Genomic DNA, 72089 nt, shown 5'->3' on the forward strand with positions numbered 1-72089 from the left:
ACAACTCTCCCTCACCCTCACACGTCGCCTCTCTCTTCTCCCGCACCCTCTCGACATGCCAAGCCCAAGAAACCTAGGGTTCCATCCCTAGGGTCGTAGGAGCACCTCCCGGCGACGTCTCCGATACGAGGACGCTCCCCTCCGCGAGAAGGAAGCGTAGATGTAAGAGGATCGCCGAAACAATCTTCGTCTCCGGAAACCTACGATCGGATTGTAAGAAAATTTAGCGCAGGAAGTAAGTAACCCCTCACCAACAGTATAAGTAGCTAATCGTATGATTTTATGTCACTAGTTCACTTTTATGATCTTAGCGTAGCCATATGCAGAATTAGAGCACACCAAGTGCTCGATAAAATACCTAGTACAGTTATATATTACAGGAGGCATTTTAATAGCCCAGTTAAATGTCATAGAAGCATTTTAAATAGCATACTTAGTCTTGCTTCAGTATATATGGGACTACGGTCCAATGGGTGGACCCCCATAGTCACCTCTAGGTTCAGATAACCTAGCTCTAGGTTCAGATAACCTAGTGAAAGCAAGATAAGATAAATCAGTTTATAAACAGTATTTTACTTTTATCAGTGGCACTGTACTGGACTTTCAGTTGTCCTTGGGTTGGGCTCCCATAGTCGTCCCTAGGTTTAGATAACCTAGTAACCCTACTGGATTCGGGACTTGCTACCTCGGGTCTAGTTAGGGATGCGCGCATAGCAAGTACAGTTGTCGGGCCCATCAGCAGCATGATTAGTATTTTTATCTATTTATATAAATAGTTTTCAAACTTCACAAACCAAATATGTGAATACAGCTCAGCTTCAGTTTAGTTTTCTTATTTTAATAGCAAATAGCTTTATGTTCAGTTCTTGATTGTTATGACTTACATGTCCATATGCCATGTTTTTAGCATTTTCAGTATGATCATCAGCATGTATTTCATTAGCATCTTTTAAAAGCATGATTTTTTCGAATGCATGTTTATGTGAGGTAGATGGTTCTTACTAAGCTCCCAAGCTTATAGTTTCATTTTCCTTATACTGCAGATAAAGGTAAAGGGAAGATGGATTAGAGGAGACTGGAGGGCAATGCGATAAAGATGTGTGTGAGAAGGAACTTGGAATCAAGACCCTTGGAGGCTAGCGAGTTCAAAGGATTAGAACTCTTTACATTTTATTTTCCGCACCCTTTAGAATGTTAAAATTGTTATATCTAGACTCTTAGTTACCTTGATGTTAGTCAATAGATTATGAATCATGACATGCTTAGTAGTATTCTAATGTTGGTTGGTTGATACATTCGTGTTGTACACGAATTTACTGAAATGCAGCATAAATCAGAGCTCCAATCGATCAGCCGATCGATTGGAGGGTCCCCAATCGATCAGCCGATCGATTGGGAAGTGACCTGCCGCGTACAGAAGGCTGATGAATCGATCAGCTGATCGATCGGCCATGGATCGATCAGCCGATCGATCAGGAATTTAATTCCCGCAAACAGAGAGTTGTTGAATCGATTACTGGATCGATTGGTCAGTCTGGATCGATCAGCCGATCGATCCAGATGGGAGTTCCGTGCACAGTAGCACGTTGGATCGATCAGTGGATCGATCAAACAACTCCAATCGATCAGCCGATCGATTGGAAAGTCTAATTTCAGCTAGAAATGTCAGATTTCAGCTTTTTGATCAAATAGAAAGTTTAGGTTCCCTTCTTTAGCGTATGTACAACTTCAGAAGTGTATTCTGAATATAAACTCCAGATTTTATGGCAAACAGTAGAATTTTTAAATGGTTTAGCTTTTCCGCACCTTAATATTCAGTGATAGCCAAGAATAGTTTAGCATAATGTAACCCCCGGCCTTACAGCCTAGTCAGTAGAAGGCGGGTCGTTACAGATCTTTCTCAAGACCTCTGCTCAAATGTGTTGGACCAGAAGACGCAGAATATATCATACAGGAAGTGCACCAAGGCTCCTATGGAAACCATCCGAGAGGTCGTTCGTTGGCTCAAAAGATTCTCATGGCCGGATATTTTTAGCCAACTCTTCAAGAGGATGCCGCTCGGACAGTAGCCACATGCTTGTCATGCCAAAGGTATCACAACATCCTGCACCAACTGACCGCAGAGATGAAGGCAACCGCGGTGTCTTGCTCATTCAACCAATGGGGCATGGACATCATGAGACTATTTCCCATGGCGACTGGTCAACGAAGGTTCCTGCTCGTCGCGGTGGACTACTTCTTAAAGTGGGCGGAGGCCGAGCCACTGGCAAGGATAAGTGAGTAGATGGTCATCAAATTTATCAGGCAGAGCATCTTGTATCGGCTTGGCATCCCCCACCGGCTCATCTCGGATAACAGGAGGTAGTTTGTGGGTTGGAGGTTCAGGGAGTGGTGAGATATGTTTGGTTCATTTCCGAATGTTGCATTCTCTTATTAGAATTAAAAGATGTGTTATTAATTTTCATTTGTTGCATCATGGGAGTTATTGGAAGTATACAAATTATCAACCAATGTACCAGAACAGATAACTTCCATATTTTTCTTGACAACTATTTTGTCATCAAAAGAAACAGAATATCCATCCATAAAGAGTTTAGAAACTGAAATTAAATTCTTTCTAAAACTTGTTACATAAATATAATTTCTCAAAATCAATCTTTTATTCCTATCAAAAGATAAATAAATATCTCCCACTGCAACAGCCGCCACTTTTGTAACATTATCCATGTAGATAGTAATCTTCCCTTCATGTAGTTGTCGAGTTTCTTAGAACCCCTATAAAGAATTGCCGACATGATCAGTGGCTCCCGTGTTTACACACCATGTACTGGTAGATAATACCACTAAACATATTTCAACTACTAGAGAATAGGATACACATTTATTGTTCTCAATTCTACAAGGACAGTCCACCTTCCAATGTACAGACTGCTTGCATGTGAAGCACTTGCCCTTCGGCTTCTTCACACCTACTTTCGGTCCAGTCCCTAGAGATCGATTCACTTTCTTTGCTAAACCAACTTGTTTCTTTTTCTTCTTTTTACCTTTCGGTTTAGAAGCAGAAACATTTTCAACAATGTGAATTTGAGAGCTTTGATGAAATAACCCTTCTGCTTCTTGAAGTTCTGTCAGAAGTTCCGCCAACGAATAAACCTTTTTGTTCATGTTGTAGTTCAAGCGGAACTGCTCAAAACTTTTAGGCAATGTTTGGAGAATCATATCGACCTGAGTTTCCCCATCGATTTCAGCCCCAAGAAATTTCTATCTCATTTAAATGAGCTATCATTTTGAAGATATGATCCCTTATGAGTGTCCCCTCAATCATGGTGGTCATCATCAAGTTTCTCATAGCCTGTTGCCTAGTAGTCCGATTCTGGTGTCCGAAAAGTTTCTTGAGATTGCGCATCATGTCATAAGCAGTAGGCATGACCTGATATTGATGTTGCAGTACATTTGACATAGAAGCCAAAATGTAACACCGTGTCATCTCATCTGCCCTGACCCATTTCTTATGACACTCAATCTCCTCTTCACTAAAATCACTATTAAGCAAGCTTAGACATATCTCATAAAGTATGAACTTGTAGCCTTTAGCAGTTAAGACAATGCTCAAGTTTCTCTTCCAATCTATATAATTGGGTCCAGTAAGTTTGTTCTCTTTCAATATAACAGCAAGAGGATTGAAGACCATTTGAAATCCTAAGAATCACAAAATATTTGGTCAAAACATAATAATTTAAAATAATATTGATTCCTCAAATAATATTATTTAAATTCACTAACACCTCAAAACACTGTAAATTTTGTATGTCACGATAGTGTGAACATATACAAATTCAAACATTTGTAAGAGGGAGTTTTACCTATTAATTTTATTATCTTGTCAACCTAACTTTATGACAAATAAAATTAATAGATGGTTTTTCTTCGGTCACACAAATAATAGCAGTGACTCTGATGGGGATGATACTATTAAATGCACCTAAGTGTATACCATTACTTGGTACTTAGTCCATTAAATAGGATTGTGCCCCTTCAGATGGAGAAGATCACACAAACCTAAATAGAAAACCTTTCAAAGAAATTGGATATTTAAACTTCTTACAGTAACCCTAGGTTTAACTACAGAAACCTCAATAGAAGCACAAGATCAAAACACTAAATCGAAAAACAAAAAATGAAACATGAAATCGCTAGCCTCTTGTGTTGGTATTTCAAGATCCATATAAAGAAAAACTAGTTTCGTTGCGGAATTAAAAACTAGTTATACCTTTCTTTGTAAACAAAGACCTCTTGATCTTCAGTTGTATTCCTCTCCTCCTCTTGGACGTCGTATGGGCAACGATCTACCAAGATGAAATCCACCCAAACCTTCTTCTTTACCTACAAGTTTCGGCCACCCAAAGAATGCCAAAATAGGAAACTTCTTTCTCTTCTCCTTCTTCTCCAAGCAACCACCGACCCTTATGTTCTTCCCCTCCAAGCAAGGTTTTGGCCACCAAGCAAGATGAGAAGAAGAATAGCTAAAAATAGTGGTCGGCCCTAGGAGAACAAGCAAGAAAAGAAAAGAGAGAGGGGTGTCGGCCACCAAGGAAAAGAGAGGAGCTTTTGAGAGATTTTTTCTATCTCATGTAAGACACCCTCTACCTCTCTTTTATAATCCTTGGTCATGGCAAAAAAAGAAATTTTAATAATAATTAAAATATCTCTCTTTTAAATTTTCTATTGTGATGGCTACAAAAGGAAAGTTTTAAAATTAATCTCTTTCTTTTAAACATTATAGATGACTACAAAAAAAAGAAAGATTAAAATTAAAGTTTCTCTTTTAAATCATGGTTACAAAAAGGAAAGTCTTATCAAAATTAAAATCTCTCTTTTAAATATTATAGATAACAACAAAAAAAGGAAAGATTTTAACAAAATTAAAATCACTCTTTTAATCCTTTGTAGATAGCTATAAAGGAAAAATTTTAAAATTTAAAACTCTCTTTTAAAATCATGTGGATGACTTCAGAAAATGAAAGATTTTACTAAAATTTAATTTTAAATAAAATTTCCTTTTCTACCATGCTATGGCCAGCCCCTTTCTTGGGCACCAAGCAAGGCTTGGCCGGCCACTACTTGTGCTCCAAGCTAATACTTGGTCGGCTCCCTTGCACCAAGCAAGGATGTGTTTGGCCCATTACTTGGGTAAGAAGTGGACTTTGTGGATACAAGGCTTTATAGAGGCTACAATAGGGACCGAGAGGAGGAATTGGTTTTGGTCTCCCGATGAGCTTGAGCTTCCTGTATTCGACCCGAACACTCAACTCAAGTTCATCAATAATAACTCATACTACTAAAGAGTTATTATTGAACTATCGCGCTAATCCCATATTACATTATGGGCTCCTTCTTATAATGAGTGCATTAATCTTTCTGTGTTTAAAATATCGAATATTCATTAATTAAACGAGTTACTGACAACTCAGTTAATTAATATCTAGTTCCAAAAGTAGTACCACTTAACTTCATTGTCATGTCAGACTAAGTCCACCTGCAGGGTTTACATGACAATCCTTATGAGCTCCTCAAGGGGGCATCATCAACCTAGATAACTAGGGCACAGTTTCCTTCTATAATCAACAACACACCATATAAATAATATTATTTCTCAACTTATCGGGCATATTGATTTAACGAATAAATCTCACCCATTGATAAATTAAAGAAATAAATACTAAGTATATGTGCTTATTATTATATCAGGATTAAGAGTACGCACATCCATAATAACAGAGGTTATGTTCTTTTATGCAGTCAGTATAAAAAGAACAACCTCAAATGGTCCTACTCAATACACACATAGCGTACTAGTGTATTTTTATAGTCAAGATAAACTAATACCAAATTACGCTACAACCATTCCAATGACTTGCCCCAATTCATCTTGGTTGTGAGCTACTATTTATAATTTATAATGAACTGATAACATGATCTTCTGTGTGACACCACACACCATGTTATCTACAATATAAATTAAATGGACAACTGCATTTAACTAAATGCAAACATTCGATCAATGTGATTCTTATTACAAAATAAAAGTTCATTCAATAAATGTTCATACAAAAAGTTAGATTTTTAGTATACATCCTAACACAAACGACCATGGAATGTGAATCATCTCCAACCTTATAGAGCCGAGTGAGAGGTGCATGAGTAAATACATATGTACTTATGTATAGGCCTTCTGGATGTAGGACAGACATGAATAAACGATGAAAGTTTTCTAAACTCTTGAGTCAATCGACCAAGTTAAAGGTCGAGAGGCGACCTTAAACCCCTGTCGTCACCAACAATCGAGCGACGACCTTAAACCCTTGTCGCCATCAGTGGTCGAATGTCGACCTTAAACCCATGTCGCCATCAGCGGTCGAATGACGACCTTAAGTCCCTATCATCATCAGCGATCGAGTGGCGACCTTAAACCCCTATCATCATCAACGGTCGAGCAGAGACCTTAAACCCTTATCACATCAACGGTCGAGCAGCGACCTTAAACCCTTGTCGTCATCAGGTCGAGCAGCAATCTTAAACCCTTGTCGCCATCAATGGTCGAGTGGTAACCTTAAACCCCCGTCGTCATCAACGGTCGAGCGGCGATATTAAACCCTTGTCGTCATCAATAGTCGAGCGGTAACCTTAAACTCCTGTCGCCATCAATATCGAGCGGCGACCTTAAACCTCTATCGTCATCAAAGGGTCGAGCGACGACCTTAAACTCTTCTCGTCATCCACGGTCGAGAGCAACGACTATAAACCCGAGACCACCGAAAAATGGCTCGTCCAAACAAATAATATGACGCCGATCAATGGGCCACGGAGTCACACTACACAATATTTCACTTCATGGTAAGTGATTCGCAGTCCTAACCCTGAGTAGTAAAAAATATGAAAAGTTGAACGGCGTAGAACGAAGGATTGACATTAAATAAAAGGTCTGCCAAATGAGCGACCATTCATTGATACTCGCATAAAACCTACAAGTGCATGAAAGGCAATACAAAATTCGCTCAAGCTCACTCAAGATAGTCCAAAACATCATCGGGCAGCGACTTAGTCAACTTATCGCGACTGATAATCTTGCTTGTCAGAGCGGTTGGGATGTAGCCGCCTTCCTTTAGTTGGTCGAGCGTCCCATTGATAGCAAGGCTGAATACACGGAGTGCCCGATCAACGACCTTGTCATTAAAAGCGTCTGAGCAGCTGTAGACGTGCTTCATGAGCTCGAATCTACTAGACTCGACCCCTTGATACATCACTAGGGCCGATCATGAAGCCTCCAACTCTTCCTTCAACACTGCCAACTCCTCATCTTTGGAGGTGAGCTCTTCATCCTTCGCAGCGAGATGGGTCCTTGCGGCGGTCTGCTAGGCCGATCGTCCCTCCCGCTCGGCGTTCAATGCGGCCTCAGCCTCCTTCAAGTTCTGAGACAACACTCGAAACTCCTTATTTTTGATCTTTAAGTCCTCGATGGCCCGGAGCTTCCTAGTGTTAGCCAAGTTGAGCTTGGACTCGAAGGAACTGGCCTGCTTATCAAGCCGAGCCAATTGTGTAGCTTGCTCGGCGCTTTTGCCTTTCTCGACCTCCAACTGCTCGGAACTCGTGGCCAGATCGGCTCTTAGTTGAGCCATCTCAGCACTCATCTACTCCAGCTGCGCCTGGGAAGCAATTAATTAGCCACTTGAGGCACGCATCTACTTCACTTCCTGCTCTAAAAATGCGAGTCTTTGGCACATGCCCAGACTCTCTATCTAGTACTACAAGGAACAGGTGATTATTAGGGCAAAATGGCGCTAAAAAGGAACATACAAGAATAGGAGCGTACAAAGATACTTACCCCAATGGACATCTGCATATGACTGTCGGTGAGCATCCCTGGAGGCATGGTCGCCGCATGGGCCGGGGCGTCGACCCATATCTGTCTGAGCGACCCCTGGATAATTATTTGATGGATGGCCGCCGTTATGTGGCACCGACCACTCGGATCGAATGGGGCTGAAGTTGCTCTGCCACCCGATTGAGATGCTAATGTCGGTCGGATGCGAGACTTCTGAGCCTTTGGCGTGGAGGAAAGTGGCATAAAGACAACCGGTGGCGCATAGATTGTTCCCTGGGGCAGCCCGGACAAGAAAGGCATCTGATCCGACGACAAAGATGTATGAGGAGTGACCACCATTTGAGTAGTAGGCGTTGAGGTTTCCCTCGTTCGGATGGAAGTCGAGGGCTGACTCTAGTCAACGTCAACATCGAGGAGGAAGCGGATCGGGAGGTAGCCTCCGCGCGTCGTCTCTTTCGCCTTATCAACAGTTCACCAGAAGAAGCCGATTCCGAGGTCCCACCGACCGGAATTACCAGGAGCCTCTCTAGTGGAAGATCCGTTGTGCAAGTCGCCTCACCGCCAGTCATCTGGCTGGCCACTTCTTCGCTTCCTTGAGCTGGAGCTCCAGTGCTAGTTCCGAGCGGGTCTTCATGAGAGTCGACTGGCTATAAACCTCGACTCTCCAACTTGGCCACGACCGTGGCGTTGATGTCTGCGTCTGCAAGCTTACACTTGTTGGTCAGACGCGCTCGCAGCATGATCGAGCTGCACAAAAGGAAGATAAATCAGTTAGATTCAAAGGTTGGGGAAAATAAAGAGCATACTTAGGTTGGACGGAAGCCTCGTGCGGATCGGGCTCAGGATGAACACGTAGAGGACGCCCTCCAGCAGCAACTTGTGGATATGGTAATTTTGACTGGCCAAGTTGGAAGTTGCATGGAGGTAGTCCGATCGGCTCTTGTATTTCTTGAGCTCGGGAGGGTTCGAAACCTTTAATTGCCAGCTAGTTGAAAAGTCTGGTCGCTCAGGAAAGCGAACAAAGAAGTAGTAGTCCTTCTAATGCTTGTTGGAGGACGACATCTTGTCAAAGAAAACTAGGCCCACTCGGGCTTGGAAGAGAAAAGTCCCCAACTCGGATAATTTGGGATAATAGAAATAGTGGAATAGCCAGGGAGTAAGAGGAATGTCGTGCAGGCAGAATAGAATGACGACCTCACACAGCAGTCGAAAGGAGTTCAACACTAGTTGATGGAGAGAAATACGAAAATATTTACAAACGGCAGAGAAGAAAGGGTGGATCAGGAACCGCAGACCGACGGTAAATTGGTCCCTAAAGAAGCATACAAAATCCAAAGGCGGCTCGTTTTGGCAGTCGAAAGCCAAAGGAAGGCCGATTTGATAATCAGTGGGAATTTCAAAAGCAACTCTCAAACTCTCAGCATCGCCTTCGTCGAACCTGGACTCGATGGACGTATACCAGAGTCCAGTAACCAAGACATGAGGTTGTGAGGAGCTTGCCATCGAAAACGAAGGTCGACAAGAAATAATGAAGATTTGATTGAAAGAGAGGATGCTAAGAGCAGCGAAAAGATTCGATTGAAATGAGGGAGCTTACTAAAAAGATCGCCGGAAAGGGAGAAGCACGCAGTGTCGCAGGCAAGCTCGAAGATGAAGACTTAAAGATGAAGATACGAAGTGAGGAAGACGGCGGTGCATGCGAGGTTTATAAACCTCGCGGCCAATCGACCGTAGCCGTCCGATTTGGAGTTATGGAAACCTAGAAGTAGATCCAACCATTGAATTTGAAAAGACAGACGTCACGTCACAAGCGGATATCCACCTATCACATCAAGCAAGCGGCGGTAGTATGAGACATGTGCCCTTCGGTCACGAGGCAGCATTTAAGGCACTTAATCAAAAAGGTATGGTCGCATGCTCGACCATGATTATTAGGGATTCACGTAGTCTTCAAGAAATTCAGATGACATTAGCCAGGACTCGACCGAGGGGCACGAGGAGTAAGCAGGAGAAAATTGTCATGAAATATAACCGCCTGTCGTTCCGATCAGGCATGGACATGTGATCACCACATATCCGAACGACCTTTTCGCTTCGAAGGCTTGGACCGAGAAATAACCCTGAGAAGGAGGGGCGAACGACATGAGCCTGTAGACGATCGAAAACTAGACCATGAAGGCCGCTTGGGGCTTAGAGTCATCAGCGACACATCTTGTCCAGTCAATTGGACTTACAACCTTCTTCGACTAGACTTGAAGGGGAGGCTTGTGATGCGGCTGTAAGAAGAAGCTCGCCTGGCATGGGTCAACAGCCATGGTAGAGGTCAAAGTAAAGACGGTCAACGTGGCTCAACCGCGTCGCCCGAGCGAGAGGGGAATGCACAGGCCGATAGGAGGAACCGATGTCCGGGCGACCATCTGGAGGAAACAGCGTCTGGTCTGCCCGATCTACAGGAGAGTGGGCGGAGCGATCTATCAGTTCGGCTCGGGGTATGTCATTGACAGTGAATAATAAATTAATATAATAAAAGAGAAAAAGACTAAGATATTTAATAAAGGGAAGAGAAAGCAAAGGAGAACACTCCATCTATTATTGAATGCGAAGAAGCTCAGACAAAGATACCTTCTGTCGATAATTTAATATCATTAAATAAAGGGAAATGGAAGGTTACCAAGAAAGGTATAAAAGAGTGTTTTAGGTATGAAGAAAGACAAGATTCATCTCTGTCCATATTATTTTCGATTCTTCTCCTTCTGTTTCTAACTTGAGCGTCGGAGGGCTAACGTCAGAGACCCCTTCCCTGATTTGATTTATTTTGTAGATATGAGCGAGGTCTTCATCCGGTCAACGGAACTGTCACATTCTCAATTTTCTAACTTCACGCTTTCAGACAGGATCACTTATTATAATCAAATCATTAATTAGATCAATAAATGACTAATTTCTTATGACAAATCCATGTTAATAACATGTAAGTCCACTAAATAGAGAAATAAAATCCAACAGATGGCTTAAAATTGAAACGGATTAAGATATAATTTAAAACAAGTTTAGATACAGTCCAAAGTACTGTGGTCGGAACACCACCAGTGAAGGAACATATAAGTCACTTTTGCTCTCACCTATTGTTATTTAATTATTATTTTTTAAGTTCTTCATTGATGGCCATGTAGTCACGCTTCTTTTCGCGTGTCTTTAAGTTCTTCATTGATCAATTCTTGTATGTTAGCAAATTGATAGACTATTGAAAGAAAGAGAGACAAGACTATTTTTCTCCTAAACTGATATATTCATTTTCAATTTATTTCAATAACTATCAATTTTATAAAAAATCATACGTATGAGCTCTCCTAAATCTCATAACTGACGTCACAGTCATTTATAGTTCTTGACTTCTTTCTAGAGTAAATGGACACATCAAGTTTCAGTAAGGTCTAGTTAAGCATTCAAGGCTTTTTATGGGCTCTTGACATGATAATGGGCTGGTTTTTTGTTTGAATTTATTTTATTAAAAATAATTTGAATTTTTTCTAAAGAAAAGTATTTATGCATTTTAACAAGAATTAGATGCCAAGTTTGAGAGACTATATTAAAAATATATCATATTCTAGGAAATATAATGGATTTATGTTGTTGATCTCGACTTAATTAGTCCACTTGTTCTACTTTGCTTGACCACCTCACTCTAATTTGAAAAATAGCTTGATCCAGAGGGTATGAAATATTTGGTTAGTTGTTTTAACTCCTCTTTACATGAGCTATTATTGCTCGATAAAATTCTTTGTGATTTATATCTCTTTCAGATAGTGAAGGATTATTTTGGAGGGATCGTCGAGATGATGATTTTACTTTTTTTACTATGAAAGAGTAGCTCAATTGACTTGATCTTTCCAAATACATAACTACATCACATATATATATATATATATATATATTGGGTGGAAAAGAAGTGTTTAAACTACAAATCATCCTAAATTCTCTGAATTATATTATATATATTTGGGTGTCTTAAAAGCCCTCAAGAAAAATCAAATCCAAACTAAAGCACTTTCAGTGCACTTTAATAAGTAACTTTGGTGCCTTGCAGTAGTAAAATATTTAGGAAAATAAATAAAATCAGAGTTTAAATGAATATTCTATGTGCAATGTCTTAAAACATACCATTTTAAGTAAAATTATTTTTAAAGTAGTGCAATTTTGATTAAATTTGTGTACAAAAGATATTTGATGTATGAAATTATAAATAAAATATTATTTTAATAATTTTTTCAAAGAAGGATATTCTTTTAATGATATAGATGATTTAAGGCGGTCTTTCAATTTTCTACCATTTTATACGAATAAATATTTAAGTATAATATATATTTATAAAAATTATCATTTAATTTAAAATTTATTATCAATATTTTTTTTTCAAGTAAATTTTATGTGACCTTATAGTTTTCACTTATATAAAATTTTATTTGATATTAATTAAGATCTTCAAAGTAATTCTCACAAGTATTATAAAATAATTTTTTTTTTCATTTTTTAATTGTAATATTCAAAATGAAACTAAATTAAGTCCAATCAAATCAAATTAGCTAAAAAAAAATTGTTGCATGAGAGCATCCATAATGAATGCATTATTGGGATGTTATAATATCTCTTTAGTATTAACATCATTATAAATAACACTCCTTCAATTTGAACACGCTTAATATTTTCATCGAACGCGTTCGATCAACGTGAGGTGGGCCAACCAGGGGCTGGCCCACCCCACATTTGTATTTTTTTTTAATTTTATTTATTAAAAGATTATAAATTTTAAAATTAAAAATTAAATAAAATGGTTAATTTTTTAACGACTAGTTAAAAATTTTATCTATAAATATCTATAAATGTGTATAGATATTTTCATTCCGACTCACTATTCTCTCTAATTCTACTTTCTAAATATTCTCCCTATCAATTTTTTTAGATTTCTACCATCTTATTTTATATCCGAAATGGATAAAAATAATAGGGTATTTTTTATAAATTTCTTAAATTGTACAAATATTTCGCAAGAATATTCTTCTTCCCAACATCCACAAATTCCACCAAATTATCAATACCCACATCTATTTCCAAATATGTCATTTCCTCCACAAAATCTTCAAAATTTCTAAAGTTTTGGAAATTCTATGAATCATCCGAATTATGCCCCTCGAGCTCCATATCAACCACTTCTAGCCGAATATTGGCAAAACATGAGTCATCCATATTTCACACCGTCGGTTGTTCATGGATATGGTACCCCGTACACAATTGGTATGTCTTTCACTCCTCCAATGTCAAATGAACCTGTAACTCTGACTTTTGTCCCGAAGACTCAACTTTCTAACAATGAATCCCCAATTGAGGTGGTCAATTTTGAAAAAGTAGTTTCAAATGCTGAGGGTACAAGAAAGCGTCCAAATTGGACAAAGATTGAAGATGAGGTCTTAGCGAGAAGTTTTGTCACTATCAGCGATGATCCAATAATCAACAATGATCAAAAGGTGGATGCTTTTTGGGGATGTGTTGTAAGCTATTACAATGAGAATCATCCCCCAAGTTCAAATACTAGAAGGGCAAATATTATACGGTCACATTGGTACAATACAATCCAAAAGAAGGTATATCGATTCAACGCAAATTACAATAGTGTTTACAGTTCATATCGAAGTGGTCACAGTGACGAAGATATATTGAAGTTTGCATACGAAAACAATGGCATTGCATTCAATCCGAAAACAATGGCATTGTATTCAATCTCGATCATGTGTGGAGAATTGTTAAAGATCGTCCAACGTTTACTCCACAGTACGCTAATCACTTTGTGGCCACAAAGAAGAAGAGGACCTCAGAGTCGAGAGCAAGCAACACCTCCTCCAACCAAGATGTGAGTATAGACCTGCATGATGAAGATACTCGTCCAATGGGTGGAGGATCTGACAGTAAACTACAAAAATATTTTTGCAAAGTTCACTGACTACACAGACGTGAAGAAGTCCGAAGTCGATCTGAAACAAAAACAACTCAAAGTAGAGGAGATTAAAGCACAAGTTGCCTTATCCAAATCTGAAGCTAAGAATTGTCGCTTGAAGTTGAAGGAGTACGAAATATTGAACAAAGACGCCTCGCAGATAACAAAGGAACAATATATCATACATAAATGTCTATGCCAGGATATTAGGTCGAGATGGAATATCTAAGTTGTTTACTCAATGTTTATTTTCTAGTATTATTGTATTTTCAAGTGCTTAAGTTAGTCTCCGGTGGAAGAGAAGGAGAAGATGAACAGTAGATGAAGAGCATGTATGTGTGTGAGCGTATGCGTACCTCTGCCTATGTGAGTGGGTCCCTTTTATAACGTTGTTGAAGAAGAAATACTACCTCTTTCCCCATTAATTGGATGTTGTGTCACAATAAGCAAAACATCACATCGTTGTATTTCCACCGTATCATACAGTCATGTCGTCCATGCTCCGTATCTGTATAATCATATTTGTCTACGTGCTTTGACACCTCACGCACTATCCCACATGCTACGTCAATCCAAGTGATGGTGATATGGGTTATGACAAGTGGATCTAGAAGGTGACGTGGCGGTAAAAGTCAAGGAGATGGGACAGACAAAGTCAAGATAATATGACAGTCATACTCAAGAGAGAGTAATATCCCCTCGTCTGTCGGTCACCTAGTGTTAAGGTTCATAGATTCAACTGAACCGGGTTATAATATGATCGAGAGTAGACAGACAGTCCTCAATTTGCGCGAACCGGGGAGTTTGATGTCTCAAGGCCGACTAAATCTTAAGGCAGCCAAGATTGAGGTCGTCCGGTCTTATGGGTCGACTAAAACGACTGACTCATTCCACAATAAACCAATCGTAGGGGACGGTATGTGGATAAATTCGTTCGGTCACAAAGTTGGACAAGTTTATATTCTCCGACCATACAGAAAGTCGGTTAAAACAAATACAGTCCATCCTAATATATTGACCAAATATCTCAGAATGGGGCGGGGTTTCTCTAGGTGACCTATTATACGCTCGGTCGGGTATAGGGATGACCGGGTCTACAACACTTATTCTTATGCTGACACATGGACAGAATTCAATTAAAATATAGATTATTAAAGGGATTTCCAGAAAGCATGATGCACTATACTATCTCTCGAGTGGATTTCCAATATGATCAAGACACTATATCATTCTAACAGACTGGCTTAATGATCGAGCAAATTATGCTTAACGAATAACATAATTAATAGGGTAGTCGGCTCAAAGATAGGACATATTATGATACAAAATGGTGGAACAACATCATCCTAACAGGGCGGTCGACTTAAGGATCGACCGAATTATGCTTATCTGACAACATCATCCTAACAGGGCGGTCGACTCAAGGATCAACCGAATTATGCTCATCCGGCAGCATCATCCTAATAGAGCGGACGACTTAAGGCCTGACCAAATTATGTTTATCGAATAACATCATCCTAACAGGGGCGACCGATTTAAGGACCAACCAAATTATGCTCATCCGACAACATCATCCTAACAGGGTGGTTGACTTAAGGACCGATCGAATCATGCTGCAGACACAATCGTTGGAGCTACAATCGCCGCACGGGCTTGGGCATCAACTCATACTGTGCGAGCAGCCCTTGTATTCTTATTTAATGCTCGGGGATGAGGGACGCTAGGTTGTTCGAATAGCAATACTTGTCGATCGGCAAGTGGATGATTGTTGTTATTGATTTCTGACCGCTCGGGTCAGAAGGTGCAAAAGTTGCCCGGCCGGTGGGCTGTGAAGAGACTGGCCGAATGCGGGACACCTGTGCTGCTAGTAGAGGAGGAGGCATGAAGGCGATCGACAACACACAAATTGTCCCTTGAGGCAGTCCGAACAATGAAGGTGTCCGGTCGGAGGACAGGGACGCAGGGAGTTTCCCAAGGCCCTAATCAAGAGGTGGAAGAGAAGTATCACCCTGCTCAGATGGGGTCGAGTGCTAAGCGTGGTAGGAGTCTATAGGGCTAAAGTGGCAGTTTGGGAGGAACTTTTCGCTCAGCGCCTCTTACGGTGTTGCAGGAGCACGTCGGAAGTTGTCGACTCTGAAGCGATAGTGATGGGGACCATGGACAACCATTCAGGCAGAAGGTCCACTGTAGCAGCCGCCGCATCGCTCGCAGTTGTCCGACTTCCTCTAGCATCACTCCCTAGCACTGGAGTTCCCTCCACCTCGCCGAGCGGATCCTCGTGGGAACCGACGACTACAGACTGCGGTTGTCCAGCTCGGCCACGGCTGCAGCGTTGATGTCTAGGTCCGTAAGCTTACACTTGTCGGCCAGACGCGCTCGCAACATGATTCAAGCTGCACAAAAGGAAGAAAAATCAGTTAGATTCAAAGGTTGAGGAAAAGAAAGAGCATACTTAAGCTGGACGGAAGCCTTGTGTGGATCGGGCTCAGACCGAACACGTAGAGGGCACCCTCCAGCAGCAACTTGTGTATATGGTATTTCTGACCGACCAAGCTGGAAGCTGTATGAAGGTAGTCCGAGCGGCTCTTATATTTCTTAAGCTTGGGAGAGTTCAGCACCTCTAATTGCCACCAGGTTGGAAAATTCGACCACTTGGGAAAGTGAACAAAGAAGTAGTAGTCCTTCTAATGTTTGTTAGAGGACGACATCTTATCAAAGAAAACTAGGCCCACTCGGGCTTGGAAGAGAAACGTCCCTGGCTCGGACAATTTGGGATAATAGAAATAGTGGAAGAGTCGAGGAGGAAGAGGAATGTCGTGCAGACAGAACAGAATGACGACCTCGTACAGCGGCCGAAAAGAGTTCGACACTAGTTGATAGAGAGAAATATGAAAATATTTACAAATGGCAGAAAAGAAAGGGTGGATCGGGAATCACTCGGAGGTGGCTCGTTCGGGCAGTCAAAGGCTGAAGGAAGACCGATTTGATAATCGGAAGGAATTTCAAAGGCAGCTCTCAAACTCTCAACATCACCTCCGTCGAACCTGGACTCGATGGACGTGTACCAGATCCCAGGGATGGAGACAGGAGGTTGAGAGGAGTTTGCCATCGGAAATAAACGTCGACAAGAAACAACGAAGTTGTTCGATTGAAAGAAAGGACACTAATAACAACGAACAGATCCAGTTGAACAGTATAGAAAGCTTACTAGAGAGATCGCTATGAACGTCGAAAAGGAAGAAGAATGTAGTGTCGATGGAAAGCTCGAAGATGATGACACAGAGTGAGGAAGACGACGATGCACACGAGGTTTATAAACCTCACAACCGATCAACCTCAGCTGTCCAATCTAAAGCTACGGAAACCTAGAACCAGATCCCATCGTTGATTTTGAAAAGGTGCATGCCTCGTTGCAAGAGAATATCCGCATGTCACATCGAACGTGCGGCGGCAATGAAGGACACGTGTCCTTTGGTCACCGGATAACATTTAATTTGCTTAATTAAAAAGGTATGATCGCGTGCTCGACCTTAACTATAAGGGATTTACACGATTTTTAAGAAATCCATATAACGTCAGCCAAGATCGAGCTAGCCCAAGGACACGGAAGGAAAAGGAAAACATGTGTCAAGTGTTGTTGCTCATCGTCCCGATCAACGTAAAAGAACGAGTCACAAGGATGAACCCGGCAACGGCAAAATGAAGCTGAGCAGCGTTAGCTTATGGGTCGATCAGTGTTTACAGACCGAGCGCAGCCCGATCGGACACTGTAGAATTTGGGCCGAATAGGCCTTAGAGTCGCTGAAGACACATCTTGTCCAGTCAGTCGGACTTGCAGCCTCCTTCGACTAGACTTAAAGGAGAGGCTTCTGATGCGGCGATAGGGAGGTGCCTACCTGGCACGAGTCAATTGCTACGGTGTAGGTCAAAGTTAAAGCGGTCAACGCCAGGGCTTAAGCAAGGTTCGGTCGCACCTGAGCGGGAAGTGGTTCATTAGCTGATCGGAGGGATCATTGTCTGGTCGGCCATCTGGGTAAACCAGTCTCTGGTCAACCGGGTTGACAGGAGAGCAAGTTGAGCGGGCCAGGAGCCCGAGCCGAGTGGACCACCCGTCCGGCTCAAGGTATGATGTTAACATTGTACACATAATGAACCGATAAAATAATAAATAAAAAAGGAAAAGACAGATAATTAATAAGGGAAAGAGAAAACAAAAGATAATACTCCATCTATCATTAAATGAGAAGAAGTCAAGACAAAGATATTTTCTGTTGGTAATTAATATAGGAAGATGAAAGGTCACTAAAAAAAATATAAAAGAGTATGTCAGGTATGAAGAAAGAAGACATGCATCTCTGTCCCTAGTACTTTCACTCTCTCTTCTTCTTCTATTTCTGACTTGTGCGTTAGAGGATCAAAGCCAAGGATTCCTTCTCTAGTTTGGTTTTGTTTTGTAGAGAGGAGCGAGACATTCATCCAATCAACGGAACTATCATTTCTCCGGCTTTTCAGCTTCACATCTTCGGACAGAATCAAATGACATTTATGTTCAAGTTAGAAAGGAAAAAAAAAACTATACTATTTAGAAGCAACCTTATGTGTCACGATGTGTAAGTATAATTGGACCATAAGTGAAGTGTATCGCACATATCGACCACCAAGAACATTAGGAGCCAGTTAATAGAGTTGATTTTATTTTCCATATTTTCTGTCGAAGAAAAGATTTTCCTTTTAGTTAGCTTTAGTTTAGTAGAGCCAATTGACCTTCTTGCAGCATCTGACATGCATTTTTAGCATGCTTACTAAACAACATGAATCTAGGATGATGCCAAACTACGAGAACCTCATTTTTAGCATTCTTCTATTGTCGCTCTGCATATTGTTCTGTTAAGATTTATTCTATAGCTATGTTCTGTTGCTCTGTAGATTATTCTGTCAAGATCTGTTCTGTAGACCTGTTCTGTTGCTCTGTAGATCTATTCTATCACTCTGTAGACCTATTCAAGTCGCTCGGCAACACAAATCTGTTGCTCGGCTGATTTACTCACTCGGCGACTCAGTCCGTTTTTCTGTACGTAACAAAAACCAATTCCTATTGACAGTCTTAGATTATCCGTTCAGGTCATCTCTATTATAAATTGAATTTAATTCTAGTATTTAAATTCAACTAATACCTCGTAATGGTCAGTTTCACCTGTTTCGGGCAGGTTGGAACTAGTGGTTCCAGAAGGTTGTTTTTAGCTATATTATGCCCCAAGTAGTTTACTTAATCATCTGAAGTGAAGCTCACTGCTCTTTAGTTTGTTAATTAGAAAAGCTACAATATTTGATTGTAAACTATAGATAGCTATTTGATTTTGCTGTTATTGCATGTACTGAAATTCAACTTCTGTTTGCTTCATCAGTCAGTAGATTGGAATGATGATATAAATGAAGAAGCAGAGGGAACAGAAACTCTCCCTGGTATAATTGGTGAAGATGGTGAGCTTAAATCTGAAGCAAAGGAAGACAGTCCAGTTGGCGGTTCTGAAGAAAATGAATGTGATAAGCTATTGCGTGTGAGGTAAGTAATTGTTAGTAAATCACATTTGTTAATTATTTGTAGAGATTTGCCAGTTTTTTTTTATGTTCTTAGCTATTTTTCCCTTCTATGTTAGAATGTGTTTGTTATAATTGACTTTCTATTTCAGAAACTCTGAAAGGTAATATTGACAATCTTTTCCAATTCATAATGCCTTTAAGTAATTTTTTATTATTTTTCAACGTTAATTTTTCATTTATCAGTAGCATCAGATGAACTGAGATGCTCCTTAAATGTTGTAACAAATCGTATTTAATCACCGATTTGCAGATGGGGAAAATCTCAACTTGAGGAGGAAGCAGTTCTTGGTCGAGGAAAGCGCCAAAGAAAAGCAGTATCAGACAGAGCGCGAAACTTTTGGTGAGGTCGTTTACTTCTATGAAAAAGTAATAAGTTTGATAACCAAATTGGTTGATGGTTAAATTTTGCTTTGTTTATTGGCCAATTATAGTTGATATCTTGTCTTATATATTAATTTGATCCTGTCTGAAAATCGAAGAAGTGGATACTAGGGACGTGGTGCTCCTGTTGATCTCTGAGGGACTTTGCTCCTGCGTGCAACACAAGCAGCGTCAGTGCTGAGCTAGGAAAGGGATCTCTGACGATGACCCTCCGACGTTCAATTCTTAGTGTTTGGATAGAACAATGTTTGAGAATAAGGAAATAGAATGATAATAAAAAATAGTATTTAGATTGTGAGTTTGAGAATGACAATTTGAGAATGATTTTTAAATTTATGAAAATCAACCAAACTTATATAATTATGTAGATTTTATTTCAATTCTCATTCCACCTTACTATCAAACTCATACCTATAATCATTTTCATTATTTAACCAAACGCCACTTTAAAAAAATTAAGAAACTTGCCAATGTATCATTATCCCGGGGTTGAGTTAGCTTTATTTTAACTATTGTTTCAGTTTGATCAAAGTAAATTGCGTACCGTATTATAACAAAATCAAAATTGCGCTCTATTAATTTTGGCTTGAATCTAATTGATTATTTTATTAATAATTTCAAGCATAGAATTAATTAACACATCAGAAAATTTTACATGACAATATTAAAAATTCTAAAATTATTTTTAAAAAAAATACTAAAATTGCAATACAATATTAATATGTGAAAATTCTGTTGGTAAGGAGTACTTTTTACAATAATTATAATATTTATCAATCGGTCACATATTTTCTTTTCGCCCCCTAAAGTTTGTGTAATAACTTTTCCTTTCTAAGTTTCAGACATGCTGTTCAAAAGCGAGTTGGGCGACAAGGTCAACTCGAACGAGTGCGTGAACTGGCCGGACGGCGCGGAATTCGCCACCGACGAATTCTCCCCGGCGGCGAACGTTTCGAACTCCGGCGTGAAGTACATCGGCACGGGCCGGTTTGGAGGAAGCACCGGCAAGGGCGCCTCGAAGCTCAGCGCGTTGATCACCTGCTTGATGGATGGCCGCAGAGACGAGTCCGGGTGGGCGCACCACAGCCCCACCACCATCAGGCTCTCGATCTGCCTCTGCTCGAAGTTCCCCTCAAGCCTCGCATCCACCGCTTCCAAGATCTTCCCCCTTCCGTAGAGATTCCAAACCCATTCCGCCAATCTCGTCTTGCTCTGCTGCTCGTTCGGCTCGATCGTCCGTCTCCCGCACGCGATCTCGAGCGCCACAATGCCGAAGCTGTAGACGTCCGATTCCTTACTTGCCTTGCCGGTGTAGAAGCACTCCGGCGCCATGTACCCCCTGGTGCCGGCCAGATCCGTGGTCTGCAGGTCGCTGTCGTGGTCGACGAGCCTCGCGAGACCGAAATCGCCGAGCTTGGCGTTGAACGCTGAGTCCAGCATCACATTGCTCGGCTTGATGTCGCGGTGAACCACGCATTGCTGCCCCTCCTCGTGCAGATAGAAGAGCGCCGAGGCCAAGCCCATCGCGATCCTGTGCCGCGCCGGCCACTGTAGAAACTTCGCCTTGCTGTATAGGTAAGAATCGAGACTCCCATTGGGCATGAACTCGTAGACGAGCAAGAACTCGCCTTTGGTGTGGCACCACCCGATGAGCTGCACCAGGTTCCGATGTCTCAACCTGCTGAAGATCTTCACCTCTGAGATATACTCCTTCCTCCCCTGTTTCGAGCCCTTGGAAATCCTCTTGATCGCCACATCGAGGTTGATGTCTTTCAAGCATCCTTTGTAAACCAATCCGAAGCCACCCTCTCCGAGCTTCTTCTCTTCTGAGAAGTCCTTTGTTGCAAATGACAGTTCCTGGAAAGAGAACCTCTTCGGTCCTCCTTCGCTCTCAAACTCGTGATCTATATCCTCATCACAGTCCATGTGCTCCTTTGCATGATTCTTCTTCCTCCTGTTCTTGCCACAAATGAAACATATCAAGCATATTGCCACCGTCAATACCACTCCAATGGCACAACCGATGATGATTATAAGAATGTTTTTTTTCTTCTTTGGTTGCAGAGTCGAGTTGAAGGACCATGATAGAATGGTATGCGTCTCAGTGAAGTTACCAGTGGCTGCGGAGAAGCCTACTGTTACAAGTTCTGGTAAGGCCTCTCTCAGATCAATAATGTAACTTATCCTGTAATTGGCACTTGGTGATTGATTTGTCTCTGGATAGGTTAAGAAGAGGCTCAAGTTGTGGGTGATGGAATCATAATTCACCCATGCATTACCGATTCTGTGTTCCCTGATGCTACTGTTCCAAGGAACGTATGTTGAAGAGTTGATTGAATTTATGTCGATGCCAAGATGTTCACCTTTGGGATCCCATTCATAGTTGCTGAAGGTGTCAAACTCCACAGCCACCATTTTACTGGTTTGATTGAGGATTGTGGTGTTGGAGTAAAGGCCAAGGTAGCCACCTTTAGCATATAAGGGCAACGTGGCAGGGTATGGTGCGAGTAAGAAGGCAAAACCATCGGCATAGTTTGTCTCATGGGAGTCGATGATGAAGGAGAATTGTGTGGTGAAGTTAGTGAGTTCTTTTCTTTTGTTGTTCCAGAGATGAAGGGGGTCTTTATAGGTTGCCCTACTAGCGCTCGCCAAATTGGCACCTTCCTTGGTGAGCATTATGGTGGAGCCATTAATGACTGCATCACCTTCGAATGTGATCTTTGAAGTCCCATTGAAGCTAGGGAAGTTGAAGGAGAGCGAGGTTGCCAAGGGTATTATTATTGACAAGAAAACAGGTAAGATCCTTAATTTGTGCAGAATCATTGCTGAAATTTGAGAAAAAGTAGTTGCCAATTATTCTGCAGTACAAGTTAACATAGAGAATCAGCAACATGGCAAAACTGAATTTCTTTTTCATGATTAGCTTAAGGCAGTTTTATGTGCATAAAACATATGACTGTAAATGCCATTAGAAGTACCAAGAACCACAAAGCAGGCTAGAATATGACTGCAAAAAAGTTTACAAAGCGTGGTTCTTGTTTCACCAACATATGTGACCATATTTTGAAGCAATATTACCAATTACTTACACAAACACAAGGTTGTTACTTAGATACTTGATAAAATTTCAATAACTATGTTCAGATCAAAGAAAACAAAGAAAGAATAGGAAAGAGAATATAAAAAGACGGAGAAAAGGAAAAAAGGACTACAAAGGTAAATGGCCATAGCACAGGGTGATTTTATCAATCATGTTCCACTAATGCAAAATGAAGGGGATGAGCATGCGAGAAGAAAAGCCATTGAAATTTTAATGAGAACATTCAGACAAGAATTATCTGGTGTAAACAATTGCAAAATGCTAGAATAACTTTTTGAGACTTAAAGGAAGATTAGGTTACCAGTGCTTCTTCATGATTTATCTGAACAAAGTAGAGCGACTGCATCTAGAGTAATTGAGAATTTGATATTTTACAATGAATTTCTTGATCTAGTTATAGCATATAGGACATACCTTTTGTTGTTCTTCCAAGAGAGAGCCTACTTCCAAGAAAAAGAGAGAGAGAGAGACTGAGAGAGAAACTACTTGGATCACTAAAATGCAGATGATAAGAGTCCCAATATTCCACAGTTGGATTTTTATTATTTCAGTCATCTTGCTGATTCTTTCAAATGTTCAAAGGTTGACTTGTCTTGAACTGTGAAGTATTATATGGTGCAGAGCAGCCGAGAAGATTCCTCTGCTGAAGAGGTTAAGCATGCCTTTGCAGTGTTTACCATCTTAAGTACATGGCTTGTTGCATGGACTTAACTAATTGCTGAGTCCCTGTCTTTCTTAAAGAAGACAAGTCAGCTTTCTTTATCAAATCAAATGTAGACAGTTACTTAACTAGTTGCTTGTGTAAATTGCAAAGTTTCTTACCTGGCTTAGAAGTCCTCATTTTAACAAGCCAAATCAGGAGAAATTACTTTCTTTATCTTTAAACTATCTTCATTACATGTAAACTTGTTGAATTTGCATCTTTGACCTACAAAGAGTCATCCATTCAGTCGCAAACAAATCAAATAGAGGTGTGCATGAATTCAAGCACGATTTGTGCTATAATCTGAACTCAATCAAATGTTTTCATTGACAGACTCAGTTTAGGATGCTTGTTTGGTTTTGTTTAGAATTTATATAAGAGTGAAGAGCATTTTCCATCACTTTTACATTTTCTGTTTGTGAAATCTTCTTTCTTGTAATGAACTTGTATGCTAGCCAAAATGTTAGACCACTTGACCTTGATTTTTTTGGTGAGTTCATATTAATTTATGGATTTTCTTTTGTTAACAGCAAGTCCTGTTTCCATACTGCAACGAAGCTGGTCCATTGAAGGGAAAAAGGATAAAAGACTTGCTCATAGGCATGCTACTTAAAGCACAAACATGTATTTTTAGTAGGTGCATGTTTCATGAGCACATGCATCTAATGCATATCTTTCAAAGTAATTGTCTTTTATTTATGTCGAGTGACATGTCTTTGTCGATCAGGAATCTTTGCCTTTTGATTTGAACACACAGCACCAAAAAGGATGACAGTGCATGACAATGTCTCACATGTCTATATCTCAACAAGTGGATAAGTGATGTCTGTTCTCTGCCAGAAACTTAATTAAGGCCATACATGTAAGTTAATATCAACTAACTACATCAAAGTCAAGTCAATCTACATGTTTTTTGTGAGTCAATAACTATACATATGATCTTATCAGAGAAAAGGGTTGGCAGGGGAAAAAACAAAGAAGAAAAAAAAGCTGTTTGGTTATAGACACGAATTGGAATTTAGCAGACATCTGGAATTGGTGGAAGGTAATGCCTAACCTTTCTCCCTTTATATATATTTTCATATTTTTTTATCTGAATATTTCTGGAAAATAGCCAGTAGACTAACCTCGTCATCTGAAGGTTTAATTCTTTCATAGTTGACATGAACTAAAAGTGGTTACTATAGTTAAATGAGTTCCTTTGGACTTAAATGTGGGTAGTTTTGCCCACTACATTTATTGGGGCAAAAGAATAGGAGAGAGCTATGGTGAAGATAGAATACCAAATGTAACTAACCGGGTCGACAAGATGCCAACACTAGAACCATGTGCCAACTATCCCAACTGCCTCGTATGGATGGGATGATCACTTCGAGAGGATTGACCTCCCATAATCAAAGTAATTTGATTATTTAATTGAATCACTTTGTTGTTTGTCATAAAAGTTTACATAATGACTTTCTGCATAGCCATATAATAATGTCAAAGTAATATAAAAATTATTAGCAAGTATAATAACCTATTCTAATATGGATAATATTTTGAAGAAGTTATTTGAATATGTGTATTTGGGAATTGTATCGCGACACAAATCTCACTTCAGACCAACAGAAAGCTTACTTATGGACCTTACTCATTCTCACTTCAGACACCTTGGTCTAGGCTTTTCGCAGCCGCAAACACCTCGTCCAAACCTGGCCGACCAAATAGACTTTCAATAAGTTCCTAGAGCTCCTTCGGAAATGTAATTCATTATTCAAGCAACTATTCAAAGTTCCTAGAGCTCCTTGTAAAGCTTGTTGGAAAACTTGTTGTCGGGCCTGATTAATCGCTTTTCTTTGTTCAAAATGAAGTGTTTAATTTGTATAATTTTCTAATTATTCTAAACTATCACTAGTGGCATTAATTAAATTTATTTTTTCTCATTCTATTTCACAGTAGCCATTCATTACCGGGATACAGACAGTTGGGCTGAACTCTATTGTTAGCTCCCTCTAACCAAACCCTACCTCAGATCTGCTTTGGCCACGTGTAATCAAACTAAAAGCATCAAATCCATGACTACAATCCTTACTAATATTCAACTTTTGTTTAACGGTGTTTATGGAAATGCTGTTTATTAAATTTCTTGCCCTAATTGTCAAGGACATGAGCACAAGCCAATTCTATTTTTACTTTTCTAAATAATTCTTTTCCATTGTAATGGTCTTCGTGGAATTCGATTCTAAATAATTGAATCGACTGATCGAAATTGGCTTTAAATACCTATTTTTCTCCCTTTACTCCTTTTTCAAATTTACAAGTCTTCGTAATAAATTGAAATAGAAAATTGTCATTTTATATGACTTATGAATACAATTTAATTGAGCTACCGAACAATGAGCATTTTGACCATCTTGTTACTTCTCCACATGTGACAGTGACTTGCCCGCCCATTTGGAGAAAAGGGATGCAAATGTCCGTTTTGTTCGTCAGCTTTACAAATTATGGAATTCAAATCGAACTCAATCATTAATATTTTTTTTTAAAATTAAATTCCAACTCATAATATTTTATTTAATTATTCATGAACAGTTGACAAGTCAAACTTGAACTGAACTATAATTATTTTAATATAATTTTAATTTAAATAGGTTTAAATTAAGAGAAAATTGTTCAAAAGTCTATACTAACAAATCATTCTCCCTCCTGTGTAAGAAAAAGTTTAAAGTTTGTTTCTACTTTGTATGTAACTTTCTAATTTATATTAATTTATCTAATTATCCTTCATTTTTTATAAGTAAAAATAACCAAAATAAAGTATAATTTTTTCTAAATTTAATACTTTAAACTAAAAATTAATTTATTTTTTATCAAATTGAGTTTGACTCTTTTTCCATCTGACTAATCCGATTGTGAGTCATATCAATTGATTGACTAATCGATTGATCAAGTAAAAAAAAATCAACTCAATTTGTTAGAAAATAGATTAGATTCTAATTCAAATATATTAAATTTAGAAAGAATTAAATAAATTCTTTCAGATTTTTTTATCTATAAAAATAAGAATAATTAAATAAATTAGTATCCATTATGTCTAGTTAGGGAGGGAGAACAAATATTTTTTGACATGGGGACTAGGGTAAAAATTAAGTTATGGTTGAAGATTTTTTTCATAATTTACCGTTAAATTAAACTCTGAATTTGAATTTAAATTATTTTAAATTATAGTTCGATTTTGTTCCAATCCTGGTTAGAATAATTCAAACTAAACTTTATAAGATATATGCTTGTATTACCAATTGGATTTGGTGATGCTCAGTTGACTAGAAAGTAACAGTTATAATAGAATAATGTGTGAATTTTTTACAGACGCATGTTTTCGAAAAAAAAAAATTCCTCTCATCTTTTAATCACTTAACGGTCGACTATAAACTCACATATCATAATTTATCTTTTTTTATATAACTTAGGACGGAGACACCTGATATTAACGTAATCACTATTTGCTACAATAGATTTAAATCGAACCATTTTGCCATGGATCTCAAAGCTAGTGTTCTTGCCAGAGGCTTCCGTGATGCAATCAAGATCGTCCGTGAAGCTTCCGCACATCAACGCAGCTTCGAATGCCATCAACAACAGGTGGATGTCAAGTTGAAACTATAAGATGATAAATAAACAACAGGTGGAATCCATTGTCAGATATTCAAATTCACAAACTACCAGTACCAACCAATCAATAGTAAATTATAACAACATCATATATGTACAGTCCACGCTAACAAAGGCTCTTGAACTTCTACCTCTTCAGATTGAATTTCTTCTATCCCTTCAGATCAGCGCATCTGTAAACTAGTCTAGTTCAAGCAAGTCTTGAACAAACTTCATTTAAACAACAAAATCATCATCTCATGTGGAATGCCTGCCACCTCTCTATTCTCTGGTTCACCCTCAAATCTGGAGACTTTGGCTTTGTTGCTTCCTTTGTAGATCTGCACATACAGCAAATCTGGTTAGGAATTATAAAAAAGAAATACAAGTTTTGTTTATTAGTGATTTGGAAGAAACTTGTTTGATTTGCTTGGAGCTGCTCACTTTTGGGGGATGAATGGGTTTTCAAAACTTGGTAGTGGTCTGGCATGAGGCACCATTGTCCTTCTCATCTGCTTTACTACCTTCTCTTCTTCCATCTAGTGTCATTTCATATATACAACACAAAAATTATAAGTGGAATCAACAACCCAACATCTCAAAAAATGCTCCTGACACTACTTACAATCTTGGCGAACTCCTGCTCCTCTCTAAATCTCTTATAGGTCAACTCTTTCTCCTTGATCTGGACATGACATGAACAAATACTATTATTACTTAATTTCCATGGTAAGCATTGTTTTAATGAAACAATGACAAATGTAGTAGATGATATACACAAAGTAAATAAAAAACAGTAGCTATTGGTATTCTAGATATGTTTCTAGTAGTCATAAGAAGAGAAAAATAATGATTAGTTTTTTTGTAAAACATTTACTAACCACTTTATCGAACTCTGATCTCTGGACAGCTCTGTGATCCACATGCAAGGCAAATTCTTGGACCTCAGTAAGAGGCCTTCTTTCCCTTTCTGGAAGTGGCAAAGGATCACTGTGCCAAATAAACACAATTGTTTAGTGACAGTTTTAGGGGAGAAAAGAGGCGAACTTAGATGGAAGAAGAGGGTGTTTTTTTTTACTCTTTCAAAATTGGTCGCGCTCTAAAAATTCTTCTCTCCGCCTCCTCTCTTTCTGCCCTTTCTTTCTCTTCCATCCTTCTCTGCAGCTCCTCTTCATGCCTAACAAGGCTTTCCAATTGAAAACCTTCAGGCTTTGTGCACTGCTTAGGCTTAGGTTTGGGAGGCAACTGAAAATATGGGGAAATTATAATCGTGTGAAGAAAATGGAAACACAAAGGTAGTCATTTAAATGATGCCACTACTTCTTACCACTGGAAAATCTGTGGTATAAGGATAAGGTAATCCCTTAGGAATCCTGGCTATTTCCTCTTCCAGCTCCTTCTGTAAAAGTTGCTTCGCAAATTGTTTTTCTTTTTTGAGTCCTCTCTCCTGAAGAGGATCAGGAGATACGCGAAGTCAAGTAGGATTATCATTCACACAGCAAAGGAATAAGGAAAGAAGAAAGTAAGATGATCCATCACACCTCTGTATGAAGATGAAAAGGATTCGGTATTGTCAATTTGGGAACTTCTTTCTTCTCATGGTTAGAAGATTCAGGATGCAGTGAAAGCTGAAGAGGGGCCATGTCACAAATGCGTGTAAACATCTCATGCTTACTCCCAGTTTAATCAACAAAAAGAGAAGATTGCGATGCTACCTTATCAAAGAGTTCATCAACGGCAGCAGATGGACCCAACCTATCATCTGTTGCAAAATGGAACTCATCGGGAACAGTAATCTGCGGCTTTGTGTTGCAAAATAAACCAATATCCCCCTTGCTCTCAAGAATCTGAGTAGGGGTTTGGAAAACATTGGTGAGAATTCGAATTTGAGTTAAAGGAAGTCTAAAAACAACTATGAAAAAAATTAGACACCTTTTTGTTTAGCGGCCAAGCCTTGAACTTTGGCATCTTTTCTAGTTCCTCCCTTTCTAGTTCCTCAGAACTTTTTATCCTGCGACAATGTAAAAAGGAAGTGCATGTTGAAATATGCATCCATTGCAAATGAGTGAAAACCTTGAATTAATATAGTATCCATGAAGATTGGCATACTTTGGAGGTCTAGCTCGGAGTGCCGTTTCAAGATGAGGGACTTTTGGTTCAGTGAGTTTGAGGGGTTTGATCTGATTCTGTTAGATGGTCTTAAGTTATTAGAAAACAACATTATGGGATATCATAATCCATTATTTATGTAAAGAAAATAGATTACCTGAACAGAACTATCTAGCGATGAGGCTATTGATGAAGTATCGGCATGCTGATTTGCTCTTTCCATTGTCTTGAAATGGAATTCCTAGCCAGTAGTAAAATAAACAATAAGATAAATTTCTTGGCCTTAAGAAAAATCAAGCAAATACTACCTGAAAAACAGGTGTTTGAGGAGAACTTTTGGAAAACAAAGGAAATGCAGGTGCATCAAAAAGCTGCAAAATTGAAAAAAAAAAAAAAAAAAAAACTCATTAGGACAGTATTCAAGCCTCACAGAATCAAGGTTCTTGAGAAAGAAAAACACCAAACCTTCTTGTTTAAAGGACGTGCTCTAAATTTGGGCATTTTTGCTAGCATCTCTTCTTCAAGCTCCACGGAGCTCTTTATTCTCACTGCCCGAACTCTACGGGCGGTTTCCAGTTCAGGATCCTTTGGCCTTGTCAAAGTAAGTGCAGGCCATCTTTGTTTGACTGAAGCTGCATCATCCTAAAGATGATGATGCATGAGCAAATGAAGGTCTTACTGGATGGTTTCAACACTCATCTAATTATCAGAAGAATAAAGTTGACCATATTATCATGTACCTGCTGCACATCAGGAGCACTAGCTAAACCCAATCTCGACTTGTGGAGTAGAACTCTATTTTTCAAATTGTGTATCTATTTATGACCATATCAAAATGAAATATTAATAATTATATTGTTCTAAGTAAAAAAAAGGTTATTAGAAAAAAGATTTCAAAAGTATTAACCTGTTTGGATCTTCCATCATCCAGCTTTTGCCTTTTAATAGCTTGATTTTCTTGCGCAATTCCAATAGACGTTATATTCTTTGCAGCAACACTACCAGGACACCAGTTATAGATAAAAACATGTCATGGTAATTCATAATAGAATATCTGCAAAATCGAAATCCTTACTTGGTCACATTCTTAGCATTTTTTGAAGATTGGGAAGAGGACAACTTGCTTTTCTCCTTTAAAACAGATGGTTTTTGAATTGAAACAGTTCTCGTAGCAGTTAAATTCTTTGAACTGCTTAGTGCTGCTACTCCTTTCCTTGCCATTCTGTGTGATTTTGGAGTGCATGGTTCTACGGTTACATGGCTCTCCTTCATTTTGGGTGCTAGCATTTTAGTAGTCCTCTGTGCTTTGACAGTGCAAGCTGCTGATGCTGTTAATGAAAATTCAAGCATTGTGACTAAATCAAAAGGAGGTATAAGTCGATCAAACTACAAGCTTTTCATCAAAGTTAGTTGAACATGCCTGCATCTGGAGCACCACCTGAAACTACTACAGGGAATTCAAAACACTGGTCCTTCCTGTTCAAAGAACCAGCTATTGCTAAGGATGAAGAATTGTCACTGGATGAGCTACAATTACAAAAAATAGATAGATCGAACCTATGAGTTTAGTTTTCAAGTAAGATGATGAGAAAAAGAAGAAGGGTAAAGGATGCCAAATGTAAACCTAATCTCCTTTGGCAGAACAATGACACTCACGCAAGGCTTGGTTACCTCCTGGACATACAAAAATATAAAGAACTTAGGTCACTAAAAATATAATTATAGCGTATTGATTGTTTTCTTCAGACTAGAACCTTTCAACTTACCGACATAATTATATCCTTCTTATCCACTGTTACTTGTCCTTCTTCAGCCATAGTCTTCATACTCGCTACGTTCTCCTGCATGTGCGTTCTGAAAACACGAGTATGAGAAGAAAAAAAACTTAATTAGGAACTTAATATTCATGAGTCAGCAGAGGAAAGAGATCTACAATCATAATTTTCCAACCGTGTTGTTTTCTCATCTTCACGGTTTGAATCAGACTGCCAAACTCCATTTTTTACTTCCACCTGCAATTTGAAGTGAAAAAAAAGGAAAAAGGAGGAGGATAAATTAGCCAAAATAGGAGGATATTTTTTTCCATTGACATGAATAAATAGGCTTGTTTAGAATAAAATAACACCTTGATTTCATCTATGTTTCCGAAGTCACAGAGGCTGTCAAGTTGAACAGATCTGCTTTCTCTAATTCTGGGCACGAAAGCTATGTAAACCAAGGAACATAGTAAGTCCTAATCTTCGAGCAAATGCCAAAAAATTAATGGGGAAAATCTCATCATGTAGAGAAGGATCATGACTTCGGTATCAAAATCAAGAAATAAGCGGTATAGCTTCAACAAAATCAACTGCAGTCTATGAATCTAAAACGAAACCCTAACTCCGCCATTGGTTGTATTCAAGACTAGCAAAACAAAGCCCTAAATCTTCACCATCAAGTCTTTAATAAGCACAAGCGAAATCCAAACGAATCCATTCACAAATCATTAAAGAGGTTAACTAGGGCACAAAGAAACGTACGAGACGGATCGTAGCTGAGGGAAGTCTCGAACCAAAGCTCCGCCCTTCGGACGTCCTCCTCGCTCTCCTCGTTGCTGAAATCGAAGAATCTGGGAGCCCTGTACTCGTAAACCTCGTCGACCTGCAGGACCTCAACTCCGCCGCTGGCCGTCATCGGACCTCCCAAAAAATCGCAGATCTTTCGACTCCGCCGAGGGCAATCGAAAGGCTATCGGATCGGATCGGCGAAAAGCAGCAATCTGTCGGGTCGAATCCTTCGATTGATTGGTTCCGAGATGCTTGGCGAGGTCTTGAGGGTTTTTATCTCCTCCTCTCTCTCGCTCGCTCGCTCGCTCGCTGTCTCGCGTTGAGATTTTGGTTAGTCGCAGTCAGGAAGAAAATGGCGTGAAATAAACGGAAGGGAACGCAACGGTCAGGAAAATTTTAAAAGGCGGCTGTGGGGCCTCCTGTAACGGCTAATTGGGGAAGCGGGTTTATTACGTGGCTTTTAGATCGCCTATGTAACGTTATCCTCTTCCACGTGCCATGCACGTTTCTCGGAGGACAGGGTCAAGGATTACGCTCTGTTTACTTCTAAGACTAGGAGATGGGGGAGGGGAGGGGAGGGGAGGGGAAATTTACTTAGAAGCGTAGAAAGTAAAATTAAGTAAAAAATTTTGCGCAGACAAATTTTCAACTTTTACTTCATTAATTTTTTTTTTTAAAAAGAGAAACATAATTCATCAATAAATAATATTAGAGTCAAAATTAATCACTTCAATCATATATGAAAAAAAAAATGACACATATATATTTTTTACTCATAAAATTAAATTATATATTCAAAAATAACGTATATATCCTTTTTATTTATAAATTACTCCACATATATTTATCTTCCTCTATCAAAATAAATAAAGATACCAAGGAAGATAAATATATCAAGTTTTTTTTACCTTTTATCTAATTTTCTAGAATAATTTATATAAAAAAAAGCAACTCGGTGCATGAAACTTCCGCTATGCAGAGTCCCGGGGAATGATCCATTATACATAGTTTTATCCTATTTTTTTTTTACAAGAGGTTGTTTTCAAGATTCAAATTCATAATCTTTTGGTCATAAAACAACAGTTTTATCGTTGCGCCAAGACTCCTAGAATAATTTCTACAATAGATTTTTTTTTTCTTCCTCATCTGCGCTATGGAGTAAACCAGACTTGGGAGGAAAGGCAAGCAAGGTTTACTCATTCTGGTCCTATTATCCGTACTCATAATTGGTTCTATATATTTCAACTCCCTGAATGAATGAATGAATGAATGAGACTAATAAATTATTCTTGAATGAGTTCACGAGTGAGGAGTGAATGTCTTTATTATGCCATGTTGGCTTAGCTGTCTTTTATTTATCTTTGTTAAAATCTTGAGTAATTTAATAGAAATAGATAGAAATAATTCGGACAATAAAATCTGGCTAAAATCAATCTACGTGGGAATGCAAATGAATTAAGTTGAGTTAAATTTTGTATTATTGAAATTTGATAAAGTAAATAATATAAATTAAAGTTGAGTTGAGATAAAGTGGGTGAAATGATTATTCAAATTTAAATTAGTTTATTTTATATGAGCTTCAAATTTATTTTGATGGTTTGAAATGTATATATTTTTAATTTTATATTGTTGATTGAGGAGTTTAATCTTATAAATTTATTAGTTAATTTTGAAAATATAATTTCATATTAATAAAAAATTTATTGAGAAATACATTTTATAAATTTTATTTGTGGATCTCGTGATTTTCATTCACAATTCACAACTCACATTGTATATATATATATATATATATTTTTGAACATAAGTTGGATGTATATGTATTCAAGTTTATTTATCTAGTTTAATAAGTTATTAAAAAGTAGGGGTGTAATTGAACTGAGTCGAGTCAAATAGTAAACTTGGGCTTGGTTCGTTATCCCTAAGCTCGAGCTAAGCTCGTCGACTTAAGGGTCTTGTATTTGTTTATTTGGACGTGCTTCTTGTCCTTGCCTTTGTCCTTGTTCTTTAATTTAGAGCAGTTATCTTTTACATGTCATTCTTCATTGCAGTGGTAGCATCTGACTGTTCTTTTTTTTACCCTGCAGATAGTTAGATTTTATAGATTTAAATAATTTTTTTAATTATCTTATCATCATTACCGTTTCATTATCGTCAAGAGAGGATTCTGAATCTTGTACGTTCATCGTTGTCTTAAAGGCAATGTTGTGCTTTGGCTCCTTCTTTGAATCTGCACGTCTCATTTCATGGACTTCAAAAGTAGAAAATAATTCTTCTAAAGTAGTTGATCTAAATCCTTAGATATGTAATAAGCATCTACTAATGATGCTCATTCAATATTTCTAGGGAATGTGTTAAGCGCGTACTTTAGCGAATCTCGATTACTTGCCTTTTCTCCGAGATTCGTGAGTCCAGTGATGAGATTCTTGATCCTTGAATGAAGATGTGCAACGGTTTCGCCTTGTTCGAGTTTGATGTTGTTGATTTGGTTTTTGAGCAGATCTCATCTCGCGAGTTTTGCCTCCGAGGTTCCTTCGTGTAATTCCAGAAATTTCTCCGAGAGCTCCTTCACAGACTCATAAGCTCCGATCCGGTTGACTTCTTGTGGCGGTAGAACGCTTAGTAGATGGAACACTGCTTTGTCGTTTGCCACGAAATCAGCCTGTTCCTGTTGGTGCGGGAAGCATCCGACAATAGAACCCAAGTTTTGATAATGGCAAAGGAGTCAAAGTTAAGCTTATTTGTTATCTCATGTGTCTGATTGAGATTGCAGGAAAGACCTAAGTGTTCTTAGGCAAAAGTCCTAGCTGCGGTTAGGCAAGGTAAAAACCCTAGGGGGTGGTAACCCTAGGTCGAGGAAAACCCTAAGGGGCGGCAACCTTAGGTCTTAGGGGGTGGTAACCCTAGGTGAAAGAAAACCCTGAGGGGTGATAACCTTAGGTCATAAGGGGTGGTAACCCTAGGTGGAGAAAAACCCTAGGGGTGGTAACCCTAAGCAAAAAGTCCAGTCGGTCTGGAGGACCGGACTGACATCAGGTAATCTCTAGGAGTATGTGAGGACGCGTTCCCCGGAAGAGGAAACAGTAGGCGTCGGTTCGATCTAGGATTTCCGATGGGAAATCCGAAGTCAGAACCGGACAGTTCGAAGACTGTCAAACTTAAGCTTCTTATATATATTCTGTTTTGCTCTAACTCTATTTTGCAGGAAACTAACAGTTTTGTGTAGGGGTAGAACTGACCGGGATCGATCGACCGAACCCCCAAGCCAATAGATCAGATTTTCAAAGATTGGACCAGGCTCGACCAGAGGATCGGTCGACCGAACCAAGGATCAGTGACGACTGGATCAGGCCAGGTTGATCGGGTCAGAGAAGTGGATCGGTCGACCGAACGGCGGGATCGGTCGACCGAACCAGGGATAGAAGTTGACCAGATCGAAGCGGAGCGAGCGGATCGGGAGGATCAGATGAGGAGGAGATCGCCTGATCGGTCGACCGAACCGGGGATCGATCGACCGATCCACCTCGGGTCAAGCCTGATCCCGAGACTTGGGGATCTGGATCAGCTTCATAGAGCCTATAAAAAGGAGCCTCGGGAAGCAGCCGAAACAGAACTCGAACAGAAGAACTTGTGCTCTCGTACGCTGCTTCGAACACTTAAACTACGCGCTGCTACTTCGATAATCGACGACTCCGTCATTCAATTCTTTTGTATTGTCGGTACTATATTTCCTTATTAAGCACTTGTACTCTTAAATTGTAAACGATTTACGGATTGATAGTGATTGCCCACCGAAAGCGATCTTCAATCGCGGGCCTTGGAGTAGGAGTCGCCCTAGGCTCTGAACCAAGTAAATCTTGGTCTTCTTGTGTGTGATTGTTCTTTTATTATTTCCGCTGTGTTACTCCGTTAGTTTTAAATCGAATGAATTAGCCACGAGCACTATTCACCCCCTCTAGCGCTTTCGATCCAATAATTGGTATCAGAGCGGGGTTGCTCTGAATTGGTACAACTACCGTTCAAGCATTTTTTTTCGTCGCTTTCTCGTTCGTTTAGGGTAAAAATAAAACCTTATGCCTGTAACGCCTGAAAATTCTCAAAATAATTATTAGAAATATCCTAGTACTTTTCTGGAATTTTAGGACATTTTTACAGAATTTTTAGAATAGCGAAAAGAGCAAAAATAAATAGAATCGTAAAACAGCCTACGCGGGAATTGAACCCGAGACCTATTGGGTCCTATGACTTATGGTAAACTCTAGTAACCAAGTGAACCCAGCAGGGCCGTGCTGAAAGAAGAGAGAATCAATTATATTTATACTTAAGTTGGGCGAGTTAACCACTTAATATAAATAGGGAAAATAATTTAGCGAAGAGTTATTTTGATCGTGACTTTTCTTCACCTTCACCCTAGTCACGCCACCCCTTCTTTTCTTCCTCACTCGGCGCACCAAGCCCCAAGGGCTAGGGTTCCGTCCCAAAGGCTCCAAGAGCACCTTCCGGCGATAACTCCGGTACGAGGACGCTCTCCACCACGAGAGGAACACGTAGACGCAAGGAGATCGCCGAAGGGATTTTTTCCACCAGAAAACTAGCGACTAGAATCGTAAGAAATCTAGCGCAGGAGGTAAGAAACCCCTCACCTGCAGTATAAGTAGCTTTTTCGAGGTTTTACGCATTAGTTTAGTTGTATGCAAAATTTTAGTACGTAGGGTGTGGACTAGTGCACACCATATGTTTGATAAAATGTGTAGCTCAGTTAAATGCCACCATAGGCATTTTAATAGCGTCGTAAATGCAATAGAAGCATTTTTACAGCATGTTCAGTTTTAATACAGCTTTTATGGGACTATGGTCCAATGGGTGGGCTCCCACAGCCGCCTCTAGGTTCAGACAACCTAGCTCTACGTTCAGATAACCTAGAAATAACAAGATAAGAAAATTCAGCTATACCAGTATTTTACTTTATCAGTGGCACTGTACTGGACTAGATGTCCATTGGGTTGGGCTCCCATAGTCATCCCTAGGTTTAGATAACCTAGTAAACCCTACTAAATTCGGAATTTGCAACCCCGGGTCTAATTAGGGATGCGCGCATAGCAAGTACGGTTGCCGGGTCCATCAGCAACATGATTAGTATTTTGATCTATTATTATAAATAGTTTTACAAAATCTCACAATCAGTTATGTGAACATGATTTAAATTCAGTATTAGCTTAGTTCAGTTCAGCTCAGTGTTATATCAGTTTAGCTTCTTTCCATCGATACATGTGATAGTTTCATGCTTAGCTTTTGATATTCCATGACTAGTTTTGATGCCATGTTTTAGTATACATGACTAATAACTTCAGTATTTATATTTCAGCATGTCAGCATGTATTTCAAATAGCATGTTTTAAAAGCATGATTCTATCGTATGCATGTTTTGTGAGGTAGATGGTTCCTTACTAAGCGAAAGCTTACAGATACTCTTTTCCTTATACTACAGATAAAGGTAAAGGAAAGATGGACTAGCGGAGGTTGGAGGTCAATGCGATGAAGATGTGTGTGGGTGGAACTTGGAATAAAGATCTTAGGGATCTAGCAAGTTTTGTTTTAAGCATTAGAACTCTTTAGCAATTTATTTGTTCCGCACTTAAGTATGTTTAAAATGCCATGAACTAGTGAACTATGCACTAGGCCAAGCTTAGAATATTAAATATTTGATGTTAGAATGTTTCCCAGCCATTTTAGAACTTATATATGTGATTTGGGCACGAAACAGTGCTGAAATCAGAACTCAGCTGCGAAATCAGAAACCCCAATCGATCAGCCAATCGATTGGAGGCTCCCGATCGATCAGCTGATCGATTGGGGAGCTTGATTTCGCGAGCAGTAAGCTCTGGAATCAATCACTGGATCGATTGGGGAATTTGCCTCGCGCACAGAGAGCCTTGGAATCGATCCCTGGATCGATTGGCAAGCCTGGATCGATCAGCCGATCGATCCAGAATTTACCCCGTGCACAGTAGCGAGCTGAATCGATCACCGGATCGATCAACAAATTTGAATCGATCAACTGATCGATCCAAACAAAGTTTCATATACAGTAGCCACCTGAATCGATCAGTGGATCGATCAGGCCATTCCAATCGATCCACGGATCGATTGGGAGGCCTGATATCAGCTGCAAACCCCCTATTTAGATTCCTTGACCATAGGGGATGTAATAGATGACATGCATATCTTAGATTACACTCCTTAGCATATGTCTGATAATAAAATTCCGAATTTAGTAGTAGTTAGCAAAAATTTTAATTGGTACAGCTTTCCGCACCTAGACTTAGTGATGGTCATGGATATAGCTTAGCACAGCATAATGTGACGGTCCGGCCTCGCAGCCTAGTCAGTAGGAGGCGGGTCGTTACAACGCCTTTCATTTTTCCCTCCTAAATTGTTTTCAAAAAATTCATTCTCATCTCTTCACCGCTCATTAGTATTGATAAAATATTGCATTTAACAAAATTTGATATAATATTTTTTTAATATTTTTTTATAATATTTTATTATTTTTTCTTGAAATTCGTGAATTCCTATTTCTATCTATTTCCCGCACTACTAATCCAAGACCAAGTCTTGGAACAAGTTTTATTGATTATTTTGTGAGATTCCTTCTTAATGGCCTACGAAGATGGGTACAGCTCCACATGCCTACCACTTCTGTCCAACGAGAATTTTAGATACTGGAAAGACCAGGTGGAGCACCAACTGAAGGCCGAAGCAGAAATATGGACCATAGTCCATATTGGATTTATTCTCCCCATTGAAGAAGGTGTACCCATCACGTGTGACAAGTGGGATGCACAAACAATAAGGACATTCGAGGCAAATGCAGAAGCAACTTGTATTATCCTATGCGGACAAACAAATTCATATCTTGATCGAGTTGGAAAGTTCAACAATGCTAAAGAGCTTTGGGAGATATTGCTCAAGCTCTATGAGATCCCTTCAAAGCCAGAAGATCAAATAGAACCTGAGTCCGAATCTAAATTTGAATCCCCAAAGTCAACCTCCGAACCAGACTCAGAAGAATCAGAGCATACCGATTTCATAGCACTGATGGCCAAAGACAAGATATCTGAATCTGAGTCAGAATTTGAAATGGCAACAGTCAAAGGGGAGAATCCTATCATGGATCCTAAAGGTAAAATTATAAATTCAAATTTAAATTTCACATAACTTGTTTTAAGTGTAGGTAGAGAGGACACTATAGAAACGAGTGCCCTACTCATAAGATTCGGTCGGCACAATTGGAGGAGAAGGAGAAAAAGATCAGGGAAGGGAAGAAGTACATTGAATGCTCTAAGTGTAAACGAGTGGGTCACTGCAAAAGACAATGCCCAGAAAGAAGACCCAATAATCCAGGGAGAAAAATCAAGGTAAATAAATTTACATTATATGAAAACCCAATCTTTTCAACACATGTCGGCACTCTAAATAATCCTGCTTGCTCTAGTATAGATTCTTCTTCAAAATTGGACATGCTTGCTAACAATACAATAAATAGAGTTAATTCAAATCTAAATAAGAATAACTTAAAATTATTTAATAAACATAAGAAATTAACGTTGAGAAAATTAGAGAAACAAAGTAATATCTTAAAAGATAAAATAGATAAGTTAGAAAAGATTATTAATAATTTAACTAATCAAGAAAATCTAGACTTGGGTTATGAGGTTAAAAGTCTAAAGTAAAACTTAAACACTACAAACTAAGCTATAATCAAGTACCTTTTATTTACTAAACTTAATTTAAATATCAATAATGTAGGGGGAGACTCCAGAATAGCTGGCACCTTCAAAACTAACTTACCCGGCAGGATAATTAGAACTAATTAGAAAGGAAACAAGTTTAACTTGATCTATGGTATTGGTGAAATTTTGGATGATAGTACGTTAGGAAAGTTTAGTCTATGCATGTATAGGAAGATATGGCTTCGACCTGGTGCATTTGGCTAAGTGGAACTAACCGAAGCTACCCTTTATGGATTATAACCAGTTAGACCAAGGTTTTGTATTAAGTTCAGTGGATAAGACTATTTGGAAAACCTCGAAGGCATGATTACTTTAATGATGTCCAAGTGACTCCCCATAGCCCAGAAGTTTATTCAGAGAATGTCTATTTGTTGAGCCCAAAACTAAGCCTGAATCTCACACAAAGTTAAACTAAATCCTATAACTGAACTCAATTCATCTCACAAAATTATAAGATTCCCTGATTTAAAATTTAGATCAGGTGAGATGACTAAGGATCAAAATTAAAATTAAATTAATAATTCAAAATCAAATTAATAATTTAAAATATTTTAAAAACTTATTTAAAAATTCTATTAAAAACTTATTTTAAAAATTCTATTTAAAAATCTTTTAAAAACTTATTTAAAAATCCTTCTAAAAATTATTTTAAAAATGCCTTTGAAAATTATTTAAAAATTCATTTGAAAAATTATTCAAAAATCATTTCAAAAATTATTTAAAATTCATTTGAAAAATTATTCAAAATTCATTTGAAAAATTATTTAAAATTTATTTGAAAAATTCATTTAAAAAATTATTTAAAAATTCATTTGAAAAGTTATTGAAAAATTATTTTGAAAAATTATTTAAAATTCATTTGAAAAAATATTCAAAAAATCATTTGAAAAATTATTTTAAAATTCATTTGAAAAATCATTTAAAAATTCATTTGAAAAACTATTTTGAAAAATTATTTAAAAATCATTTCAAAAATTATTTAAAATTCATTTAAAAATTATTTAAAAATTCATTTTAAAAATTATTTAAAAATCATTTGAAAAATTATTTAAAAATCATTTTTAAAAATTATTCAAAATCATGATCACACTTAATATATTAATTTACTTTCAAAATCATGATCCCACTTAATATATTAATTTACTTTCAAAATCATGATCGCACTTAATATTTTAATTAATTTGAAAATCATGATAACACTTAATATTTTAATTAATTTTAAAATCATGATCGCACTTAATACTTTCACACTTAATAAATCTCAAAATCTTACTTAAATCTATTTTAAAATCATATTTGGTTTCCCTAATCTTAATCAATTTTCAAATTATAATTTCAACTCAATTAATTTTTAAATCTTCAAAATGTTAAATATTTACTTATTTGGAATTCTAACTTATATGAAGCTAACTCTATCTCACACTCATAAGCTGAACATGCTTGATAACCTAGAATGTGTGAGATAAAAAATTAGGAAAATAATTACTTTTAAATACATTCTTGGACTATAGGCATTAATTTAAGAGGAGTGAAAATTGTTTTTCCCAAGTCAATCTTTTAAAAAAAAAATTATTTTTGACTTATCTTTAAAATAAATTTTTTTTTACTTAAATTAAAAATTATTTTTGACTTGTCTTCAAAAATACAGACTATCTTTGACCTGGTTTTAAATTTAATTATCTGTAACCTGGCTTTAAAATTAAAACTTTTCTAAAAGGCTAAATGTTTTCAAAACTAAGTACTTAAACTAAGCTCTTATGTATATCCTTTTAAGTTAAGTACTTAAACTAAAACTTTTATCAAGAAAAACATTTCAAATTTAGCTTAAGTTTAGTTAAGTATTTTTTTTCGAAGCATTTTTTTTAAATTTAACTAAGTGTTTCTCAAAGTAATTATTTTCAAATGCTAAGTTTTGCTAAGTTTTTGTTGAAAACACTAAGCATCTTTCAAAAGCTTTTCAAATTTAACTAAGTATTTTGTCAAAAAGATTTTCAAATTAAACTAAGTATCTTTCAAAAAGCTTTTAAAATCTGACTAAGTTTTCATATTCCTCTAATCTCAAAATTAGCTAAGTTACCTTTAAAGTTATTTTTCTCTTTGAAAACTAAGATAAAAATTATAAAGTTAAGGCCTATATTTTCTTCACTCTCTTAGTTATTTTGATATATGACAAAGAGGGAGAGTAGGAAGAAATTCAAAGAAAATTAAAAAGAAATTTTTTTAAGGGGGAGCTTCCATTAAGGGGGAGTTTTGTACGTGCTTATGCTTTATTTATGCCTGTGCTTATTTATGCTTATCTTTATTGCATTTTTTTGTTTAACTTTGAATTTCGATTGTCATAATAAAAAAGGGGGAGATTATTGGTGCGAGAAGCATCCGACGATCGAACCCAAGTTTTGATAATGACAAAGGAGTCAAAGTTAAGCTTATTTGTTATCTCATGTGTCTGATTGAGATTGCAGGAAAGACTTAAGTGTTCTTAGGCAAAAGTCCTAGCTGCGGTTAGGCAAGGTGAAAACCCTAGGGGGTGGTAACCCTAGGTCCTAAGGGGTGGTAACCCTAGGTGGAGGAAAACCCTAAGGGGTGGCAACCTTAGGTTTTAGGGGGTGGTAACCCTAGGTGAAGGAAAACCCTAAGGGGCAGTAACCTTAGGTCCTAAGGGGTGGTAACCCTAGAGTGGAGAAAAACCCTAGGGGGTGGTACCCCTAGGTCCTAGGGGGTGGTAACCCTAAGCAGAAAGTCCAGTCGGTTTGGAGGACCGGACTAGCATCAGGTAATCTCTCCTAAGGGGAGTAGGTGAGGACGCATTCCCCGAGGGAATAGTAGGCGTCCGTTCGACCTAGGGTTTCCGGTGGAAAAGCCGAAGTCAGAACCGGACAGTTCGAAGACTGCGAAACTTAAGCTTCTTATATATATTCTGTTTTTCTCTAACTCTGTTTTGCAGGAAATTAACAGTTTTGTGTAGGGGTAGAACTGACCGGGATCGGTCGACCGAACCTTGGGATCGGTCGACCGAACCTTGGGATCGGTCGATCGAACCCCCAAGCCAGCAGATCAGATTTTCAAAGATTATACCAGGCTCGACCAGAGGATCGGTTGACCAAACCAAGGATCAACGACGACTGGATCAGGCTAGGTTGATCGAGTCAGAGAAGCGGATCGGTTGACCGAACGACGGGATCGGTCGACCGAACCAGGGATAGAAGTTGACCAGATCGAAGCGGAGCGAGTGGATCGAGCGGATCATATGAAGAGGAGATCGCCTGATCGGTCGACTGAACCGGGGATCGGTCGACCGATCCACCTTGGGTCAAGACTGATCCCGAGACTTGGGGATCTGAATCAGCTTCACAGGGCTTATAAAAAGGAGCCTCGGGAAGCAGCCGAAACAGAACTCGAACAAAAGAACTTGTGCTCTCGTACGCTGCTCCGAACACTTCAACTACGCGCTGCTACTCTGACAAGCGACGACTCCATCATTCAATTCTTTTGTATTGTCGGTACTATATTTCCTTATTAAGCACTTGTACTCTTAAATTGTAAACGATTTACGGATTGATAGTGATTGTCCACCGAAAGTGATCTTCGATCGCGGGCCTTAGAGTAGGAGTCGCCCTAGGCTCCGAACCAAGTAAATCTTGGTCTTCTTGCGTGTGATTGTTCTTTTATTATTTCCGCTGTGTTACTCCGTTAGTTTTAAATCGAACGAATTAGTCACGAGCGCTATTCACCCCCCCTCTAGAACTTTCGATCCAATAGTTCCTTTTTGATCCAGTGGTATTTTTCTTTGCCTTTGGGTGCTACAAAATCAAATTCCATTATTAAAAACAAATCGAAATCAGTTTTGAAAAATACCTCCATCTTCTTTTTCCAGTTGGCGAAATCCCCCTCGAATTTCGGTGGGTGGATGCTTGATCCAGCTATCTCGTGTGCTTCGTTCAGCGGTTAGTCCTCCTAAAGTTGTTAGGCTCTGATACCACTTGTTGGTTCGGGTAGGTCGGCTGGAGAATGTTGAGTTGCTTGAAACACTAAAACAAGCACCTTTCTCGACTTTCAACTCAGATTAATAAAGCAATTAAAACAGAATTAATAACTTAAAAGAAATAAGTAAAAGACCATTATTTACTTGGTTACAACTTAGATGATTGTTAATCCAAGGCAGATGAAAGCTCACTAAGAATCTCCTTCGCTGAAGGCAGAGAAGCCTTTTACACACAGTGAAAGCTCAGAAATGATTAGGAAACTGAATACCGAAGTTGTTACATATTTCCTAGGTCTAGGGGTCATAGACCCTGGAAAAACTTATCCGCAGGCTGAAGGTGTTTTCCATAGGGTTGGAAGGCGCCTCCAGCGAGACCAAAGGATAAAATTTTATCTTTTCCATAACGGCCAAAATTGTCTGGTCGAAGGCACCTTTGCACTATTCATCGAAGGCGCCTTCCAGCCATGGAAGGCACCTTCCACAGAAGGCGCGAAGGTGCCTTAAACAGCTTTTGAAGGCACCTCCAGCAGCACTTATAGCCCCATTTCACTCCTTTACTGCTACGATCTCCTGGGTGATTTCAGCCAACGACATAGGGCTCACCTGAACCCAATTTTCGGCCTTCTCCTCGAGAAGCCTTCCTCCCCGACTTCTCGTCCTTCGGACTATCGCACCTGTCCTTCTCGTCCACCGGTATACTCTTCCACAGCACCTTTCCCCTCAGACACACCGAGCCCGTCGGCTCTCTCCCGTGCTGTCCTTCTCGCTAGTTGTGTCTTCTGCTCGACTTCCTGTACTCCTAAGCTCCTGCACATTTAGACACAGGGATCAAAACATAACATAACCTAACTTAACTTGGTTGATCACACCAAAAATAACCTTGGGGTTCCAACAGAAACTCCCAATGTGGGATTAAAGTCTCATTCACAGTGGAGCTTCTTTCCTCTTCCATCTCTTCTCCATTCACATATATCCAATAATCTCCCATGTGAATGGAGATAAGTTATGTGGTAGTATTCAACAGTTGAGTCCAGTATAGGACATGTAGATTTTACCCTTTGAACTTTCCCTTGTAAAGATTTGTTTACTTACTGACTAATAATAGACATGATGTCCTTGAATTGTTCTGTCATCTGTATAAGCATTGGCATATCTCACCCAAGACTCTCCTTAATACAACTCAGTTCTTATGAGTGTATTCTTTCTTGGTCATGAATACACTTGGCTCTGTGAGAAACTCTAAGAATTATACCTCCAATTCTCTTCTAAGCGGACCCACTTCTTTCTCACATAGATGATCCCTCGAGAGTAGTCATCTACTCTTCTTTAATCATTAAAAGTCCATCGTCTTACACTGGTCCAGTCACCCATAGTGTGTCTAGTCAATGTAAATTGGTTGTCCCTTTAAACCTAGTTCTTAGGATCTTCAGTCAGCATAGGTTGGGTGCCCTCTGCACTGATCGTTGATAATGACATTAAACTAATTTCTCGTGATAAGCTTGCAACTAACTCTCGATTTAACCTTTTGGTTAGTGGATCTACTAGGTTATCCTTTGACTTTACATAGTCAACAGTAATAACTACAGTTGAGAGTAGTTGTTTAATGGTATAATGTCTACAATGTATATGTCTAGACTTACCATTATACAGATGGCTCTATACCTGACCAATTGTTGATTGACTATCTCAATGTATGTAAATTGTCAGCATATGTTTCGGCCATCTCAGAATATCTTCTAAGAATTATTATAGTCATTCAGTCTCTTCACCACATATCTACTCGTGGATTTGGTTATTACCGTTTGCTTAGAAGATTTTTAGGAAATAGCTGCATCTCTCAGAGTGAATACATATTCACTCGTAAACTTAGTCTTTTATGCTAGATATCCAACTCACATCGTTGTATTCTTCAATCACAATAGGATATCTCGTATAGTACAGTTTATATTCATGAGTATATCTTAAGTACCTCAGAACTCTTGTTATCTCTTTTCAGTATTTAACACAGGGATTACTCGTGTATCTATTCAATTTATTTACTGCTTAGGCCAAGTTTGGTCATGTGCAACTCATCATGTGCATCAGACTTCTAATCACTCAAGAGTAACCTATCTGAGAGTTACTTTCATCTCAATTTTCAATAGATAATGACTCGTATCTATCGGCGTTCGTGCCAACGCAGTGTCACCCTTGGTAAATTTCTTAAGAATCTTGCCCATGTAATGGGACTGACTAAGAACAAGTCCTTCAATTATTCTAAGAATTTGATTCCTAGAATCATATCAGCTAGCCTCATGTCTTTTATGTCAAATCTTGAGCTCAATATATCTTTAGTAGATTTGATTATCTTATCATTGCTCCCAATAATAAGTATGTTATCTACATATAGGTACAAAATGACGTAGTCATTCTCTGTAACTTTCATCTAAATATATTTATCATATTCATTAATCTTGAATCCACACTCCTTCATGATATTATCAAATTTCTCATGTCACTGCTTTAGTGCTTGTTGTCATATAATGATTTCACTAATCTACAAACCTTGTTTTTCTATCCTGGTACAGAAAATCCCTCAGGTTGGTCCATATAGATTTCCTCTTCTAAATTTCTATTTAGAAATACTGTCTTTATATCTATCTAATGTATTTTGAGATTCCATAGTGTTAGAATGTATACTAAAAGCCTAGCTTTTGGTAAAAACATTTATCTAGAAATAAGAATCACATTGGTCAAATATCTACATTTATGATAAATGTAGTTGTTCAATTAATTTATATTGTAGATAACATGGTGTGTGGTGTCACACACAGAGGATCATGTTATCAGTACCTTATAAATTATAAACAGTAGCTCACGACCAAAATGGAAAGGAACAAACCATTGGAAGGTCGTAGTGTAATTATGTATTAGTTTATCTTAACTATATAATTACACTAGTACACTTAGAGTGTATTGAGTAGGACCATTTGAGGTCGTTTCTTTTATACTGACTTTATAAAGGAACAAAGACCTCAGTTATTATGGAAGTGTGTGCTCTTAATCCTAATATAATTACAAGCACATATATTTGATATTTATTTCTTTAATTTATCAATGGGTGAGATTTAGTTCGGTAAATCAATAAGCCCGATGAGTTGGGAAATGATATCACTTATAGTGTGTGTTGTTGATTATAGAAGGAAACTGTGTCCTAGTAATCTAGGTTGAGAATGTCTCCAAAAGGAGCTCATAAGGATTGTCATGTTAAACCTTGCAGGTGGACTTAGTCCGACATGACGATGAAGTTGAGTGGTACTACTCTTGGAGTTAGATATTAATTAAGTGAGTTGTCAATAACTTACTTAATTAGTGGACATTTGTTATCTTAAACACAGGGAGACTAACACACTCATAATAAGAAGGAGCCCAAAATGTAATTTGGGATTGGTGCGGTAGTTCAATAATAGTTCTTTAGTGGAATGAATTATTATTGATGAAATTAAGTTGTGTGTTCGGGGCGAACACGGGATGTTTAATTTCATCGGGAGACCAAAACCAATTCCTCCTCTCGGTCCCTATCGTAGCCTCTTGTATATAGAGATTTATACCCACCACATACCCACCTTCTTACTCATCCAATGGGGCCAGCCAAGCTAGCTTGGAACCCAAGCTAGGGCCGGCCAAGACCAAATGGTTGAGCCAAGTTGGAGGCCGGCCAAAGCTTGGGTCCCAAGCTTAGGTGGCTAGCCACTAGAATATTAAAAAAGGATTTTTATTAAAATTATTTCTTATGTGGATGTTTTTAAAAGAGAGTTTAAAAATAAAAAATTTCCTTTTATAGCTTTCTAGAAAAGATTAAGAGAAGAGATTAATCTCTTTCCTTATTTGTAGATTAAAATGATGGTTTTAATTTTTGGTAAAAACTTTCCTTATTTGTAAATCATTTACATGTTTAAAAGAGAGTTTAAAATTTGAAATCTTTCCTTATTTGTTGATTAAAAGGTGGATTTTAAATTTTAAGAAAACTTTCCTTTTTAACTATGTTCATGATTTAAAAGAGAGTTTAAAAATTAAATATTCTCTTTTATAAGTTTCTACAAAAGATTAAGAAAAGATTTGATATCTTTCCTTATTTGTAGATTAAAAGAGATTTTAATTTTTAGAGATAACTTTCTTTTTATCCACATGTTTAAAAGAAAGATTTTAATTTATTAAATTTCCTTTTTATAAACCAATCATGAAGGGATAAAATTATTGGAGAAATTTTTATAAATTTCCGGAAACAAATTAGGAAGTTTTAATTCTTGTTTTAATTAAAACTCTCCTTGTTTTGGGGAGAAGAGTGGCCGGCCAAATAAATTGGAGAAGAGGAAATTATTTTTAATTAAATAAATTTTCTTTTTCATGGCAAAAGAATTAAGGAAGTTTTTATTTAAATTTCCTTATTTGCCAAGACTAAGGATTATAAAAGAAGGGGTAGAGGTGCCTTCATGGTGAATAACTCTATTCTATTTTTCTCCCTCTTTTCTTCCTTGGTGTGGCCGGCCCTTCCCTTTCTCTTCTCTCCATCTTTGTGGCCGAAACCTTCTTTTCTCTTGGAGATCAAGTGGTGGCCGGATCTTAGCTTGGAGAAGAAGGAGAGAAAGCTTGCATCCCTTGGAGCTTGGTTGGTGGAAAAGGATCTTCTTCCTTTGAAAGTCTTGCTTGGCCGAAACTTGAAGGAAAGAAGAAGAAGGTGGTTTGGTGGTTCTCGTCTCAGAAGATCGTTGCCCACACAACGTCCGGGATTAGAAGAGGAATACGGTAGAAGATCAAGAGGTCTTTCTAAAAGGTATAACCAGTGTTTTTCCTTTCCGCATCATACTAGTTATTTTTGGAAATAATACCAAATACAAGAGGCATGCGATTCTAGTATTTCGAATTTGTTTTCGATGTTGTGTTCTTTGTTTTTTTTTCTTTTCCTTGTGATTTGATTGTTCTTTTCGGTTAACCTAAAGTTATTTTAGGAAATTAAATATTAGATTTCTATAAAAGGTTTTGTCTAGTCGGTGGTGGTTGCTCCCATATCCAAGAAGGCCATGTGCCTCGCCACGTCAGTACTGGGAACCAATTATGGAAATTAATATTTAATGGAATTAATAACTTAAGGTGATTTGGGTCAAACGTGTTAAGTTCCGCAGGAGATCCAAGTCAAAACCTAAAAGAACAAATAGATTAAGTTTTGGATCAAACGTGTTAAGTTCCGCAGGCGATCCAAAATTTAATTTAAAAGAACACATGGTAGCTAGGAAAAGGTTCAGACCTTTGTACAAAATTTTTGTACAGTGGAACCTCTAGGTTTTCTGAGTAGCAACCAACACAGGGTACCTCTAGGGGTTATGCCTCTGTGTATTTGATATTAGTTTAATTATGCACATGTCATACATAATTTAGGCAGGTTAATAGTAGGATGTGCTAACTTTGTGGATGCAGGATCCAACTATTATGGCTTATAGTTATTATGTGTGTGATTGGACCCTTGGACATGTTAAGGGCATTTTATTGTGTGTGCATGATTGTATTATAAAATACAGCAGGAGCTGTATTTAGTTTTATTATGATTTTATTTTTGATCTAGTTACATGTACATTCCTTTTATGGAATATAGGATCGATGGATGTAAATTTTATTTTATGTTCAATCTAGTTTACATGTACATTCTGTCGAGGAATATAGGATCGAAAAATGTAAAATTCTATTTATGTCACGGATCGAATCTTGCAAGGCGTGGAACCTTTTGAGGACCAGAGGCGCAGCGGAACAAGGAGCAAGATGGATGCGATAACTAGACCCGGTGGCGGTGGCCAAAGATGGCAGCAGCTAGGGTTGGCGACACACGGAGGACAACAATAGATAAAAAGCCATAATAGTTGAAAATTAGTTTTTCTATTTATTGCTTTTTATGTTGTGTTGTGTGTGCTTGTTAGTATACATGCTAAGTAGGCTAGCATAGTCAAAATTCCTCACTTTAAATAACTAAGTGGGAGAGAGATTTATTTTTAAATAAATTTCACGGTCTCCATTACTGGTTTATAAGTGATGCAACAAGCTTGCGCGTTGGCTCTGAGTGTCTTCCTCCATATCGGATGAGCTTGTTTGCAGATCACTAGCTTAAACTTCCATTTTGGATGACTATAGGAAGTTAATTAAGAGCGTGTGATCTTCCCCATCGGAAGGGGCACAATCTTATTAATGGACTTAGTGTCAAGTAATGGTAAACACTTAGGCACGTCTAATAGTATCCTCCCCATCGGAGTCACTGCTATTATTTGTGTGACCGAAGAAAACCAACTATTAATTTGTCAAATAAATAGGTTGACAAGATAATAAAATTAAAAACTCCTCTTACAAATGTTTGATTTTGTATACGTCCACACTATCGTGGCATACAAAATTCGCGGTGTTTGAGGTAATTTTATTTGTCATAAAGATTTATTGACAAGATAATTAATGGGTAAACCCCTCCTCTTACAAATGTTTAATTTTGTATACGTCCACACTATCGTGGCATGCAAAATTCACGGTGTTTGAGGTGTTGGTGAATTTAAATAATATTGTTTGAGGAATCAATGTTATTTTAAATTCAAAAATTTTGACCAAATATTTGATCAAAGACAGATCAACTATTAATTTTATTCATCATAAAGAAAAGTTGTTGAGATAATAAAATTAATGGATAAAATCTCCTCTTTGATTTTGAATACGTCCACACTATCGTGGCATATAAAATTCATGGGAATTTTAAGGAGTTGATCTTGACCAAATATTTTTGTGACTCTTAGGATTTAAAATGTTTGTCAATTCCCTAGTTGTTATACTATAGAAAAGACTTAGTAGTCCCAATTGTAATGATTGGAAATAGGACTTGGACATTAAGGTAGACTGTCTTCTTAGAACTAAGAACAATATAGGTGTATTTAATTCATTAGTTGAAACATGTCTAGTGGTGTTATCTACCAGAACCTGGAGTGTAGATACAGATGCCATTAATCATGTCTGCAATTCATTGCAGAGTTCCAGAAAACCCGACAACTAAATGAAAATTAAAACACCGTCCACATAGGCACTACTGCAAAAGTAGCAGCTATTGTAGTGGGAGAGGTTTATTCTTTAATGGAATAAAATATGGATTATTAGAAATTATCTTTACATACTAAGTTTAGAAAGAACCTGATTTCAGTTTCTAAACTATTATAGAATAGATATTGTGTCTATTTTGATAATAAAGTTGTTACCAAGAAAAATAGGGAAGTTATCTATTCTGGTATGTTGGTTGACAAATTATAATCCAATAACTTCCACGATGCAACAAATGAAAATTAGTAACACATCTTCTAACTTTAAGAGAAAGCAACCTTCGGAAATGAACCAATTATATCTTTGGCATTTAAGGCTAGGTTATATTAACTTGAGGAGGATTCATTGGTAGCTGATGAACTTTTGGGTTCATTAGTAGTGGAAATCTTTCCAACCTGCAAGTCTTACTTGGAAGGAAAAATAACCAAGAAGCTTTTAAGTCTAAGGGGTATGGAGCCAAAGATATATTGAATTGGTTCATTCTGATTTGTGTGATCCTATGACTATCCAGTCAAGAGATAGTATCGAATATTTCGTCTATTTTATAGACAACTATTCAAGATACAAATACATTTACTTAATGTGCCGCAAGACTAAGTGCTTTGATTAGTTCAAAGAGTACAAGGCTGATGTGGAGAAACGTTAAAGTAAAAGTATCAAGTCACTATGGTAAGATCGTAGTGGCAAGTACCTCTTAGGACAATTTAGGAGTTACTTATCAGAAGTAGAGATTTACTCCCAACTAACTGCACCTGGTACACCCCAACAGAATGGTGTAGTAGAAAGAAGGTATATGACTCTTATGGAAATAATTAGATTGATGATGAGTTATTCAGAAAATTACCAAGTTCGTTTTAAGGATATACTCTGGAAAAGAAAGTGAACAAAGTACCTTCCAAAGTCAGAACTCTCTACTCATATAGAATTGCTGAATAGGCGTAAGCCTATTTTTGAAGCATATTCGGATTCGGGTAGTCTAGCACATATGCTGAAGAGAGACAATGATAAGCTGGATAGGAATTCACTTATTTATGGGTTATCCTAGAGAAACGAAAGTAGGTTTATAGTCTTAAAAATCAGAAGGTCATTGTTAGCATCAATGACTGATTTTTAGAGGACTATATAATGAACCAAAAGCCCATAAGTAATTTGTTCTTAATAAAAGACACGTCTAATCTAGTACCAACTGTACAAGATGAAATATCACAAGAAACTGCAACACGTATCACAATTGATACACAATTATAGACAGTGCATCATTGTAGTGGGAGGGTTGTCAAACAACCTAAAAGATTCATGTTTTGGGAGAGTCTTCTGGACTTGATCCCAAATGAACATGAGCCTGATCCTGGACATATGATGAAGCACTCCAAGATAAAGATGCAGCATCTTAGCAAAGTGCAATGAATACAGAATTAGAATATATGTATTCTAATAAAATCTGGAAGCTTGTAGAACCACCAGATGGTGTAAAAGCCATTGGGTGAAAATAGGTCTACAATAGGAAAAGATGGATAAACAGGAAGGTGGAAACTTTCAAAGCAAGGCTTGATGAAAAAGAAACTTTTTCACCGGTAGTCATGCTTAAGTCTATCCGGATTCTTTTATCTATTTGGCAAGTGGATGTCAAGACAGCATTCCTTAATGGAAGTCTTGAAGAAAGCATCCATATAAAGCAACCAGAAGGGTTCATTGCAAAGGGCAAAGAGTATCTTGTGTGCAAGCTCAATCAATCTATGGACTGAGGCAAAGCTTCAAGGTCTTGGAACATCCGGTTTATCAAAGTAATCCAGACCTATGGATTTATTTAGTAACCGGATAAGTCTTGTGTATACAAAAAGTATGATGGAAATATGGTGATATTTCTTGTACTATACGTAGATAACATTTTTGGTAGTTGGAAACAATATCAAAATGTTGTCAGAAGTAAGGGTATGGTTGTCCAAATAATTCGATATGAAAGACTTGGGAGAATGTATATATTCTTGGGATCAAAGTAATAAGGGATCGCAAGAAAAGAATATTTTACTTATCCCAAGCTTCATATATCGAAAAAAACCTTGCTCATTTTAAGCATGCAAAACTCCTAGAAAGGTTTCTTACCTTTTTAGCATGGAGTAACTTTATCTAAAAGAGATGTCTCCGTAGACATCAAAGTAGATAGAGGAAATGAAGGCAGTTCTTTATGCTTCGGCTGTGGGAAGCCTAATGTATGCTATGCACGAGTTCAGAAATCTGTTTTGCCAAGGGCATAGTTAGCAGATATCAAAGTAACCTTAGACAAGGATATTGGACTGCATTAAAGCATATATTAAAGTACCTTAGAGGCACTAGAGATTATATGCTAGCTTACAAGGCAGTTAATTTGGTCCCTGTGGGTTGCACGGATTTTAACTTCCAATCAGATAGGGACATTAGTAAGTCAACCTCGAGGTTTTGTGTTTACTTTAAGAGGTAAAGTCATAACTATGGAAAAGTGATAAGCATAGGTGTTTTTCTGGACTCCACCATAGAAGCTGAGTATATGGCAAGCCTCTGAGGTAGTCATAAAAGCTGAATGACTTAATAACCTCAAGATAGACTTAGATATGATTTCTGGTTTGTCCAAAGATTATTACAATTTATTGTAATAATAGTGGTGCAGTAGCAAACTCGAAGAAACCATAAGTCTATAAGGCAAGTAAACACAATAGAGCGCAAGTACCACCCAATATGAGAAATCGTATAAATGAGGAGAAGTTGTTGTTACCTAGATTGCATCAAGTGATAACCTAGAAGATCTTTTCACTAAGGCCCTTAAGGCAAGAGCTTTTGATGAGCATGTTGAAGGGTTGGGAATCAGATGTATGGCAGCAGATATGGCAGCTTAGTCTTTTAGTATAAGTGGGAGATTATTAGAATGTATACTAAAAGCCTAGCTTTTGGTAAAAACATTTATCTAGAAATAAGAATCACATTGGTCAAATGTCTACATTTATGATAAATGTAGTTGTTCAATTAATTTATATTGTAGATAACATGGTGTGTGGTGTCACACACAGAGGATCATATTATCAGTACCTTATAAATTATAAACAGTAGCTCACGACCAAAATGGAAAGGAACAAACCATTGGAAGGTCGTAGTGTAATTATGTATTAGTTTATCTTAACTATATAATTACACTAGTACGCTTAGAGTGTATTGAGTAAGACCATTTGAGGTCGTTTCTTTTATACTGACTTTATAAAGGAACAAAGACCTCAGTTATTATGGAAGTGTGTGCTCTTAATCCTAATATAATTACAAGCACATATATTTGATATTTATTTCTTTAATTTATCAATGGGTGAGATTTAGTTCGATAAATCAATAAGCCTGATAAGTTGGGAAATGATATCACTTATAGTGTGTGTTGTTGATTATAGAAGGAAACTGTGTCCTAGTAATCTAGGTTGAGAATGTCCCCAAGAGGAGCTCATAAGGATTGTCATGTTAAACCCTGCAGGTGGACTTAGTCCGACATGACGATGAAGTTGAGTGGTACTACTCTTGGAGCTAGATATTAATTAAGTGAGTTGTTAGTAACTTACTTAATTAGTGGACATTTGTTATCTTAAACACAGGGAGACTAACACACTCATAATAAGAAGGAGCCCAAAATGTAATTTGGGATTGGTGCGGTAGTTCAATAATAGTTCTTTAGTGGAATGAATTATTATTGATGAAATTAAGTTGTGTGTTCGGGGCGAACACGGGATGCTTAATTTCATCGGGAGACCAAAACCAATTCCTCCTCTCGGTCCCTATCGTAGCCTCTTGTATATAGAGATTTATACCCACCACATACCCACCTCCTTACCCATCCAATAGGGCCGGCCAAGCTAGCTTGGAATCCAAGCTAGGGCCGGCCAAGACCAAATGGTTGAGCCAAGTTGGTGGCCGGCCAAAGCTTGGGTCCCAAGCTTAGGTGGCCGGCCACTAGAATATTAAAAAAGGATTTTTATTAAAATTATTTCTTATGTGGATGTTTTTAAAAGAGAGTTTAAAAATTAAAAATTTCCTTTTATAGTTTTCTACAAAAGATTAAGAGAAGAGATTAATCTCTTTCCTTATTTGTAGATTAAAAGGATGGTTTTAATTTTTGGTAAAAACTTTCCTTATTTGTAAATCATCTACATGTTTAAAAGAGAGTTTAAAATTTGAAATCTTTCCTTATTTGTTGATTAAAAGATGGATTTTAAATTTTAAGAAAACTTTCCTTTTTAACTATGTTCATGATTTAAAAGAGAGTTTAAAAATTAAATATTCTCTTTTATAAGTTTCTACAAAAGATTAAGAAAAGATTTGATATCTTTCCTTATTTGTAGATTAAAAGAGATTTTAATTTTTAGAGATAACTTTCTTTTTATCCACATGTTTAAAAAAAGATTTTAATTTATTAAATTTCCTTTTTATAAACCAATCACGAAGGGATAAAATTATTGGAGAAATTTTTATAAATTTCCGGAAACAAATTAGGAAGTTTTAATTCTTGTTTTAATTAAAACTCTCCTTGTTTTGGGGAGAATAGTGGCCGGCCAAATAAATTGGAGAAGAGGAAATTATTTTTAATTAAATAAATTTTCTTTTTCATGGCAAAAGAATTAAGGAAGTTTTTATTTAAATTTCCTTATTTGCCAAGACCAAGGATTATAAAAGAAGGGGTAGAGGTGTCTTCATGGTGAATAACTCTATTCTATTTTTCTCCCTCTTTTCTTCCTTGGTGTGGCCGGCCCTTCCCTTTCTCTTCTCTCCATCTTTGTGGCCGAAACCTTCTTTTCTCTTGGAGATCAAGTGGTGGCCGGATCTTAGCTTGGAGAAGAAGGAGAGAAAGCTTGCATCCCTTAGAGCTTGGTTGGTGGAAAAGGATCTTCTTCCTTTGAAAGTCTTGCTTGGCCGAAACTTGAAGGAAAGAAGAAGAAGGTGGTTTGGTGGTTCTCGTCTCGGAAGATCGTTGCCCACACAACGTCCGGGATTAGAAGAGGAATACGGTAGAAGATCAAGAGGTCTTTCTAAAAGGTATAACTAGTATTTTTCCTTTCCGCATCATACTAGTTATTTTTGAAAATAATACCAAATACAAGAGGCATGCGATTCTAGTATTTCGAATTTGTTTTCGATGTTGTGTTCTTTATTTTTTTCTTTTCCTTGTGATTTGATTGTTCCTTTCGGTTAACCTAAAGTTATTTTAGGAAATTAAATATTAGCTTTCCTTAAAAGGTTTTGTCTAGTCGGTGGTGGTTGCTCCCATATCCAAGAAGGCCATGTGCCTCGCCACGTTAGCACTGGGAACCAATTATGGAAATTAATATTTAATGGAATTAATAACTTAGGTGATTTGGATCGAACGTGTTAAGTTCCGCAGGAGATCCAAGTCAAAACCTAAAAGAACAAATAGATTAAAATTTGGATCAAACGTGTTAAGTTCCGCAGGCGATCCAAGTTTAATTTAAAAGAACACATGGTAGCTAGGAAAAGGTTCAGACCTTTGTACAAAATTTTTGTACAGTGGAACCATTAGATTTTCCGAATAGCAACCAACACATAGAGCGACTATAACCAACAATACTCTAATGGAAGTTATTATTGACACCAGAGACTGCATATCAAACTAATCAAGGTCTTCTTATTGTCAGTATCCTTTGATTACCAATTTAGTCTTATACTTATCAATTGTGTCATCTGACTTCACTTTATTCTTGAAAATATACTTGCAATATAGTAGCTTACTTCAGGGAGGAAAATCCACAAGTTTTTAAGTATGATTTTGCAAGATAGATTCTATCCCATATACAATTACCTCTCTCCAGTGAAGTCCATCAAAAGAATTTACTATTTTTGAGTAACTTCGGGGCTCACTTTTCAACATGAAAGAGATAAAATCCAATCCATAGAAGTAAAAAAAAATTGTTACTTAAAAGTAAAGTAAAAAAAAAAATTAAAGTTTTGATTGAGAAGGAGTAACATTTAAGAGAGAGTGAGTAACATTTACATTTACTTAATTTATTTTCTGCCTTGAAAAATGTTACTTAAAGCTTTACTTATTATTTGTTCTATATATCTTACTTTATTATTTTGAATATTTTTAGTTAACTTTGAACTAGCTTACTATAAAAAAAGGGGATAGTTGGTATTGGAAGCAGTCGTTATTTAAACTTGTATTTTGATATTTGACAAAAATTCAAAGTTAAGCTGTATTGTGATCTAACAAGTCTAACTGAGTGTATAGGAAAATCCTAAGTGATCTTAGGCAAGGTGAAAGTCCTAGTTGGGGCTATATAAAGAAGTTTTAGTGGACACTTGGCAGGGGAAGTCCTAGTTTGCGACTAGACAATGAAGTCCTGGTCCGTAGGACTGGGCAAAGTCTTGACGGGTCAAGAATATCAGATGAAATCCTAGGGTCAAGGACACTAGATGAAAGTCGTGGGGGTCGCAGACACCCAACGGAAGACTTGACGGGTCAGGTTTCGGATGTCTAGCAGAAAGTCTTGAGGTTTCAGATGCTGAGCAAAAGTTCAAACGGTCTGGAGGATCAGTTTGACAAAAGGTAATCTCTCCTGAGAGAAGTATATGTGGACGTGATCCTCGTAGAGAGAACAATAGGCATCGGTACGACCTAGAGTTTTAGCAAAACTCAAAGTCATGACTGAACAATCCGGAGATTATCAAAATTTACCCTGGAGATTATCAAAATTTACCCTGCTTTACATAGTATTACGTGTTTTTCTAACTATGTGGTGTAGGTATTCGAAAGTGAAAGGTGGCTGGAAAATGGCTTTGGGCGCCCGGAGCTTATCTAGGCACCTAGATGTCCGGACGGTCGAAGGTACTCCAGGCGCTCGAGTCAGTGGCTATGAGGGTGAGCCCAGGCAGCTAGCCTTCGTCACCTTGGGCACCCGGATGGTCCAAGCGCCCGAAGTTGCTCCAGGCGCCTGGACCAGCAAAATTTCATTCGCAGGCTCAATTGGAGATCGTCGATTGGTCTATCCACATCACATGTCCAGGCACCCAGACCTATCTGGGCGCCTGGAGATGGATAAAATTCACAAGATGAAGTTTCAACAAGAGCACGCCACATTAAACCAGTGGGGGCACCCGGGGTGGGTCATATTGGAGCAATTTGGGTACCCTAGGTTTTGATATTTGAGCAAAAGTTTAAGTTAGGTTTATTGTTGTATTTGATATGCACTGTGAGTATGCAGGATACAGGTACAACAAGAAAAGTCCAAGGGTGATCTTGGCAAAGGAGGAAAGTCTAATTATGAGTCTTGACGGTGTAAGTCCAAGCATGTAGTCTTGACAACGTAAGTCAAAGTGTGATTTAGCAATGGATGAAGTCCCGGAGGCGCGACCTCTTAGCAAAGGAAGACTCGACAACAATGACAAAGGAAAGTCTAATTATGCACTGTGAGTGTGCAGGATACAGGTACAACAAGAAAAGTCCAAGGGTGATCTTGGCAAAGGAGGAAAGTCTAATTATGAGTCTTGACGGTGTAAGTCCAAGCATGTAGTCTTGACAACGTAAGTCAAAGTGTGATTTAGCAATGGATGAAGTCCCGGAGGCGCGACCTCTTAGCAAAGGAAGACTCGACAACAATGACAAGGCTGATGAAAGCTCCAGAAGGCAAGATGTGAAGGATGGGGAGGCATTCGAGGGACGCAAGGCTGATGGAGGAGGCTAGAAGGCTAGGTCTAGGTTGGTCGAGCGAGGATGAGTGCTGAGTGAATGTACTCGGGGGCAAAATCCTAGGATTAGGGTTCACTGTAGCAGTACTGTAGCAATCGATTGGTGTTTTCATCAGTCGACTAGTGCGGTCGACAGGACAGTTGACTGGGAGAGAACAGAATGCTTCTGTTCGTTCGGTTAGTATGAAGTAGTCGACTGATGGAAGTATCAATCGACTAGTATCGAGCCGTTGGGTTGTAACGGTCGAATCTCTACATAGAGCAGTCGATTGATAGTTTTGGCAATCGACTGGTAGGCGGAGTTTTCCAACTCGTGGCCTATAAAACCAAGCATTGGAAGCTTGGTTAAGGTTGATAAAAGAGACTTAGTTAAAGCTATTAGAGTCTCCCTAGCCCTCGTGTGATCGGTGTGCTTGTATTCAAGTGTTTGTGGCGAGGTTTCTCCACCGATAAGGAGCTTGAGCTAGCCGGAGGTTTTTCAGGGAGTCATCTAACAGATCGGGATCGTCCACCTTACGGATAGCCGTGGAGTAGGAGTAAGTGATCTCCGAATAACGTTACATAAACATGTTAGAGGTTTGATTGTCTTGGTTATTGCCTCTAGGTTTAACATTCTATTTGTTAGATTTATTTTTGTATTTTTGCTGTGCACTAACATTATAGAAAGCGATCGATTTGGGTGAGACGCTATTCACCCCCTCTTTAGCGGACGTCAAGGTCCCAACAGGTCCAAGCGCTTGGATGGATCTATAAAAGGAGTGTTCAACCAACATCTTGAATACAACAATTCGAACGACTTTCTCTCCTATACGCTGCTTTGGAAATGACTCTACGATATTGAAATGCTATTTCGACGACCGAAAGCTCGTAACTTCAAATCTTCAAGTTGTCAGTATAGTTTCTAATCCTGTCCGAAATCTGAATCAACGGACGCTGGGCACGTGGCGCTCTCTGAGTTGCTGACGTAGATCTCCGACCGGTCGTACGGACCTCTGGCGAACCTGCAAGGAAGTCGGGCCGGGAAGGGGTTCCCGATGACGACCCTCCGACGCTCAAGTCAGGCAAGTGGATAGCAAAGAAATGGCTCCAAATATGCAAGAGTGCGTACCTCTGGTGAAGTGCGAGGCTCCTTATATAGAGCTGGGAAGGAGCTTATGCACACATACCGAGGCGAATACGTGTCCCCAGCCCATACCTCAGTAAAGGCTTGTCAGAAAGCTTACCTGACACCATACTGCTACAGTCCAAGCACGTCTTCGATGGGACAGCGGAACCTCTTGTCGTAAGATTTGGAGTATGGCCTGGTCATAGAGCATGCCCGCTGTCAGAAGATGTTCTTTGTCCTTTTCTCTGCTTACTCCATGCCGGGCGTCCGGCCGGCCAGCACTCGCCTTACGTCCGGCCGGCCAGCACTCGCCTTACGTCCGGCCGGTCATATATAGTGGTCTACTTGGGAGATTCTTGGTAATGTGCTCTGTGGAGACTGTTCGCAGTATGCTACCTTATGTCTTCGGCCGAGCGTGCCATCCGCTCGGCCCTACGATCCTGTTCAATGAGCGTCGGAACCCCGACTCCCGTCAGGGCGCCTTTTGCCATCAGTTAGACACCGGTCGGCAGGCCGGGCGGTCGGCCCACCCTTCCCCGGTCGGTCCACGTATCCAACCTTTTCTCAGTCGTCCAGTCGGTCCATCCTTGTCCGATCGACTACCTGGCCCTTTGACTTCCACGTGGCGTTGACTCCCCGGAACGGGAGTCCCCTGTTCTTACCGCCAGATCACTTGCCTCCCCTTCAAGTCTAGTCGAAGGAGGCGCTTAGTCCGACTGACTGGACGATTGTTTAGCCGAACAGCGTCCTTCAGCTAACATCCACTCGGAATGAAAGGGGGTAGCCAAAAACGCCAATCAACGGCCACATTCCTCAGCATCTCTTCGAAGTTCTCGTCAAATCTCTATCATAAAGGTCGAGCACGCGCCCATTAAATGCGTTCCAGTGGCTGGCTGCCACGTGGCGATGCTGCCGTCATCGTACGACGGCGGCGTGGTGCTCTGATGGGATCGAGGCGGTTCAAAATGAACGACGTGATGCGCGCTCCGATTCTCGCGACCTGGATCCAACGGTGGTGGCCGCTCGGGTTCCACCTTATAAAAGCTTCGTTTTCTTCCTTCGCCGCACCCTTACTCTTGCGTGCCTTCCAGTTTCTTGCGTTCCAGCTTTCCGGCGATCTCGCTCCTCTGGTTTCGGCGATCCCCGGTGCTCCTTTTTCGATCCTCTTCGTTGTAAGGTTCTATTTCTTTCCTTCTTTGTTTTCGGTGTTTTTTTTGCATTTCTTTCCCAAGTTTTCGTCCTCGGGGTACTGTTTTGTTGCCGTCCTCTTTTATCGTCTTTTTTGTTTTCGTCCGCTCGGACAATGGCCCAATCTTCTCAATCCCAAGACCAAACCCTCGGCCCATGGTATACTACCATGGAGTCGCGCTTCGATCGGCGCGACGCCGACCTTCTGATTAATACTTTTGAGATCCCCTCCAACCTTAAAATCATCATACCCACAGACTCCGCTCGGCCACACAAATCGCCGCGCAGAGCGTTTTGTGTTTTCCGCGACCAGTTCACAGCCGGTCTGCGACTCCCCATTCATCTCTTCTTTGTAGAAGTTTGCAACTTTTTCGGCATTCCACTCGGAAGCCTAGTCCCCAATACTTTCCGCCTTTTATGCGGTGTAGTCGTCCTCTTCAAAATCCATAACATTCTCCTCCAGCCGGAGGTCTTCTATTACTTCTATTACCCCAAACAATCCGAGCCGGGCACCTATATGTTCCAAGCTCGGCCCAGCTTGGTCTTCTTCAATAAACTGCCTTCCTCCAATAAGCATTGGAAGGAATTCTACTTCTACATTCGCCTTCCCGAACGGTCTACCTTCCGAACCCAGTGGCAGGTTGGCCTTCCTCTCTCCCCAGAGCTCAAAAGGTTCAAGACCCGACCGGATTATCTCCATGCCGCCAACATGCTCGCCGGGCTGCATTTTGATATCAACAAATTTCTCCTAGAAGGCGTTATGTACATATTCGGACTGAGTCCGATCAGAACACCTCTTCCGAGCGGCTTCGGTAAGATTTTCACTTTGTACATTTGCCTTACTTGCTAATTGATTTTGTCCTTTTTCCCTTTGCAGTGAATATTATCATGGAGTCGGTGATGGCTGACATTCTCAAGAAGAAAGCGGCGGCGCTCGAGGCCGCGGCTACCCGAGAAATGGAGACGCTCGGCATCCAGCCGATCGGCTCTAATGAAGAAGAGAGTGGGACACATGCTGGGGAGTCGGCCGCTCAGGCTTCTCTCCCAGAGCCAGCGGCTGGAGCAACTGTCAGCCAAGAGCCTTCCGCTCGGGATGAAGGCTCCGCTCCGGAAGAACGACCTCTCCAAAAAAGGCGCCGAGTGGAGACTCCCCTCCGATCAGCCATATCTGCAGTTCAACCGTCCGCCCGGGCCACTACAAGCGCTCGTGGCAAGGCTCCAGAGGTCGAGGCTATTTCGTCCGACCGGACCCCCTCTCAATTGGACGCGCCGGCTGACCCCATTGAGGTCGTTCCCGTCAGCATCCTTCCGCCTGCTCCCCACGAGTCCAGCGTTCAACCATCTTATCCCAATTCTCGGCACCGGCCTCTGATCCTTCTCCGACATCTGCTCAGTCAACCCCCGGTCGGCGCCGAACCATCCGGGTCTCCCTACATCTCCCGACTAAGGAATTAATGCCTGAAATCGATCGGCCAACAGTGCCCGAGCACCTGATTACCATGAAAGGGCCCTTGGCCGAAATGTGGGCCGACGCTCGGGCGCGCGTCGCCCTGATCCCCCTCAGTAATCTAGCCGACAGCCATATGCAACAGGTCACGGGGGTAAGTTTATTTCATTTAGTCTGTTACGCATTATTTCCTATCGGCTTCTAACACCTTGCTCGTGACAGAGATGGGTGGAGGAAATCGCCGTTTGCAATCGTCTGGCGATGATGGACGCAGAATTGAGACAACTGAAGGCCGCAAGCGGTTCGTCCGGCTCTCAAGGCCCTTCATATGCCAAGCTGAAGAAAGAGCTTAAAAAGGCTCAGGATTTACTGGCGGTCAAGCAGAAGAAGACAGCCGACCAGGCTCACCATCTGGCCGAGCTCGAGCGAGTGAGAAAATCTCTGGATCACAAGATAAGCTTGGTGACCGAGCGGAAGAACACGACTATCTCCGACCTGGAGAAAAAGAATGTGGAGGCTCGGGGCCTAGAGCTGAAAGTAAAAGAGTTGATGGAGCAGCTCGATGGCGAGAAAGATGGCCGCTCGGCTGACGCACTCAAGCATATAGACGAGCTGAAAACTCTACAGGAGTCCCTTGCCGCGTCCCAATTGGCCTTCAAAGAATACCAAGAGGCCGAGCCAAGCCGGGTCGCCGCCCTGAGACAGAACTACATCCGCTCGCCCGAATTTTCGGAGAAAGTTTGCGAGCGGATGTATACTGCATTCGACCTTGCCATGGCTGCCACCACCGCATACTTGAAGACCAAGGGGCGACTTCCCGAGTCCGCCGTCATCCCGGCCGCAGATCAAGTGGCGCTCCTCGACAACATCCTGAAGGACCTCTATGACTACCTAGAGTAGAAGTTTTACATGTAATTTGGCCGCTCGGCCAAAGACACTCCTTTTTTTTTATAATTTGGCCACTCGGCCAGTCTTTTTAATATGCTACCCTTTCGCTTGTTTTGTCCTTTTGCTAGTTAATATGTGTGTGGTCCGCTCGCCTCTTATCACACCTCTCGTGCTCGAAAGGTATTTTTACAAAGTATTTTGCATAACAGCTCCGCTCGGACGAATATATTCTGATTCGACAAAAGAGGTTATTCACTGGATATTGATGAAGTACCTTTGGGTACTGGGCCGAGCAGAACGCATAGGTCGTCAAACGATATTGACGGCGAGTACAAGTCCTCTTGATTGCCTTCTTCCGCTCAGAGGGTTTATAGACGCCGGCTCGTCTCTCAATTTTTAATGTCGGAGCTCGACGGTATTCCGCTCGGCGGGTTTATAGACGCCGGCTCGTCTCTCGATTTTTAACGTCGGAGCTCGACGGTCTTCCGAGCTCGACGGTCTTCCGCTCGGCGGGTTTATAGACGTCGGCTCGTCTCTCGATTTTTAACGTCGGAGCTCGACGGTCTTCCGCTCGGCGGGTTTATAGACGCCGGCTCGTCTCTCGATTTTTAACGTCGGAGCTCGACGGTCTTCCGCTCGGCGGGTTTATAGACGCCGGCTCGTCTCTCGATTTTTAATGTCGGAGCTCGACGGTCTTCCGCTCGGCGGGTTTATAGACGCCGGCTCGTCTCTCGATTTTTAACGTCGGAGCTCGACGGTCTTCCGCTCAGCGGATTTATAGACGTCGGCTCGTCTCTCGATTTTTAATGTCGGAGCTCGACGGTCTTCCACTCGGCGGGTTTATAGACTCCGGCTCATCTCTCGATTTTTAACGTCGGAGCTCGACGATCTTCCGCTTGGCGAGTTTATAGACGCCGGCTCGTCTCTCGATTTTTAACGTCGGAGCTCGACGGCCTTCCGCTCGGCGGTTTTATAGACGTCGGCTCATCTTTCGATTTTTAACGTCGGAGCTCGACGGTCTTCTGTTCGGCGGGTTTATAGACGCCGGCTCGTCTCTCGATTTTTAACGTCGGAGCTCGACGGTCTTCCGCTCGGCGGGTTTATAGATGCTGGCTTGTCTCTCGATTTTTAACGTCGGAGCTCGACGGTCTTCCGCTCGGCAGGTTTATAGACGCCGGCTCGTCTCTCGATTTTTAACGTCGGAGCTCGGCGGTCTTCCGCTTGGAGGGTATAGACGCCGGCTCGTCTCTCGATTTTTAACGACGGAGCTCGACGGCCTTCCGCTCGACGGGTTTATAGACGCCGGCTCGTCTCTCGATTTTTAACGTCGGAGCTCGACGGTCTTCCGCTCGGCGGATTTATAGACGCTGGCTCGTCTCTCGATTTTTAACGTCGGAGCTCGACGGTCTTCCGCTCGGCGGGTTTATAGACGCTGGCTCGTCTTTCGATTTTTAACGTCGGAGCTCGACGGTCTTCTGCTCGGCGGGTTTATAGACGTCGGCTCGTCTCTCGATTTTTAACGTCGGAGCTCGACGGTCTTCCGCTCGGCGGGTTTATAGACGCCGGCTCATCTCTCTTTAAGGCTGACTTTAACACTGCCGTTCGGCGAAGTTATTTGTCATCCTTTTTATCATTTTTGCTGCCTGCATTACAAGTACATAGGCGACCAAAGCATATGCAAAATTACATCAGCGCACCTCTTACCCAGCTCGGTACGGCTGGAGATGATTCGCGCTTCATGGTCGATCTAGCCGTCGTCCATCTTCATCCTCCAAGTAATAAGCACTCGAGCGGAGCTTTTCAATGACTTTGAAAGGACCCGTCCAAGGAGCCTCCAGCTTGCCCACGTCGCCGACCGGCTTTACTTTCTTCCAGACAAGATCGCCAACTTGGAATGCTCTAGGTATCACACGTCGGTTGTAGTTCTGCTTCATTCTTTGCCGATACGCCATCAGCCGGACGTACGCCTTAGCTCGCTCCTCATCGACCACATCCAGCTCCATGTTCCTTCGCTCGGTGTTGTCATCATCATAGCTCTGGATCCGGACGGATTCGACGCCGACTTCGATCGGGATAACTGCCTCGCCGCCGTACACCAAATGAAATGGCGTAATGTCCGTTCCTTCCTTTGGGGTCGTGCGGATAGCCCATAAAATGCCTGGCAGCTCGTCCACCCAACTTCCTCCCATGTGGTCAAGTCGAGATCGAAGAATTCTAAGGATTTCTCTGTTGGTTACTTCCGCTTGGCCGTTGCTTTGGGGATATGCCACGGAAGTGAAGTGTTGTTTAATGCCATAACTTTTGCACCAGTCTTCGAGCTGCTTCCCGACGAACTGTCGTCCGTTATCAGATACCAGCCGGCGAGAGATGCCGAACCGACAAATTATATGCTGCCCAAAAGATTTTTATCCTCTGCCTCGGATCGATCAGCTGGTGGACTCTACGGCCGGCTGCGAGTTGATATGCATGCTCGACGCATATCAAGGCTACCATCAAGTGCCGCTCGCCCGAGAAGATCAAGAAAAAGCCAGCTTCGTTACAGCCGACAGCACCTATTGCTATAATGTGATGCCGTTCGGATTGAATAACGCGGGAGCCACTTATCAGCGCTTGATGAACAAAGTGTTCAAAGAGCAGATCGGGCGAAATCTGGAAGTATACGTGGACGACATTCTCATCAAGTCCGTCCGAGCGGCCGATCTCTTTGAAGACATGGAGGAGACTTTCCGAACGCTACGGAAATATGGAGATCCTGTCCGAAAGCTGAATCAACGGACGCTGGGCACGCTTTGTTAAGATCCCAGAAATCGATGTACACTCTCCATTTGTTGCCCGGCTTGGAGACTAGTATCACGTTTGCCAACCAGCTTGGGAACTGTACCTCGTGTATGTGGTCGGCCTCTAGGAGTTTCTCGACCTCCGCTCGGATGATTGCATTTTGCTCGGCGCTGAAGTCCCTCTTTCTCTGCTTCACCGGTCGAGCGTCCGGCCGGACGTGGAGCTCATGCTGCGCTATACTCGGTGAAATTCCGGGCAGCTCATGCGTCGACCAGACGAAGACATCACGGTTTCTCTGGAGGCATCTGATCACTTCCTCTTTCTGGCTTGCCTCCAGATCGGCCGCAATGAACGTTGTGGCCTCCGATCGAGTCGGGTGAATCTGCACTTCCTCTTTTTCTTCATAAACCAAAGAGGGAGGTTTTTCAGTTATAGCGTTCACCTCGATCCGTGACATCTTCCGAGCGGAATTGGCTTATGCTCGGACCATCTCGACGTAGCATCGCCGAGCCGCTAGTTGATCTCTTCGTACTTCTCCCACTTTGTCTTCAACCGGGAACTTGATTTTCTGGTGGAAGGTGGAGACGGCCGCTCGGAATTCACTGAGAGCCGGTCGTCCCAATATGACATTGTACGCCGACGGAGAGTCCACCACAACGAAGTTTGCAGTCCGCGTCCTTCTGAGCGGCTCCTCTCCCAGCGAAATGGCCAGCCGGATCTGTCCGACCGGCTGAACTTCATTGCCCGTAAACCCGTAGAGGGGGGTTGTCATTGGCAGCAGCTCGGCTCGATCAATTTGTAGTTGATCGAATGCCTTTTTGAATATGATATTGACCGAGCTTCCTGTGTCAATAAAAACGCGGTGAATAGTGTAGTTGGCTATTACCGCTTTGATGAGGAGAGCGTCGTCGTGTGGTACTTCGACTCCCTCCAAGTCCTTGGGCCCGAAACTGATTTTGGGTCCGCTCGCCCGTTCCTGGCTGCAGCCGACCGCATGGATCTGGAGCTGCCGGACACTCGCCTTTCTTGCTCGGTTAGAATCGCCTCCGGTTGGCCCGCCAGCTATAATGTTGATTTCGCCTCGGGAAGTGTTACTTCTATTTTCTTCTTCCAGAGCGGACGGTCGGGGCCGCTCCCTAGACATCCGAGGATTCTCACGCCTCGGAGTGTGATGTCGCTCGGGAGTCTGTTGTTGTCGTCTGTCGGCTACCATCCGATCGGCTTCACGAGGCTTCTGTCGCCTGTCGGATGATGACGATCGACGACCGCCACTTCGGGGAACGGGATGAGCAATCAAGGGAAGACTCCGGCAATCTCTTGTGTTGTGCGTGTCTGTCCGGTGGAATGAGCAGAACATTGGGGTCCATACCTTCTTTTTTGGCCTGGGCAGCTCGGCGGATACTTCTTGGATGGCATGGGATCTTGCCTGTTGTGGTGGACGAGCTGCTTCAGCTCGCGGTCCTCTGGGCGACTAATGAGCAGTATGAGGCTTCCACTCGGCAGGGGTTGACTACTCAGTTGAAACTTCTTTTCGTCGGGCCGCCTGGGCTTCCTCCACATTGATGTATTCGTTGGCCCGGTGTAGCATATGGTCGTAGTCTCGGGGCGGCTTCCGAATGAGCGATCGGAAGAAATCCCCGTCCACGAGGCCTTGTGTGAAGGCATTCATCATAGTCTCCGAGGTGGCCGTAGGGATATCCATGGCCACCCTGTTGAACCGCTGGATATAGGCTCGGAGCGATTCGCGGGCTTCTTGTTTGATGGCAAACAGACTGACACTAGTCTTCTGATAGCGCCGACTGCTTGCAAAGTGGTGAAGAAAAGTCGTTCGGAAGTCCTTGAAACTCGTGATGGATCCGTCTGGAAGCCTCCGAAACCATCGTTGAGCCGATCCCGAGAGGGTGGTAAGAAAAACCTGACACTTCACTCCATCTGTGTATTGATGAAGAGTAGCGGTGTTGTCGAACTTACCCAAAATGATCGTCCGGGTCGGTGGTTCCATTGTATTCACCGATCGCCGGAGGCACATAGTGCTTTGGCAGAGGGTCTTGCAGAATAGCCTCTGAGAATTGACGGTTGATCCGTTCGGGCGAGGCGTCCGCTCGGGGGGCTTTGCCTTTTCTGCTGTCTCGTCTTGGTACTTTATCAGAAGAAGATCCTCGATCACGATTAACTACTGCGGCTTCAGGAGTGCGGAATAGAGCCCGATGGAATGGAACTGTGGCCGGCGGTGCTTCCGCTCGGCCACCTGATGCTGATGTTGCTTGGTGCTCAATCCGCTCGGCTTGCGACTTCTGCCGTTGTTCCACAAGCTTAGCTGCTCGTGTTTCGATCAGAACGTCTAGCTCTTCTATCGAGAGCATCACCGAGTGCTGTCGTCCAGCTTCGTCCATTGCTTCCGATCGGATGCAGGAGCGTTCCCACAGACGGTGACAAATTGATCCTGTCTGAAAGCTGAATCAACGGACGCTGGGCACGTAGCGCTCTCCGCACGGATGACGTAGATCTCCGGCAGGTCGTACAGAGCTCCGGTGAACCTACAAAGAAGTCGGGTCGGGAAGGGGTTCCCAGCAACGACCCTCCGACGCTTAAGTCAGACAAGTGGATAGCAAAGAAATGACTCCGAATATGCAAGAGTGCGTACCTCCGGTGAAGTGCGAGGCTCCTTATATAGAGTTGGGAAGGAGCTCATGCACACATACCGAGGCGAATACGTGTCCCCAGCCCATACCTCAGTAAGGGCTTGTCAGAAGGCTTACCTGATCTTCGATGGGACAGCGGAACCCCTTGTCGCAAGATTTGGAGTATGGCCTGGTCATAGAGCATGCCCGCTGTCAGAAGATGTTCCTTGTCCTTTTCTCTGCTTACTCCATGCCGGGCGTCCGGCCGGCCAGCACTCGCCTTATGTCCGGTCGGTCATATATAGTGGCCTACTTGGGAGATTCTCGGTAATGTGCTCTGTGGAGACTATTCGCAGTATGCTACCTTATGTCTTCGGCCGAGCGTGCCATCCGCTCGGCCCTACGATCCTGTTCAACGAGCGTCGGAACCCCGACTCCCGCCGGGGCGCCTTTTGCCATCAGTTAGACACCGGTCGGCCGGCCGGCTGGGCGGTCGGTCGGCCGGGCGGTCGGCCGGCCGGGTGGTCGGCCCACCCTTACCCGGTCGGTCCACGTATCCAACCTTTTCTCGGTCGTCCGGTCGGTCTATCCTTGTCCGATCGACCACCTGACCCTTTGACTTCCACGTGGCGTTGACTCCCCGGAACGGGGGTCCCCTGTTCTTACCGTCGGATCAGTTTCGTTTACAACATTTAAATCACTATAGTTCTTATACTTAATTCTTGTAACCTCATTTGAACTACTAGTGGATTGCCCATCGAAAGCACTCAACGAGTGTGTGCCTTAAAGTATGAGTCGTCACAGGTTCCGAATCAAGTAAAAAACTTGACTGTGTTAACGTTTGTTTTGTTTTATTTTGCTATTATCTTAATTCCGCTGTGTTTTCTCTTTCGAGTGTTTTCCGAAAATCATAAAAAATCACGAGTGCTATTCACCCTCTCCTCTAATGCATTGATCCTACCATCTCTAATCCAACTCAACCTAAGGCAAATTATGGGTTAGGCGTGTTAGCCTATGAATATGCCAAAAATAACAAAAAAAAAAATATATATATATATATATATATATATATATATATAAAATGTTGAAATTTTTAAATTTGAATTGTGAATGTGACGAATCAAGCCCACGAGCCCAGCCCATTGAGATTTCCATTTTAATTTAAATTTTAAAAGTTTTATTTTTCTCAATGCACGAGTTTTCCTGAGTCAACCATATGTCAACCCACGTGGGTGGTCTAAATGGATCAATCCACTTGAATCCGTCTGATAAAATTTTAATCTCACTCATTCAAATTATTTAACGAAGTGGATGAATTTGAAAGACCAATCTAAATTGATGGCCTTTTTTTTATGAATATCATCGGGTTAATATGACCATATTTTTATGGTTTCAACAGGCATTCTCATGTTGGGTCCGAGGTCCATCAATTAGGTTCGATTATTAAAGAACGAGTCAACTACTGCTCCAGTCACGAATTATTCACAATATAAATAAAGATACTACTCCAGTCGCTACGTGATCCCAAAAGACCCGCTTTCGACCGCAAACGGCGGCGCGGCGGCAGCGGAAATGTTCGCTGGTCTCGGTCATCATCTCCGCTTCCTCAGGCGCATCTTCGCACTCGAAATTCCTTCCCGTTCGGTTCCTCTTCCTCCTTTCCCCGTTCCATCGAACCCCTTCTCCGTCACGCTGACACAGGCTGCCGTCGGATCTCTTCTCCGCCCTCCGTGCTTCTATCTTCACCGAATGAGGAGGCGAATTCCGACGGAAAGGATCCAATTTTGCACTCTTCCCGCGCAACCTGAGCATTCCGATGCCAGCCCTTATCTTTCCGTTCGCATTCGGTGCCTCAAGCGCGACGCTGTGAGTGGGGAAAAAAAAATCTATTAGGAGTTTTCTTGCTGCGCTAATTGATCTATTTCTGATAGTTAGGTTTGAAAATTGCTCTAATTTGATCAGAATTGCTACACATGGAGCACTATTATACCAAAAATGTCTTTTATTACTAATTTAGTTAAAATTACTCAAAGTTGATCAAAATCTCTAACTTTATCAAAATCACTTCAACAGTGTTATATTGCTACAACGTAGAGCAATTTAGCCAAAATTGGCTGCTACAATTGTAGCAAAATATGGCGTTATTTTGATATTTTTCAAAAATGGGGCACCCTTTTGACAATAACAAAAGTAAGGAGGGCGCCCTTTTGATTTTTGCCCTTGAGAAAAACAACACTTGAAGTATAAAAATAAGTTGAGTTATCTTGATTGAAGAGTGAAAGTTTGTTTCTTTGTCAATGTTTCTATTATTTATTTGGCTTGGTAACCATTTTGAACCTCTAATGGACCGTCAAGTCTCATGTTATAGGATATGCTTTCTGATGCTTTATTGTGCTTTGGTGCCAATTCTGCTAGTATGGATGAATTAAGTGATTCCCATGATCTTGATGAGGTGAGCTATCAAGCATTTTTAGTTTCATGCTTCGTTTTCCTTTAGTTGAGATTATATCATCCTTCTATCTTCATTTGAGAATTGAATATTGATGACATTATTCATGTCCCCCTTACTACTTTTTGCATTGAAATCAAAGCTCTTGAACATTGATGTGGGAGAGAAAAAAGGGCTTGCACTGAATGCATGAAGTTAGGCCAACGGTGCATCCAAGAGTGGAACGGATTCCCAGCGAATCTTACGACATGAAACTCACAGTAGAAGGTGAGAGGGCGCTAATGATGTTCTCGGCTAAGCCCCTCCAATGCTCAAGTTAGAAAATGAGAGAGGGAAAAGGAAAAGTAGAAATGAACTCTTAAAAGAAAAACCTTACCTCCTATTATCTTCTATCTATAACCTTATAAGGATCACCAAGGAAGTTATTCTCTAAAATCATGTCCCATGTTTTTAACTTGGGCTGAATTTCCCTATTTAATCGTGTACCCTTTTTCTCCAATGTGCTTGCCACATTCGTTGAACTTGGCCTCTAAGCCAATAGAACCAGGATGTGATACCAAGGGATGTTCACCCATTTCTGTCTCATTTTCGAGGGAGGTTACCAACTAAAAAAACCCGTTGGCCTATTGACTGGCTAACCAATAGCCAACCCACAGAGTTGTTTCCCCTCAAATCTAGTGAATGACTTATCTGCCGATGGACTGGGCTCATTGGGTAGCCGACTTGCCGAGTGATTTTCCCTCAGGCTTACTGAGTGACTGACCTACCGAGTGGTTTTCCCTCATGCCTGCTGAGTGATTGACTTGTTGGTTGTTTCCAATCTGGCTTGCTGAGTGGTTGACCTATTGGTGAGGCCCTTTATCTGTACAATGTTCCTTCTGAGTCGAACACTTGAAAAGGGCTTCAGCTATTGAATATTGATGACATTATTTGTGTCTCGCTTAGCTTTGCTACTTTCTGCATCAAATCAAAACCCTTGAACATCAATCAAGTGTGTATGTTACTTCAATCAGCTTGCCCCCTATACAGCCAAGGGACTAATCATCTACATGTCATGTGTATTTTGTATTATGATAACCCAAGTTTGTA

General features: G+C 40.3%; 3 protein-coding genes and 1 long non-coding RNA gene across 8 annotated transcripts in view; 2 read left to right on the forward strand and 2 right to left on the reverse strand.

Annotated features, from left to right (window-relative positions):
• Positions 1–20585: 20585 nt before the first annotated feature.
• LOC122010438 (L-type lectin-domain containing receptor kinase IX.1-like) lies at positions 20586–23525 on the reverse strand. 3 transcript variants are annotated; one of them, XM_042566972.1, is made up of 2 exons: positions 23368–23525; positions 20586–22678 (listed from the first exon to the last, which is right to left on the reverse strand). In XM_042566972.1, exon 2 carries the CDS (start codon positions 22674–22676, stop codon positions 20685–20687), a length of 1992 nt encoding a protein of 663 aa, XP_042422906.1. In that variant the 5' UTR covers positions 22677–22678; positions 23368–23525; the 3' UTR covers positions 20586–20684. The 3 variants fall into 3 exon arrangements, with proteins under 3 accessions (XP_042422906.1, XP_042422904.1, XP_042422905.1); XM_042566970.1 differs by having other exon boundaries at positions 20586–22711; XM_042566971.1 differs by lacking the exon at positions 23368–23525 and adding an exon at positions 23255–23363 and having other exon boundaries at positions 20586–22711.
• On the forward strand, positions 21290–25850 carry LOC122010439. 3 transcript variants are annotated; one of them, XR_006119896.1, is made up of 7 exons: positions 21290–21428; positions 21918–22003; positions 22078–22648; positions 24187–24293; positions 24384–24518; positions 24605–24701; positions 25595–25850. It is a non-coding gene; the product is annotated as an uncharacterized LOC122010439 (long non-coding RNA). The 3 variants fall into 3 exon arrangements; XR_006119897.1 differs by having other exon boundaries at positions 24187–24289; XR_006119898.1 differs by having other exon boundaries at positions 24187–24280.
• Positions 25851–27306: 1456 nt separating this feature from the next.
• LOC122010440 (protein TPX2-like) lies at positions 27307–32261 on the reverse strand. Its single transcript, XM_042566973.1, has 22 exons — positions 31918–32261; positions 31524–31603; positions 31349–31410; positions 31165–31252; positions 31023–31072; positions 30819–30925; positions 30474–30726; positions 30306–30396; positions 30139–30213; positions 29864–30040; positions 29707–29769; positions 29556–29639; positions 29399–29475; positions 29222–29300; positions 29005–29136; positions 28831–28917; positions 28617–28736; positions 28368–28534; positions 28171–28279; positions 27915–27974; positions 27734–27828; positions 27307–27630 (listed from the first exon to the last, which is right to left on the reverse strand). The coding sequence occupies exons 1-22, from the start codon at positions 32069–32071 to the stop codon at positions 27543–27545; spliced, it is 2298 nt and encodes a 765-aa protein (XP_042422907.1). The 5' UTR covers positions 32072–32261; the 3' UTR covers positions 27307–27542.
• Positions 32262–63014: 30753 nt separating this feature from the next.
• LOC122011351 (ribosomal protein L11 methyltransferase-like) overlaps positions 63015–72089 on the forward strand; it is an 11937-nt gene continuing 2862 nt past the window's right edge. The window contains exons 1-3 of the mRNA XM_042567734.1: positions 63015–63160; positions 70063–70417; positions 70920–71003. Of these exons, the coding sequence (XP_042423668.1) occupies positions 63015–63160; positions 70063–70417; positions 70920–71003 (585 nt within the window). The remainder of the gene's footprint in view (positions 63161–70062; positions 70418–70919; positions 71004–72089) is intronic.

This window comes from Zingiber officinale, chromosome 8A (genome assembly GCF_018446385.1).
Source record: "Zingiber officinale cultivar Zhangliang chromosome 8A, Zo_v1.1, whole genome shotgun sequence".
NCBI lineage: Eukaryota > Viridiplantae > Streptophyta > Magnoliopsida > Zingiberales > Zingiberaceae > Zingiber > Zingiber officinale.

Excerpts from the sequence above, each read along its gene's own strand:
- LOC122010438 (XM_042566972.1), bottom strand. The coding sequence starts at position 22,676 with ATGATTCTGCACAAATTAAGGATCTTACCTGTTTTCTTGTCAATAATA.
- LOC122010440 (XM_042566973.1), bottom strand. The coding sequence starts at position 32,071 with ATGACGGCCAGCGGCGGAGTTGAGGTCCTGCAGGTCGACGAGGTTTAC. Across the intron at positions 29,640-29,706 it reads CTCAAACACCTGTTTTTCAG|GAATTCCATTTCAAGACAAT; the intron begins GTAGTATTTGCT and ends ACTACTGGCTAG. Across the intron at positions 28,280-28,367 it reads GCGCGACCAATTTTGAAAGA|TGATCCTTTGCCACTTCCAG; the intron begins GTAAAAAAAAAC and ends TATTTGGCACAG.